We start from the raw sequence: 67,285 nt of genomic DNA on the forward strand, positions 1-67,285 counted from the left end.
AATCTTTGATTGGGATTTTTTTTTTGCCTAGGTGCCTATGAAAGAGAAACTTTCGGAACTTTAAAAAAAAAAACTTCTTTTCAAACTTCTTTCAAACTCCCCGCCTTGCCCCCACCACCCCAAACTTTTCAAGCTTCTTATGAAACCGTTGCAATCTTCTTTTCAAACTTTGGGAACCTTTTAAAAACTTTTTTTAAAAAAACTTTCTGAAATCTTTCAAAATGTTTTCAAAAACTCTGAAAAACTTATTCAAAGGTTTGAAAAGCCCTTAAAGCTTTTATAACTTTTAAACATTTTAAAACTTTTGAAGCTTTTAAAAGTTTTTGAAAGTTTGGAGGCTTTTAAAAGTTTTTAAAAGTTTGGAAGCTTTTAAAAGTTTTTGAAAGTGTGGAGGCTTTTAAAAGTTTTTAAAAGTTTGGAAGCTTTTAAAAGCTTTTCAAAGTTTGGAAGCTTTTAAAACCGTTAAAACACTTTTTAAAACTTTATAAAACTTTTCCCTTCTGAATTAAACCCTGCAGCTATTCCATGGCTCCCCATAAAAGGCCTGTAAGATAGGATCCTCTCTAACTAAGACTGTTCAAGGTTGAAGATGAGGTAGACTGCCTTGGAATGTGGAGGCTCCATTCAGGCTGAGGGGCTGATAACGACTGGGAAGACCCCTTTTGAAAGCTGGGGAGCAAAATTCCCCACTTTCACTTTTGCTATAAGCTGTTTCCCATGGATTGCTAGGTCAGCTCAACAATGGAAGGAAAAGGAAAATAAAATTTATCCAAAGTGGGATTTTCTGCTCTTACATTGAGAAAGAATTGTGAGTAGCAGGGGAATTCTAGCCTGGCTAGGATACAGATAAGATATTTTAATATATATATATATAATTTAATTTATTTAATATGATATGATATATTTATTATATTATATTATATTTATTATATTATATATTTTTATGGTCATAAGTGTAGATAATGGTCGTAAGTCACTTTTTTTCGGTGCCGTTGTAACCCAGGTCAGTCATAAATGAATGAGTGTATATTGACTACCAATAGTCACGTCAATGCTTATCTGTCAAGAATTTTCCGCTGGGGTACCCTCTTGTTTTTAAAAAATAAAACAGATTAACAGAGTTGGAAGGGACCTTAGTGGTCATCCAGTCCAACCCCCCCCACCCCACCACCCAAGCAGGAGACCCCACACCATTTCTGATAAGAGGGCAGTCTGGTTTCTTCTTGAAAAGCTTCCAGAGATGAAGCTCCCCTTGCTCAAGCAGGAGATCTTTACAGAATAAAGGAGTTGGAAGGGAACTTGGTGGTCATCTAGTCCAACCCCTGTCCAAGTAGAAGAACCAACACCATTTCTGACAAGAGGGCAGTCTGGTCTCTTCTTGGAAAGCTTCCAGAAATGACACTTCCCCTGCTCAAGCAGGAGATCCTTAATGAATAACGTAGTTGGAAAGGACTTCGGAGGTCATCTAGTCCAACTCCTCCCTGCCCAAGCACGAGACCCTACACCCTTTCTGACAAGAAGGTAGTCTGGTCTCTTCTTGAAAAGCTTCCGGGATGAAGCTCCCACAACTTCCAAAGGCAAAGTTGGTCCCGTTAATTTGCGAGGACGCTACGAAGATGATTCCGGACCGGTGGAGAATTCCCGCGGTCAGTCACGGCTGGGTCGGCCTCACCAACTTTCTTGCCCGAGTCGAGGGATGCGCTTGGCACATGAGAAGGCTGTGTGGGGGCAGGCGAGGAGCAGAAATCAGCCTCTATTTTTTTTTGGGGGGGGGGTATCTACTGCGACATGATACGCCTGAGGGGACACTTTGCCACAGCTTTGCTGGTTGGGGAAATTACAAATCCAGTTCGACCAGCTGCTAACGGCAAGGAAACCCAGTTGGGAAGCAGACAAGGCCGCGCCGGGCATGGGAAAAGCGAGTAAGGACAGAGCCATGGTGGGAGTCAGGATCGCTGAACTGTCGAGTACGGAAGGGGCACCCCAAAGGTCGTCTAGTCCAACCCCGCCCGGGGGCGAAAGCATTCTGGGAGAGATGGGCTATCCCGTGTCTTCAAGGCCCCCACCCTCAGGAGGGTTTTCCTTGCGTTGATGGAAAAATCTAGATAGCTGCCATTTCTATCTTAGGTCCAGGCGGTTAGAGAGAGCTGGAGTCAGCTGGGGAGAGTCATACAGCGTCGTGGGGGAGGCAGTAAGAGAGGATATCTGTAGCTCAGGGTTGAACTGTGCGGTCCTCGGTGCTCTCTGAGCTTGGTGGTTTACTTGCAGACGTTTCATAACTGAACTAGGTAACATAATCAGTGCTAGAAGGGAGTAGGGTTTGCAAAGATGAGGAGGAGGAGGAGGAGGAGAGGTGGAGGAAAAGAGGAGGAGAGAAGAGGAGGAGGAGAGAAGAGAGGAGGAGGAGGAGAGGAGGAGGAGGAGGAGAGGAGGAGAGAGAAGAAGAAGAGGAGGAAGAGGAGAGAGAGGAGGAGGAGGAGAGGAGGAAAGAGGAGGAGGAGAGGAGGAGGAGGAGGAAGAGAGGAGGAGAGAAGAAGAGAGGAGGAGAAGAAGAGAGGAGGAGAGAAGAAGAGAAGGAGGAGAGGAGGAAGAGGAGAAGAGGAGGAGAGAAGAGGAGGAGAGGAGGAAGAGAGGAGGAGGAGAGAGGAGGAGGAGGAGGAGGAGAGAGAAGAAGAGGAGGAGGAAGAGGAAGAGGAGAGAGAAGAGGAGGAGGAGAGAAGAGGAGGAGGGAGGAGGAGGAGGAGGAAAAGAGGAGGAGAGGAGGAGGAGGAGGAGGAAGAGAGGAGGAGAGAAGAGAGGAGGAGGAGGAAGAGAGGAGGAGAGAAGAGAGGAGGAGAAGAAGAGAGGAGGAGAGAAGAAGAGGGGAGGAGAGGAGGAAGAGAGGAGGAGACGAAGAGAGAAGAAGAGAAGGAGAAGAGGAGGAAGAGAGGAGAAGAAGAGAAGAGGAGGAGGAGAAGAGGAGAAAGAGAGGAGGAGGAGAGAGAAGAGAAGGAGGAGGAGGATGAAGATGAGGAAGGATTGTGGGGTCCTTGGTACTCTCTGAACTTGCTTTTTTCTTGCACGCATTTTATGACCCAAACTAGGCGACGTCATCAGCGCTAGTAGGTGTCGATTGTGCAACATAACCCATGTTGCTGCATGCTGGGGTGTGCCAACCTCATTGAGGTAAGGGATCCCAAGCAGAGGGAATTTGACTGGGCTGCCTTCTTGAGAGAGGGGGGGGACTAGAAGACCTTCACGGTCCCTCCCAGCTCCGTTACCCTGAATCTTGCAAGTTTGAAAGTACCATTTTCCCAGCATCTACAGCCGGAGACGCTTGGGTGGGTTTTGTTTCCGAGTGTCTCTCTTCCCCGCCCCCACTCCCGCCCATTATGCAGTTTGGGGCTCGGCTGCCTCTTCCCTGACCGTTCGTTCGTTGGCATCCACCTCGCCTCCCAAGGTCTGTCCTGCATACCATCACAGGGCGTGAAAGAGGGAAGCATGCCTCATTGGCTTAGCCAGTGGCGAGACTTACACCTTTGTTTCGGAAATGGCATCGCCTCTGGCCTGCGATGCGTAAAATGGAAGCCACCGTGGTTTGCGTTGGATTGACATTTTACTGACAAAAGAAACGAAGGGGTAGGCTTGTACAGATCTATTTCAAGCTATTTAGCTCTCGCCTCGACCTTCCCGGGATTTGAACTCGAGCCTGGGTTGAACGCAAAAAATATAGTTTGTCGCGAGAAGCAACCTGGAATTTAGCAGAAGTGAGAACAATTAATCGGTGGAACCGACTGCCACCAGAAGTTGGGGCTTCATCATTTCAAGAAGAGATCGGACAACAGTTTGAAACGGGATTAAGGTTTCCTGCCAAGGCAGGGGCTGGACTAGAAGACCTTTAAAGTCCCTTCCAACTCTGTTATTCTGTCCTGTCAAAGCGACTGCCTGTGAAGACCCCTGGATTGGGGCTGAAACGGAAGCAGCAGGCTCCATCCCATAATTGGGTAAACCAGGTTACCCGGACAAAAACAAACATTCAGAAGCTTCTTCAGTGACTTAAGATTTGTTTTTCATACTTAACAGCCATTGAGATATCCCCGCGGCCACGTGACCCAAATTCACACACTTGGGCTGCCGACTCATGGTTATGACGGCCGTAGCATCCCGAGAGGTCACCTGATCCGCCCTTTTTGTGACCTTTTCCAACTGGTAAAGTCACACGGAGAAGCCAGATCTGCTTAACGACTGTATTAGTCATTTAACCACCGCAGCGATTCACTTAACAACGGTGGCAAGGAAAGTCGTAAAACGGGACGAAGCTCGCTTCACCCCGTTTCTCACTGAGCCACATAAATTCGGGGCCCTGTTGTTGTCAGCGGAGGACCCCCTGTACATACGCCGATTCACTTAACAACGGTGGCAAGGAAAGTTGTAAAACGGGACGAAGCTCGCTTCACCAATACCCTGAAGCTAAACGGGGAAGCCAGATTCGCTTAACGACCCGTGTTATTTATTGAACGACTACAGATTCGCTTTGCTGTGGTGGCAAGGGTGGTCTCGCTTAGCAGCAGATATTGGGGGGGGGGCTCCATTGTGGTCGTAAATCGAGGCGTGGCTTTCCTTCGAGAGCTCTCTCAAAAGCCAGACTGGTCCGTGAGGTCATTAACATTTCAGCCTTGAAATCCAGACGCTTTCTGATAAGAGGATGCGGAGGCGGAGGGCAAACTGACAGCTCGCGTCACCAAGGCGCTTCTGACACAACCCAGGATGGTGTGTGCAATCACTTCCCAGCACACCACACACCCTTGTGCAGCAGAGGTGGCAGAAACCGTGTGCGTGAACCCAGGGCGCACGCAACCGTCTGAATCATAACTTCCACCCCAAAGTGAAGCAAGGCCTGTATATTAAGAAACAAACCAAGGTGTCCGTTCTGAGGAAAACAACAACCACAAACCGGGTGTTCAAAACAGATTTTCTGAAGTGGGGGCAGAGCGGGAAGTTGGGTGCAAAAGTTCAGCTTTACAGAATCATTGAGTTGGAAGGGGCCTTGGAGGTCTTCTAGTCCAACCCCGTTTAAGCAGGAGATTCTATACCATTTCAGACAAGTGGCTGTCCAGTCTCTTCTTAAACAACCTCCAGTGTTGGAGCACCCACAACTTCTGGTGGCAAGCAGTCCCACTGGTTAATTATTCTCAGCGTTAGGAAGTTTCTCCTTAATTCCAGGTTGCTTCTCTCTTTGATTAGTTTCCATCCATTGTTTTTTATCCAGCTTTCAGGGGATTTGGAGACCCTCTTCTTTGGGGCAGCAGCCCCTCAAATAATGGAACACGGATATTATGTCGCCCCAGTCCTTCTATTTGTTAATCGAATAAGAGATTTGGAAGGCGCCTCATTGTTCTTCTAGTCCTTCCCTCCTCAAGTAGGAAACTCTATAGTACTGTAGAGACAGAGAGAGAGACAGAGAGAGAGAGACAAAGAGAGAGACGGAGAGAGAGACAGAAAGAGAGACACACACAGAGACCAAGATAGAGAGAGAGAGACAGAGAGAGACGGAGAGACAGAGAAACACACTGAGAGACAGAGAGAGAGAGAGAGAGAGAGAGACAGACAGAGACAAAGAGAGACAGAGAGAGAGAGAGAGAGAGATGGAGAGAGAGACAGAGAAAGAGAGAGACAGAGACAGAGAGAGACGGAGAGAGAGACAGAGAGAGAGACAGAGAGAAAGACAGAGACAGAGAGAGAGAGAGAGAGAGAGACACACACACAGAGAGACAGATAGAGACACACACAGAGAGAGACAGAGAGACAGAGACAAAGAGACGGAGAGATAGAGACAGAGAAAGAGACAGAGACATAGACAGAGAGAGAGAGAGAAAGACAGTCACACACACAGAGAGAAAGACAGAGACAGAGAGAGAGACAGAGAAAGACAGAGAGAAAGAAAGTGACAGAGACAGAGAGACACACAGAAAGACACAGAGACAGAGAGAGAAAGACAGAGACAGATAGAGTAACAGAGAGAGAAATAAAGAGACAGAAAGAGAGAAAAGAAAGAGAGAGAAAGAGACAAAGAAAGACAGTGAGAGAGAGAGAAAGAGACAGAAAAGAGAGATAGGAGGGAGGGAAGGAGATAAGGGGGAGGGGAACAGAGAGAGGCAGAGACAGAGATCATACCACCCCTAGTCCTTCTCTGTTAGCTTGACCCCCGCTTCTTTGTGGCACCCCCCCTCAAATACTGGAACACTGCTATCCTGTCACCCCAATCCTTTTCATTAAACTAGACATCCCCAACTCCTGCAACCGTTCTTCAAGTTTTACCCTAATCATCTTCGTTGTTCTTCTCTGAACTCTTTCCAGAGTCTCAACATCTTTATTTTTTACACTGTGGCGACCTAAACCGGATGCAGTATTCCAAGTTCGGCCTTACCGAGGGATTATAAAGCGGTATTCACGTGGGTGGCTTGGGCTGGGGAATTCTGGGAGTTGAAGTCCACCGATCTTTAAAAGTTGCCAAGGTTGGACACCCCTCATTTAGAATAAGAAAAGAAGAATAAAAACCAGCCGGTAGAAGCTGGAGGTTTCGTGACTTCTGGCTATAAATCGTTATGGGGGATTAAAAGGCGTTTCTACATTTTCCCTTTGCAGGTCCACACACGTTTCCCGAGAATTAACCTCATGCTTTGCAATATTAAAGGCCTGCTTGTATCTGTACGTGTGTATACTTGTGCACAACATTAATAATCTTATCTGTATAAAAGCGAAATACACTCACGTATCATCACAAAACCTCCACAATCGTAAAGCTTACAAACTTGAAATTTGGTATGTATGTTCCTCGTGGCTTCTAGGGGCTCGCTAAGAAAGGATTTTTCCAAATGACCATCGGAGCATTTAGAATATTTCCTATATTATTATTACTATTAACACGCTCTGATGCTAAGGAGTTCTATTCCCGCTCCCCAACTGAAAAGAAATCTCTTCCAAATGCAAAACACAAGCAGAGGAGTTTCCGTATCACAGCACCAAGCAGCTTTAGTACAGAACAGTTGAGCTAAGCCACGCCCAGGCTCCTTGATGTCTCCTCCTTGTTCACACAGCAAATACCATTTCAGTTTCCAAACAGCCCTCAACTCTCTCGCACACTGACAGGACGCTAGCCAGATGAATACCGATGGATCCTGGTAGGCAGCAGAGGCAGAATTCCCGCCCCCCTTATTTTCCTCCCCCAAAACTAAGCCCGACCACATAGTTTTGTAGCGAAGCACCGATATCCAACTCGTAAAGAAATAAACTCACAGCACAAGGCCTCTAGCTGGGATGCTTTTAATTGGCAATAAATTAAGGGTCTCCAGCGCTGCTCCCCCCCCCTGCCCCCCCCCACCCCGAGGAAATCAAGTCAAGATGGTGGTCACATTGGGGAGTAGCGTGGCCAGCTCCGACTGAATGCCCGGAATTTGGCACAGGGGGTTTCCTTGAAGGTTGAGCTGAACCAAACCGGGGAACGTGGCCAGACTCCGGAGGGCAGAGGCTCGCTGGATGCCTGACGGACGCAAAATGAGTTAAGGAGGGCTTGGCTCAGAGATACCCCAACCCACCACCTATCGATCATCCCAGCCGCGTTCAAGACAAGGCCTTGTCCCGTTGGCAAGGATACGGTTGTTGCGGAGAGACAGTTCTTCCAGAGAAGGCAGAGGGGGAAGCCCTTCCAGGCTCTCAATCCGGTTGTCATTGGCCTCCATCACCTGGGGAGGGAAAAGCGGAAGATATGTGGAGACCTGCACTTATGACGGTTTGTGTAGCGGTTGCAACGGCGCTGAAGAAAAACGACCGTTTTTCACCCTTATGACCATTACAGCATCCCCGCGGTCAAAATTCGGACGCTTGGCAACTGGCATGTACTTATGACGGTCGCAAAGGGGTTCTGGGGTCTCCTTTTGTGATCTTCCGACGAGCGACGTCAAGGGGAAACCAGATTTGCTTCACAACCAGGTGAGTCCCTTAACCCTGGCAGTGATTCACTTAACAACGGTGGCAAGGGAGGTGGTTAAAAGTGGGGCAAAACTCTCTTAACGACTGTCTTGCTTAGCAACTGAATTTGTGGGCTCTGTTGTGGCCGTAAGTCGAGGACTACCTGTACAGCTCATTCGCTACAGGTAGTCTTCACTTAACAACAGGGACCAGGATTCCCATCGCTAAGCAAGATGGTTGTTCAACGAGTCATGCCCGACTTGATGGCTTTCCCTGTTGTTAAGTGAATCACTGCTGTTGTTAAGTGAATCAAGCAAATCCAACTTCCCCATTGACTTTGCTCGTCAGAAGGAGGGACCATGTGACTGCAACTGTCGTAAGAATGAGTCAGTTGCCAAGAGTTTGAATTTTGATCCTATGAGTATGGGGGATGATGGCTGTAAGTGTGAGGACAGATCCTAAGTCCCTTTTTTCCAGCACCGTCGTCACTCCTTTGAATGGTTGCTAAATGAATGGTTTGTGGCTGGCAGGGGAATTCTGGGAGTTGAAATCCTCACAAGCTGAGGAAACATTACTCTGTATGGAGGTTGAGAACTACGACTCCCAGAATTCCATGCCAGCTAGAAACCGTTCGTTTAGTGACTGGGTTTGCTGGGAATCGTAGTCCGGAAGTTTCTTCTGTCAAACGATCGCTGAATACAGGGAGGCTGCAATGGTCATAACTCTGAGGACCGATTAAGTCTCCCCCCACCCCCCACAGCTGTTGTAAATTTGAACGTTCCCCCCAAATAAACACTTTTAACCTGAGGAGTACCTATACTCAGCCCAGAAAGCAAAGCAGTGGCTGATGGTTTCAAGACTCTGTTGATGGGAGGAGTGGTCTTACCTCGAGGCAACGCATCATGGCCAGTGTTGGAGGGAAGGCTGAGAGAAGGTTATCGGAAAGGTTCAGGTGTGTGACCAGCAACAGGTGTTCCAAGTGGCACAGGCTGGTCAGGCCCTAAGAAAAGCCAAATAAATAAATAAATCAGAATTTCTTACAGTGACTTTAACTGTTGAATCCTGTCCAACTCTTTACCTGACTTTATAGGCAGGTAAAACCTACTCACCTGTCAATCATGGCTTCTTTCAGTTGCTGGCATGCTTTTAAATGTTTTTAATATCAATATTTAATAGTTTTCATATTTTTAACCTCAGATGCAGGCAAATTCTCTCTTTTTTTCAATCCTCTTTCATTCTCAAATACAGGGAGTTCTTGACTTAGGACTCGTTTAGCGACCGCTTAAAGTCACCGCGGCGCTGAAAAATGTGACACGACCATTTTTACAAGTTCCCGTGATCAAAATTCCAGGCGCTTGGTTCATATTTAAGATGGTCGCAGCGTCCTGGGTGGGTGTCTATGTCACCTGATTCCGTTTTGCGACCTTTACAACGGCGGTGATTGGCTTCCCAGCGGTGGCAAGAAAGGGCGTGGAACGAGGCAGAATTCACCTCACAACTGCCTCGCTCAGTGTTGGAAATGTTGGGCTCCGTCGCGGACGTAGGTCAAAGCCTACCTGTATTGCACGAGGCTGAGGTTTCCGGGGATTGCAACCGACGTGAGATTTGTACCCAGCACTAGTGACTGTTTTAACTTGGGAGAAAAATAGGTATAGAAATGTCAGAAACGTGATCTAGGGTCTCCCGCTTGGGCAGGGAGTTGGACTAGATGACCTACAAGGTCCCTTCCAACTCTGTTAATCTAAATTTACAAAAAGCATCGGGAAACCAACAATAAAATTAGCAGGATGAGGCCAAGGCCTTCGTCCAAAGCCTTCTGTTTCTCCTTCCACAATTATGAGATTTTTCACCCAACCAAAGCAGTCCAAAAATTGACTTTCCACCCCGCAGAACTTAAGTCTGGTTGGCCCCCAAGGGAGAAAAATGGGTGTTTTATTTTCAGGCCAGGCCCTTTGTATTGGCCAACATTCCTAAACTGGGCCCACTTCATCTCTTCCTTTAGCTTATGAACCAATTTTTTTGGGAGCCACAAAAGGAGGAAGTGGCTGCCAGGTTTGCTGACATCTGTAGTAGCTCAGTTTTTGTAAACAGGAGTCCTGGGTTTGAGCCAGAACCAAAATAAACCTGTCACTCTCTCTCTCTGGTTGTGTATTGTGTGCAGAAAGGTGAGGAATACAGCTAGCCTTTGACTTATGACTGTTTGTTTCAGTGAAATTACAGCAGCACTGAAAAGAAATGACTTGTGGCCGTTTTTCACACTGACCACTGTTGTGAAGGGAAACGACCACCCCCAAAGTCAAACTCAGAACTAGAAAAGAGCTGGAAGGGACCTTGGAGATCATTTAGTCAAGCAGGAGACCCTACATCATTCCAGACAAGTGGTTGTCTAAGTCTCTCCTTAAAAAAACCTCCAGTGATAAAGCACCCACAACTTCTGGTGGCAGGGTGTTCCACTGGTGAGTGGTCCTCCCTGTTAAGAAGTTTGGAATGGAATGGAATGAAGGAGATTTGATCATGTGGTTCCTCAAGTCATGTGATCAAAAAAAAATAAAGGCCTGAGAACTAGCATGTATTGACAGTGCTTGCCGCATCCCGGAGCTGTGTCCCATGATCAACTTTAATGTCCTTGTCAAGTGAAGTCCACGGAGAAGGCAGATTCGGTTCACAATCGTGTGATGAACTCACAACCACAGGCGTTCACTTAACAAGAAAGGTCATTAAAACAGGGCAAAACCCGCTTAACAACTTTCTTGCTTAGCAATGGTAAATTTTGGGCAGCCGTAAAAAATCGAGGAATACCTGTTATCCGGAGCTCCCTTGGCACTGACAAAAATATCCCATCGGTCAATTACAGAAGGCAGCTTGACTTGGAAGAGCTGACATCCTACCACAAGGCATTTTTAACACCATCAAACAACCACATCTGTCCATCCTAGGTCCTTGGGAAGGACTGGATAGGTGGATAAAAATTCCAAATCCGGTCTCAACATCTGGGTGGCTCTTTACAAAGTGTGAAGAGATACTTCTCTTCCGTTTTGATAACCCCAAGAATTAACCAGGCGGTCCTGTTCCTCACCATTTTCCGAGGATGCTCTCTAGAAGTTCACCTGGTTCTTAGATCGGCCCACCTGCAGGGACCCCTCCATCCCTCTCATTCCCGGCTCTCCTCGCCAACTTACCTTCTGGGACAGGTCCACCACCCGCGAATCGGCATATTCCATCTTGAGGACGCTGTTCTCAATCAGAAACTTGCTCCGGAGGTCGTTGAGGTATGAGGAGCGCATGGGGTCTGCGGCCTGATGAAGGAAAGATGGGGTTGGGTGGGTGAGCGCAAGAGCATCATCGGCTTGGTAATCAACAAGATTGACGTGGGAACGTATCCAGGTGGATCGTTTTAGTATAAAGATATAGCAGGGTTTTTCATCCTTGGCAACTTTTAAGAGGGGTGGGCTTCAACTGCCAGAATTCCCCAGCCACTGTGTTTAAAATGGGTGGAATCCATGCTTTTAAGATGGGTGGACTTCAACTCCCACAATTCCCTAGCTACTGTGCTTTAAAATGGGTGGACTTCAATTCCCAGAATTCCTCAGCCAGCATGCTTTTTTTTTTCCAAGATGGGTGGACTTCAGTTCCCACAATTCCTTAGACACTGTGCTTTAAAATGGGTGGAATTCATGCTTTTAAGATGGGTGGACTTCAACTCCCACAATACCCTAGCTACTGTGCTTTAAAATGGCTGGACTTCAATTCCCAGAATTCCTCAGCCAGCATGCTTTTTTTTTCAAGATGGGTGGACTTCAATTCCCACAATTCCTTAGACACTGTGCTTTAAAATGGGTGGAATTCATGCTTATCAAGATGGATGGACCTCAAGTCCCCAAATTCCCTAGCTATTGTCTTTAAAATGGGTGGACTTCAACTCCCAGAATTCCTCAGCCAGCAAACTTTTAAGATGGGGGGGAGGACTTCAATTCCCAGAATTCCCTAGCCACTGTGCTTTAAAAATGGGTGAACTAACTCCCAGAATTCCCCAGCCAGTTTGATTTAAGATGAGTGAACTCCAAGGAAAAAGCTCTTTCTTCACTTTGTTGAAGTCAAGATTTTTTATGTTTACCACATTCCCGCCATCTATTAAGAAAGTTACCACCCTATCATAAAATGTTGATAATGTGGTTTTTGTCCTTTATCCCTGCTGAATTCTGGTAAATCCTTCCTGGCTGGGGAATTCTGGGAGTTGAAGTCCAGATAAAACACTGCAGTCACAAAACCTTTAAAAAAAGAAATCTGAGATCTTTGCTCAAATGAATTTGTAAGCCAAGGATCTTTTGCAACTACCCCCCCCCCCATAGAGATGTATGAGTGAGAAGAAGAAAGGTTGGCTGAAGAAAGTAGGGCACCTCTGCACATGCTCAGGGGTGCTGTTGTTGCCAGAAGGCATCCCACAGAGATAAGGTTGGGACCGGGTGGCTTATTTGTGGCTTTTTCTAGCCTGGTCCTCTTGGGGTGCACTGGGAGGGCAGCGACCCAAATCCCCAGCTGCTGAGGCAAAAGGTTGCATCTGTTCTGACCCAGGCTTCCCAAAATGACTAAGCAGACTCCTCATGCCAAAAAAACCCACCCTTTTTATTAAGCTAATGTGAATTCCTATCGTTCGCATCCAGCAAAGTCCGAGCGAACAGTCTTTCCAGGGTGAATTACAACCACAGACCTTTATCAGGCTTGGAGAGTTGCCAGGCCGATATCTTCCAAATGCCACACTGTAATAGCAATTACTTGGCAAGAAGTCAGGAACAGATCTTTACCCTAATGAATTGAACTAATTGTCTCCTGCAAACCCCACTCCCCTTTCACCTCCTCTTTATTCCCTCTGGGAGGGGCCATTCACCGTCCACCTGTGCCCTTACTCATGAGTCGACCCTTGTTCCTTAACTGTTCCCTTCTTCTGGCAGCTCTGTGCATGTGCACACTGAGAACAGGCTCCAGCTGTTCTTCTTCCCCACTGATCTTCACCTCCAAAGGTAGCTGGTAATCGTCAGACAGCCCTGGCTCCATCTCTGCTTCTGACGCAGAGCCCTCGTCAGAGCCTTCCCCAGACTCCAGGACTGGCCCATGTTCCGCCCCAACCTCCTCACTGGTTCAAGTGTGACGCCAGCTCTGCTGGCCCCTGTCGGGCCACAACAGAATGCTACCCGCGCAAGATTAGCTTCCGAATAAAGTGTGAGTCACACCAGATCTTGATGTCTCGCCAAACTGACCTTCAAGGCAGCGAAGTAGCGGAGTGTCTCTTGCTCGTAAACCAAAGGATCCAAAGCCCTCATGAGGAGGATGATAGTTAGGAGACACCCTAAGAGGGGAAGGAAAAAAAAAGGTTTAATCAAGCTACCACCAACTCAACTCAATGCCGCCAATTCATTCGCGAAAACTTCCTTTATTCTGCATATTTTTCTGGGTGAACGAGAGCGGCAGGGAAGCGTAAAACAATTTAGCTGCCCACCTACCCTAATTCTGTGGCTGAGAGGTCCCACTAAAAAAATCCCTTTGCATTTAATGTTTCCCTCGATCACCTGTTTATAGGTAGTCCTCGACTTACGACCGATGTTGGGAACAAGAATTTCCATTGCTAAGGAAAGGGAAGTGAATCACGCTTGACTTTACAACCTTTTGCTTGCCTCGTGAATCCCGGAAGTCGCTAATTGAAACATGTGGTCGTTAAGTGAATCCGGCTCCCCCCCCCACTGACTTTGCTGTGACGGAAACCAGCTGGGAAGGTCACGAATGGCGATCACGTGACCCCGGGACGCGGCAATCGTCATAAATAACACACTCGAATTATAATGGGGAGACCGTGGGTAGGTTGTGACGGTTGCAAGATCGAGGACCGATTGTAAGTCATTTTTAACCGTGTTGTTGTAATTCTGAATGGTTGTAAGTCGAGGAGTGCTTGTATCTTTCAAGTTGATAGTCCTGAAGGATGTTGTTAACACTGGAGGTGCCCCTCTAGAGGTTCTATAGGCTGACAGGTTTAATTTTAAGGACTAGTAACTTAGGAAAAAGATTTGAGGCCGCTACTGAGGCCTCTTCTGGGGGCGAACCTACACTTGTTCTCCGGCTCCAAGGCCTGCAGCTCCTTGCAGGATTCCAGCTCCGACTGCAGCACCGTTGACTTTTCGAAGGAGAGTTCGCACCTGGGGCAGGAGAAGGAGGCAGGAGGTCAGGAAGGGAGCGAAAACAAGGCTTTTGGCCACAGGGAAGGGAGGAAGGAGAAAGAGAGAGAGAGAAGAAAAAGAGGGAGGAACAAAGGAAGAAAGGAGGGAGGGAGGAAAGATGGAAGGGAGAAAGGAGGGAGGGAGGGAAGTTGGATAGGAAGGAAAGGAAGAAAAATGGAGGGAGGGAGGGAGGGAGAAGGGAGGAAAGAAGGAGGGAGGGAAGAAGGATAAGAAGGAAGGAAAGAAGAAGGAGAGAGGAAGGAATGAAGGAAAGATGTGAGGAAGGGAGAAAGGAGGGAGGGAGGAAATACAGGAAGGAAGGAAAGGAGGGAGGAGGAGGAAAAATGGAGGGAGGAAGGATGGAGAAAGGAGATGGGAATGAGTGAAAGGAAGGAAAGGACGAAAGATAAGGAAGGAAGGAAGAAGGAAGGGGAGGAGGAAGGAAGGAAAGGAGGGAGGAGGAAAAAGGAGGGAGGAAGGATGGAGAAAGGAGATGGGAATGAGTGAAAGGAAGGAAAGGACGAAAGATAAGAAGGAAGGAAGGAAGAAGGAAGGGGAGGAGGAAGGAAGGAAAGGAGGGAGGAGGAAAAATGGGGGAGGAAGGATGGAGAAAGGAGATGGGAATGAGTGAAAGGAAGGAAAGGACGAAAGATAAGAAGGAAGGAAGGAAGAAGGAAGGGGAGGAGGAAGGAAGGAAAGGAGGGAGGAGTAAAAATGGAGGGAGGAAGGATGGAGTAAGGAGGTGGGAACGAGAGAAAGGAAGAGGTAGCCATTACGAGCCCCTCTCTTCCACCTCATTCACTCAAAGTCTGATCACAGTCAATTAAACAGGTAATAAACAGATAAACCCACTTCCGAAAGACACCGCAAAACAACGCGTTCTTGCTATTCACAGAAAACTAGCAGAGAGAGAGAGAGAAAAAAGCTTTAAATTCCCTTTGCCCGGGGAATTCTGGGCCTTGAAATCCACCCACGATGGCTGGGGAATTCTGGGAGTCAAGTCCACCCATCTTCAACGCTGCCGAGGTGGAGAAACGACCCCTTCCCTGCCAGACCCCCTTATTTTGAAGCTCTGAGGGGGCCTGCAGCCCCTGCCTCTTGCCCCCCCCACCTCCACTTTTCAGTGTAGTATTGCTGGGGGGAAGGGAACGATACCCAACCCGAACCAGCTCACCCCGCCCTCCTTCCCCCATGGCGTCAGAGGCGGTGAGAGCACCGGGCAACCTGTTCACCCCGGCATCGCTCATTCCTTGCGTGAGTCAGGGCGAGCTCAGCGCTTCTTCGGCTGAAGGGAGCCTGATGCGTGCCCCAAAAATAGGTTGGCCCGTAAATCATCCCCGCTGACTCCGTTTCCCCTTTGGCCAGCTCACAGCAAGATCTCGGTTCCGCCCCCGGGGCCGAGATCGAGTCCTGGATTTCCCAAGAATGGAAGGAAAGCAAGGAGGGTCGGGTGGAGAAGGGGGCAGGAGGAGGTTGTGATAATGGAGAGGAAACGAACTGGATAATCGGTTCCCCTTTTCTTTTTTTCCTTCCCTTTTTTCCTTCCGTCTCTCCCCGATGCTCCTTCCTTCCTCTTTCCCGCCTTTTCTTTTTCCTTCCTTTCTTCCTTCTTGCCTTTTCTTCTTTTCTCCCTTCTTTCCTGCCCTCTCTCCCGTAGTGGCTCCTTCTTTCCTTCCTTTTCTTTTTCCCTTCCTTTCTTTTCTCCCTTTCCTTCCTTCCCCTCTCGTCTTTCCTTCTCTTTCCCATCTCTCCATCCTTCTTCCTACCTTTTTTCTTTCCTTCCTTTTCTCCTCCCTCCCTTCTCTCTCTCCATGCTTCCTTTCTTCTTTCCCTCTCCTTCCTTTCCTTTTCTCCCTTCTTTCCTTCCCTCTCTCCCCAGTCGCTCCTTCCTTCCTTCCTTTCTTTTTCTCTTTCCTTCCTTCCCCTTCTCATTTTTCCTTCTCTTTCCCATCTCTCCTTCCTTCCTTCCTTTCCTTATCCTCCCCATCTCTCCTTCCTTCTTCCTTTTTCTTATTTTCTCCTTCCCTTCCCTCTCCCCATGGTTCCTCCCCTTCCCTTCCTTCCTTCCCTTCTTTCCCTCCTTCTCCCCTCGTTTTGTTCCTTTTTCCTATCTTCCTTCCTTCCAACTTCCCTCCTTCCCTCCCTCCTTCTCCTTCCTCCCTTTCCTACTAGAAATTAAGAAGAAATTTCCACTGACAGTGAGAACAATTAATTAGTGGAACAACTTGCCTCCAGAAATGGCAAATGCTCCAACACTGGAAGTTTTTAAGAAGATGCTGGATAATCATTTTGTCTGAAGTGGTGTAAAGTTTCCTGCCTAAGCAGGGGGTTGGACTAGAAGACCTCCAAGGTCCCTTCCAACTCTGTGATTCTATTCTATTCTACTGCTAAAAAAACTGGCAGGGAGGTGTGTGTTTGGGTAGAATGGAAGGCAGAGTCGTCCATCGGCCACTTTACGCTCTTACTCGGAATACAAGATATACAGGTGGTCCTCAACTTATAACTGTTCACTTAGTGACCAGTCGAAGTTAAAAGGGCAGTGAAAAATGTGACTTATGATCATTTTTCACACTTCACGACCGTTGCAGCATCCCTATGGTCACGGGGTCAAAATTCAGTTGCTTGGCAACCGATTTGTATTTATGATGGCCGCCATGTCTCAGGGTCACATGATCCCCTTTCGCGACCTTCTGACGAGCAAAGTCCCTAGGAAAGCTGGATTCACTTAACAACCTTGCGACTCACTTAAGAACTGCCGTGACCCATTTAACAACGGCGGCAAGAAAGGTCGCAAAATGGGTGAAAACTCACTGAACAACTGTCTCCCTCAGCAGCGGAAATTTGGGGCTCTGTTGTGATTGTTAAGTCGAGGATGACCTGCAGGATCAACCAATGGGTGTAGATCGTTGTACAACAGTTTGTGTTGTGTTCTTTGCTGTTGTACGTTGCCAAGATTTATTGCCGTGACTGAGGCTTGTTACATGGGGATTAGCTACCTGTCTTCCACACAGCAGCTTTTGAGGTGCTAAGTAGAGATTAACATACCTGTTTCCTCCATTAAGAAAAAACAGGGAGTCACATCAGCATTGAGAAGATTTGTATCCTAAAGCGGTGTTTCTCAAAACGCAGCAACTAAGGTGGGTGAACTACAACGCCCAGAATTCCCTAGCCCACACGGTGGACTTCAACTCCCAGAGTCCCACCAGCGAGTATTGATGGACTTCAACTCCCAGGATTCCCCAGCTAGTATGGGTGGACTTCAACTCCCAGAAGCCATGAGCCAGCATTTGGACTTCAGTTCCCAGAATTCTCTTGCTAGCATTGGGTGGACTACAACTCCCAGAATTCCCTAGCCAACATTTGGACTTCAACTCCTGGAAGCCATGAGCCAGCATTGGGTGGACTTCAACTTTCAGAATTCTCCATCCAGGTTGGGTGGACTTCAATTCCCAGAGTCCTCTAGCTAATATTTGGTGGACTTCAACTCCCAGGACTCCTTAGCTAGCATTGGTTGGACTTCAACTCCCAGAATTCCCCAGCCAGCATGGATGGACTTCAACTCCCATGGTTCCCCAGCCCAACTCTCAGAATTCATTAGCCAGGATTGGATGGACCAACTCACAGAGTTCCCTAGCCAGCATTTGGACTTCAACGCCCAGAATTCATTAGCCAGCGCAGGCAAACTTCAACTCCCAGAGTTCCCCGGGCCACGTTCTGGGAAGCGCTTTGCCAAGGCAGTTTCCATCCCATAAATTAGGAAAAACCCACATCTGCTGAGAAACCAACCAGTTAACCACTTCCTTTCGTTGACCCTTCGCCTCCCTTCCTCAATGCTCCATCTGTCAAACTCTGGCCTGCGTTTTTCCCCGAGATCCCTCCCCAAGTCGCTTCTCCCTTGTTTAGCGTGTTGTGTGAACCCAGCCCAAGGCCCCCATCCTGAGATTTTGGCCACCTCCCTTACCTGAACACCTGTTCCTCTGTCACCGAATCCTGGTTCCAGCAGTCCTTGTGGCCTGCGGAGGGGAGAGGGGGGGGGGAAGAGGGTCAGGCATCCGGCTGCGGATGCAAGGAAAATTGGGGTTGAGGAGGATTAGGGGGTGCGGTCACATCACCTTTGAAGAGGACGCATTCCTTCTGCACGTGTCCTTCGGCCCAGAGGACGCGAAAGGTGTGTTGAGGCCAGTGGTCGTTGAGAGCAGAGGTTGGCAGGTCACACAGCTGAGAAAATGGCCCGATTTAAGGAAAAACAAACCAGAATTCTGGAAAGAGGATAATACTGCTGCCTGGACCCCTCCCTTTTTTTATTCAGGCAGTCCTCGACTTACGTCACTTCGTTTAGTGACCATTTGAAGTCACAGTGGCATACAGAACCAAGTGACTTATTGGGTGTTTTTTCCACCCGCACTTACGGCCATTGCAGCAATCCCCATGGTCAGGTGATTCAAATTCAGACGATTGGCAAATTACTCGTATTTACGATGGTTGCGGTGACACATGATCCCTTTTGTGACCTTCCGACAATCAAAGTCAAGGAAAGCCGGGTTCACTAACTTAAAAGCCGCATTGGTTCACTTAACGACCGTGGCAAGGAAGGTCATAAAATGGGGGCAAACCTCCCTTAACTGCTTAGCGATGGAAATTTTGGGGCTCCATTGTGGTTGTACGTCGAGCATTACAATCGCTCCTTCCTCAAATTTGCAGCCCTCATATTTCTGCTAAAATCGTCATTTTAGATTTTCTAGATCTGGGGCTGGTTTCTGAACCCCCAGGAAAAATAGAATAATACTAATTTTATTGTCACTTTGAATGTACGCATACATTAAAGCAAAATTTAATTGCATATAGCTCTCAAAGGGTCACCACCTCCAATATACACTGCATAATATAACAGAATAAATACAGATAAATATAGAATTATGCATATACCCACATATATTACCATGTTTCCCCGAAAATTAAGACAGTGTCTTATATTATTTTTTGCTCCAAAAGACGAAATAGAGCTTATTTTCTGGTTAGGTCTTATTTTGGGGGAAATACAAGTCTAAATGAATCAGTCTTAAGATTAACTGGGGCTTATTTTTGGGGTAGAGCTTATATTACGAGCATCCTGAAAAATCATGCTAGGGATATTTTCCAGTTGGGTCTTATTTTCAGGGAAACAGGGTATTTTCCCAATTTCTATTTTCTTCTCCTTTTTTCTAACACATAATAAAGCAACCACTTAAAAAAATCTACATCTATCCATCATTTCTTGCCCTTTTTAGAATTTCAACTCTTATTAACTTTTTGGTGAATTTTTCCTGCTTCTCCTCTGGTATCTTGTAACTCCTTTTTATCATGTTTATTTAAATATTTTCCTCTGCCACAGCATCTATCTCTCACTTTTGAATCCCTAGAGCTCTCATCCACAGTTCTCCAATTTTTAAGAGCCCATTTTTTTAAAAAAAAAAAATCCATTTGTTCCGTGTTAGAAATGATTGCTATCGCTTTCCATCTCTTTGTCAGCTTGTATCATTTTTGGAATTATTTCCTCTATTCTCGGTATTATATATGACCAATGTACAGGTAGGCTTCAAATTGCCACCATTTGTTTACTGACCAAAGTTACAATGGCACTGGGGAAAAAAAAAGGTGATTTACAACAGGTCCTCGCCTTTACAACCATCGCAACGTCCTCACAGTCATGCGATTAAAATGGACATCCAAGTACAATGGCAGGAGCCCAGGGTCACAAGATTGGCATGGGTGACCTTGCCAGCTGGCTTCCAACAAGCAAAGTCGAGCTGGATTCGTTTAATGACCGTGCCATTTACTTAACAACGGTAGTGATACGCTTAGCCTGTGAACAGACAGCTTGAAAATTCTTTACTATCAAATGGATCAGCTGCCTCTTTGCTGGACCGCGCCAAGTTTGTTGGACGCACGAAGCAAGCTAAAATACACAAAATGTGGGTTCAAAATAGTAATTAATCGCCACGGTTGGAACTTCCTTTGATCCTACACATTCCTCTGCAGGAATCTTGCTGAACAGACTCTGTGGGAATTCTTTTTTTTTTCATTTTAGGAAAACCCTAAAGCGATGTTCACCATTTTAAGAGAGATAGACTTCAACTCCCAGAATTCCCCAGCCAGGATGTCCATCCCGCATCAGGTAACTCAGGTTTACAAACTCTGCCTGATTTAATCTCTTCCCAACTCCTTTTGTTCTTTTGATCTTCCATCTCTCTTCCCAAAATGGATCTCTCTTAAACTGGTCTCTGGAGAGCAATTAAATCCACCCTAATTCTCTAAGATACAAATTAAAAAAACTCCTGGATTTCTGCAAGGCACAAAACAGCCCTTGAGTGTAAGCCTACAAGTGGGCAGGTAATCCTCGTCTTACGACCGCAACTGAGCCCCAAACCCCCTACTGCTAAGCAACCCAGTTGTTAAAGTGAGCTTGGCCTCATTTTACGACCTTCCTTGCCACCGTTGTTTAGTGAATCACTACAGTTGTTTAGTAAATCCGGTTTTCCTGTTGACTTCGCTCGTCAGGTGTCGCAAAACGGGATTGCGTGATTTCCCCGGGACAGTATGACCGTCATAAACATGAGCCCGTTACCAAATCTCCCAATCTGAACACATGACCATGGATACAATAGAGTTGGAAGGGATCTTGGAGGTCTTCTAGTCCACCCCCTTGCTCAAGCAGAAGCTATATGATTTCAGGTGGCTGGCTAGTTTCTTTTTAAAAACTTCCAGTGTTGGAGCAACCACAAGTTCTAGTGGCAAGCAGTTCCACTGGTTAACTGTCTTCCCTGTTCGGAAGTTTCTCCTTAATTCCAGGTCGCTTCTCTCCTTGCTTAGTTGCTAACCATTGTTTCGTGTCCTGCCTTCTGATGCTTTGGAGAATAAATGGATCCCTGAGGTAACTGCAATGGCCGTTAGGGGTGTAAAATGGCCGCCATTCACTTTTTTCACTGCTGCTGTAACTTGGAACGGTCGCTAAACAAGTAACTCAAGGATTACTTGCACAGATGTATTTTTAAAGGCAGCCTGGATACTTTATGCATACATTAACTAAAAGAACACCCCCATTTGTTTCTCTGCTCCCCGATTCATCAATGGCTCATCTTTGGCCAACTGAGTCTCAAAAGATACCCACATATAGCCGGGTTTATTTTTCCCATCCGGAGTGCGCCAACGGACTACCAGCGGAGACTCGTCTCCGAACACAATGAGGTCATGTGAGGCCGGAGCCACCTAAAAAAAGGAGAATAGGAAACGGTCGCCACAGCCAGCAGACTTCTGAAAAAAAAATTTTTTCTTCCTCTTGAGAGTCTTTGGAACTCACCGCCACGGGATGAGAGAAGGCTACCGCCAGGGAGGTGTTTTCCCTATTGACGTAAACGCAGCGGATGGTTGGCTCGGGATCCCCTAAGAGTGGGAAACAAAGGCATCCATACAGGGAGTGGAACATGGGTTTTGTTAAAACGCCTCCCGTACTGGAAGCGTTCTACAGAGGTTGTGGCGCTTACTTCTTGGAGAATTTTTAGCTGTCGGGGGAATTCTGAAAGTTGGGATTCCCCGGTCTTTCAAAAGTCTTTAAATTCAGGGGAGCGTCAATAAAACAGAATATTTGTAGGACAGGGTTGAACTGCGGGTGACCTAATTGCAGGCGTTTCATGACCCAACTGGGGAACATCAATAGTGCTGAAAGGGCATGGGTCCCCAAAGGTGCTTTTTCAAGAGGCAAGTGGACTTTTTTTCGTTTTTCTTTGAAGACGTTTCGCTTCTCATCCAAGAAGCTTCTTCAGTTCTGGCTGAATGGTGGAAGAGGGAAAGACTGATATTTTGCAGTCATCTGGTTGTTGGTACTCTCTCTGAGAATGGCTGAAGCCACTGGGAGGTTTATCTTGAAAAAGCACCTTTAGGACAACCATGACTTGGATGACTGAGAATCTCCAGAGACAGAAGGGAGTGTTACAAGGGAGTAGAGTTTTTGGAATGAGGGAGATGGAGGAAGAGAAGGAGGAGGAGGAGAATTGTGGGGCCCTTGGTAATCTCTGCACTTGATGGTTTCCTTGCAGACATTTCATTAACCAACTAGGTAACATCATCAGTGCTTGTAGGTAATGCTACACTGACAATGTTATCTAGTTGGGTCATGAGATGTCCGCAAGGAAACCACCAAGCCTAGAGACCACCAAGGACCCCACCAACTCATGTCTCCCAGCCTCTAATATCCTCAGCAGATGATTTTGTGGGGGCAGTCTTCATTGATCTCGAGATAAATCCTCCCTCTCGCCCCCTTCCTATCCTGGGGAAGCCTGAAACAATGCCCCTCCCCAGAATCTGCCTTAAGGTGAATTCTCCTGAAAGCAAAATGGCCGCTTGGCTCCTACCTCTTCCCAGAAGCCATCGGTGATAGAACCAAGCACTCTGATCGTTCGGGTCAGTGAAGAAAGCATTTTGCACCAGGTCCAGCTCTGAAAGAGAGAAGATTTGGTAAAATGTCTTTAATCTTGCTCCCAAATATTTTTCATGGTTTATATTGTGCTTTTATGATGTTTTAAGCCGCCTGGTTGCTTGACAATGAGATGGGAAGCATATAAATTTAATTAAATAATAATATTAATATTATTAACATCAACAATAATAAAAAATATAGAGGGTTAGAACAGGAATTCTTGGCATTTGCCAAGAAATGGCTGACATTTATGGTTAAAAACAAGAAGAGGCATCCATTTACATTTTCACATCCAAAATGCTGCATTGGAAGTAGTTCTAGCAAATCCGGCACTGAAAAGTGACTTAACAACCGGTCTTCGCATTTATGACCGTTGTAATTCTGGGATCATGATTTGGATGCTCGCAACTGGCATGTACTTATGACGGTTGAGGCATCCCGTGTGTGTGTGTGTGTGTGTGTCACGTGATTGTTATTTTTGATCCTCCCAGCCAACGGGGAAGCCAGCAGGGTTAGGGTGTTGTCTCGCCTAATGACTGCTCCACTTAACGACCAATTTTCCACTCTCCAATTTTGGTCATAATTTGAGGACTACCAGTATGGCAGCTGACTTTTAACCCAGCGGGAAAACCTGGTCTAGACTGAACTTCAAGATGAGTTCTTCCTCCGGCAAGGAAAGAGACAAAGTTTAATTTTATTTAACAGAATAAGAGTTGGAAGGGACCTCGGAGGTCTTCTAGTCCAACCCCCTGCTCAGACAGGAAACTCTATCCCGTTTAAACCTTGTCCAATCTCTTCTCAAAAACATCCAGTGATAGAGCACCCACAACTTCTGGTGGCAAGTAGTTCCCTGAGTTAATTGTTCTCACCGTCAGGAAATTCCTCCTTAATTCCAGGTTGCTTCTCTCCCTGGTTAGTTTCCATCCATTGTTTCTTGTCCTGCCCTCAGGGGCTTTGGAGAATAAGTGGACCCCCTCTTCTTTGGAGAAGCCCCTCAAATATTGGAAGACTACTGTCATGTCTCTCCCTAGGCCTTCTTTTCATTAAACTAGACCAAGGGTCTTCAAGTATGACGGCCCCTGAACTAGCCATGCCCAGTTCCTGCAACTGTTCTTCATATGTTTATCCTCCACTCCAATCTTTGTTGCTCTTCTCTGCACTCTTTCTAGAGTCTCAACCTCTTTCTTAACATCCTGGATGTAGTATTCCAAGGCCTTATAAAGTGATATTAACACTTCACATGATCTTGATTCCATCCCTCTGTTAACGCAGCCTGGGACCCCATAGGTCCTTTTTGGCAGCTGCAAACTTCCTTCGATACCTCTTGCTGGTGGGCACCCCCAAAAGACCACGTGGATCGTGGTTTGTTCCGAGCTGAGCCTTCCTTTTTTCTTGCCTATAATGAAAGCACCACACCAGACCAACAACAACAACAGCAGACAGGTAAAAATGCTCCAGGGATAAAAAAAATAATGGAAGCGTTATAAGTGCACCGTTGATGCCAAGGTTGGCACCAAGACCGGTTGCTATAGTGGCTTTTGCAAACAGAAACCACTCAACATATTTCGATCGTGACCAGGCAGGTGTGGCTACCTTAGTTTGGGTTCTTTCGCTTATTTCTAAAGGGGCTGAAAAGGGGAGTAATAAAGAAAAGGAGGAGGTTAAAAGGGAACTTGTCTCGGAAATCATCGCTCTCTCTGAAAAAAGGGCTATGATTAATTACCTTTTAGTGTTCTCCTTCTCCAAAGGAATTTGTAAAGTTTATTCTCTGTTTATTTAATCTTCTGCAAACGTTATTATTATTGTCTTTGGAGAGGGGTTGGCTAAGAGGTGAAGCAGGCTCCACTTACATTCATCGGACTGGATTCCTATCGGCAAGGGGTGCCCATGTTTTTGAGACGGGGGGGGGGGTTTAAATTGGCATAAAAGGAAGAGGAGCGGAAGAAAGGCAAAAGATGGGAAGGAAGGAAGGAAGGAAAAAAGCAAGGAAGGAAAAAAGAAGGAAGGAAGGAAGAAGTTAAGAGAAGAGCAGAGAAGAGGAAAGAAGGGAAAAAGAAAGGAAGAAGGAAGCAAAAAGAAGGGGAGAGGAGGGGAAAGGAAGGAAAAAGAAAGAAGAGAGGAAGAGGAGAAAAGAGAAGAGAAGGAAGGGAAAAGGGAAGAAGTTGAGAAGAAAAGGAGAGAAGGGGAGAGGAAGGAAGGAAGGGAAAAAGGGAGGAAAAAGAAAGGAAGAAGAGAAAAGAGAAGAAAGAAAAATGAAGAGAAGAAAATGAAGAGGGAGAGAAGGGGAGAGGAAGGAAGGGGGAAAAAGGAAGAAGTTAAGAACAGAAAAGAGAAAGGAAGGGAGATAGGCAGGAAGGAAGAAAAAGAAGAGAGGAAGAAGAGAAGAAAAAGAAGGGGAGGAGGGAGAGAAGGAAGTTAAGAAAAGAAAAAGAGAGAAGAAGGAAGGAAAGAAGGAATGAATGAAGGCAGGAAGGGAGGAAAGAAAAAAGAGAGGAAAAAATTAAGAAAAGGGAGAGGAGAGGAGAAGGAAGGAAGGAAAAAAAAAGAAAACCAAAAGGAGAAATGAAGAGAAGAAAAAGAAGGAAGGAAGGAAAGAAGGAAAAAACAACAGGTGGTCGTTGACTTAAAACCATTCATTCAGCCACCAAATTTACAAAAGCACTGAAAAAAAGTGATTTATGACCAGTCCTCCCCCTTATGACCGGCACAGCATCCCCACAGTCAAGTGCTTAAAATTCAGGGGCTTGATAACTGGCATGTATTTATGACAGTCACAGCGAGATCCCCCCTTTTGTGACCTTCCCGGCTGGCTTCTGACAGGCCAAGTCCACCGGGGAAGGCAGATTCGTTTAACGACTGCACAATTCATTTAACAACTGCTGTGATTACTTCATACCCATAGCAAACAAGCTCCCTCATAAAATCAGGTGTGACCTGCTTAACCACGGCAGTTGTAAGTCAAGGACTAGCTGTATTACATGTTGTGAAGAAAGCACGGAGGTGAAATAGCCTGTGTGAAGGCTGAACCGGGAAATAAAATAAGGAGTGATTTCCTCCCTGGAAAACACTTTTGAGGGGAAAGAAAAACTAAATTTCAGCTATGAGTTTCATTGCCCACAAATAATCTGTGAAGATAACAATGAGAGGAAAACTCCCTTCCTACAGTTATTAACCAGACATTTAACAGAAAAACAAAATTTCCCCTCATCTTTCAAAAAGGAATGTCCTGATGAAGTCACTCAACGCTAAATGGGATAAAGGAATGTGTCCAAGAAGAAGATTTATGGCACAATTAAATGAAGGTACACCATCATGAAGAGAAAAATAAAAGTTTGGGTTTCTTCGGATGACGAGGAAGAAGAAAGCGAACGAAGCTGGGAACTGTGATACGATCGGCTGCTTTTGGGAAGGTTTGGCAACGACAGCTGGCATGAGCCTTCAATCATGTTTGGCTTCCAGAGACTCAAAAAAAATTCAAAGATTCAAAAGAAAACCAAAAAGAAGCAAAAATGGGGTGAGGTGATGATCGAGAGAGAAAAGAACGCCAGTTAAGAAATATGATTTACAGCTATGTGAAAAAGTCCTTGCGTGCTTTCAGTTTTGAAACTGAAATTTGCTTGCTTAATCGACTTTTTAAAGTCTTTTTAAGGTTTTGAGCGAGTATGTGCTAAAACAAACACAGCTTGCATTTTTGAGAATGTTAGGATCGAAAGTAGCCAATCAGCAACGAGTTTTGGATGACCAATCAAAAATGCACAGAGGCTAAATCTAGGAGCCAATCAAATTTAAATTTAAATCGATAAATTTAATTTAGCTCTGGCTGCGGGTAAGGATGAAGGCCTTTGCTTTCACCAGTACTGAGCAGCGGCATTGCATCATTGTGCTTCATGAAGACGGTTACTCCTGTATAGCCAAGAGAGTGAAATGTCATTGCACCACAGTGAGCAGTGAGGTTGAAAAATACCAAATAACTGGTTCAGTTGATGACAGGCTCCGCTCTGGAAGACCAAGAAAGTCGACAAAACGGCAAGATCGGGATCTGCGAACACATTTTGATGACTGACAGGAAGCTCACCTCACCTCAGATTACAAGACTTTGGGGTGAAACGTGATGTAAAAGTGTGCACAAGCACAGTGCATCGCAGACTGCTTGCCAGAGGCCTCAAAGGTTGCAGGGCTTGAAATAAACCTTTGCTCAAAGACGCTCACCGCTCTCGTCGACGTGCGCGGGCCAAGAAGTATGCCAAGTGGGCCAAGGTCATCTTCAGTGACGAGATCAATTTCTACTTGACTGGGAATCAGTGCAATAAGTAGGTCAGAAGATTTCCAGCCGAAGAATTTAGGCCATGCTGTCTGAATCTATCTGAAGCATCCATGGCATGTGAAGATCCGGGGCTGCTTCTGGTATTGGTCAGATACAAAAATTGCGCAGGGAATCATGAATTCCAAGCAATATGTTGAAATCCTGGAAAAGACCACGCTTCCTTCAGCTCAGCAACTTGTCGGGAAGGACTTTTACTTCCAGGATGACAACGCTCCTTGTCATCGAGCCAAGTCCGTCCAGCAGTGGATGAAGAAGCATGGTGTTCGACTCCTGGATTGGCCTGTCAGAACCTGGATTTGAACCCCACTGAGAACTTGTGGGCCAAGATTGGTTACGAAATAAACAAGAAGCATCCGAAAACCAAGCAGGAGCCGGTTGAGTCCATTATTGCAGCCAAAGATCATGTGCAAAGGCTTATACAGTCTATGCCGAAGTGATGCCGCCTGGTGATAATCAATAAGGGCTGGCCAATTTTATATTAGTAACCACGTTTGGTTACCTATATGGTCCTTTTCAGGGCCACAGACAATAAAAGTGTTAACAAAGCACTAGCATCGGCCTTAGTAATTGCAACACGTATACCACTGGGTATGCATAAATTAATCTGTTTTCATAATTGTTAAGCATGCACTGTAATGAAGTAAGAAAATTTACAATCCCTATCCAAACAGCACCAAGTTGCAAAATGCTTATGCTTTTCACTTAAAAACCACCAGTATTTATCTAAATATAACAATACTTGCAGTTAGCGTAAAATATCATAAAATCAATGGCCTATCCTAAAAATGTTGTAAACCATAAAGCATGCAGGACTTTTTCATACAGCTGTATTTTCATCTGGAGAAGCAGCAAGCAATGAGCACGGGGAAATGGATGGGCCATTTTAGACCAATTCCTCAATCTCATCTACATTTAAGGCCTTTGTAGCTCAACTATATCTAACATCTATCTAGGTGTCTATCTGTCTACCTATCATCCATCCATCGATAATTCTGTATCATCTATAAACTATCTACTTGTTTATCTCTCTCTCTCTGTTTCATATATATACGTATGTATGTATGTAAAATAGACATACACACAGAAATATCTATCTATATAGATCTATCTCTCTCTGCACACACACATATCTGTATCATCTATAATCTAATAATCCATCTCTTTTTCATCTATCATCTATGTCAAAAATACACAGTATGTGGGTATGTACATAATTTCGTATTTATTTATTCATCTATCTCATCATATTTATGTAGTGTATAGTGCAGGTGAACCTTTAAGCTGTATGCAAAGAAACTTCATTTTAATGTATGCTGATTAGTGTACATTCAAAGGGAAAAGAAAGTTAATCTATTTCTATTCTATTTGTTTGCATCTACCTACCTACCCATCCATCCAATTTTATGTATCTGTCATCTATCATCCATCCATCTATCTATAATTCTATTTCATCTGTAAATTATTTATCTCTCCCTCCCTCCATCTACCCATCTATCTATCTCTATTTCTATATCATTTACTGTATAATCTAATAGTTTATCTCTCTCTATCATCTAATTGTTTGTATCTACCTACCCACCCATCTTGTCTGTGTCTGTCTGTCTGTCTGGCCAACACCTATGGACTTGAACTACCAGAATTCCCCAGCCAAATGAAACCGAAATCCATTTCCCCTCCAGCTTTCAGCCATTCTGAGAGCGTTTTGTCCAGCACCTGGTAATGCGGTATGGTATTTCTTCTCCTCCTGGGGAGACCAGCCCCCCTCTCCACCCCTGGACCTCTTATAAAGGGGAGGAGGGGGGGGTTTCCCCTCTCCCAACCTATCCATTCCCCATTCCCACCTTTCAGAAGGATTTCCTCTGTGATCCGTCCTTGGTGCTGGGGGTCAGGGTACAGCTGCGGGAGAAGGAGGCTGCGATAATGCCAGGAGGAATAATTGGAGAAGTTCCGGGTGATCAGCCTGTCACTGAAGGCCAGCTCATCCTGGGGTAGCACCTTGGATCTCTGCACCACGAAACGCCGGTAGTCCCAGCAATGAACTGCAGGGGGCACCACAGAGAAGGGTCGACACTTAAATTGGACCACCAACCAACCCTCCATCTCTCCTTCTATTCCTCCAACATGGCGACTTTTAAGACCATGCGGACTTCATCTCCCAGAATTCCCCCAGCCAGAGAAGAATTCTGGGAGATGAAGTCCGCATGTCTTAAAAGTCACCATGTTTGAGAAACGCTGCCTTTATTTTATCCTGTAGGTCAGCCTTCCTTAGGCATGCTGGGTTCCAGCTCCAGGAAGGACAGGAAAACTTGCATTAATTGGCTAAGATTGTTTGTAAGCAGCCCAGAGTCATAGATAAGAGAATGACAGCTATGTAAATTTGAGAAAGAAAAAAGGAAGGAAGGAAGGAACAAAGAAAGAGTGAGAGAGAGAGAGGAAAGAAGGGAGGGAAAGGGAGAAGAAGAAAGGGAGGGAGAGAGAGAGAAGGGAGGAAGGAAAGGAAGGAAGGAAAGAAGGAAGGAAGGAAGGAAGGAAGGAAGGAAGGAAGAAAGGAAAGAAAAAAGATAGATAAGAAAGATAAACAAGAAAGATAGAAGGAAGGAAGGAAGGAAGGAAGGAAGGAAGGAAAAAGAAAGAAAGAAAGAAAGAAAGAAAGAAAGAAAGAAAGAGTGTGAGAGAGAGAGAGAGGAAAGAAGGGAGGGAAAGGGAGAAGAAGAAAGGGAGGGAGAGAGAGAGAAGGGAGGAAGGAAAGGAAGGAAGGAAGGAAGGAAGGAAAGAAGGAAGGAAAGAAAAAGATAGACAAGAAAGATAAACAAGAAAGATAGAAGGAAGGAAGGAAGGAAAAAAGAAAGAAAGAAAGAAAGAAAGAAAGAACGAAAGAAAGAAAGAAAGAAAGAAAGGGTGGCTGAACACCTGATGTGTTTCTGTGATGATTATGTTTGTCTGAATGGTAACCGGATGCTTTCAGCTAACTGTGGCTAGATAAACCAGGTTGGGTCAACATGTTAGAATAGAATAGCAGAGTTGGAAGGGACCTTGGAGGTCTTCTAGTCCAACCCCTTGCTCGGGAGGTTGGAAACCCTGCACCATTTCAGACAAATGGCTGCCCAATCTCTTCTTAAAAACTCCCCGTGTTGCAGCATTTGCAACTTCTGGTGGCAAGCTGTTCCACCGGCTAGTTGTTCTCCCTGTCAGGAAATTTCTCCTTCATGCCAGGTTACGTTGCTAGTTATGTTGCAAGGGAAAGAAAAAAAACTACGCACAATTTCGCTCGTCAATCTCCAAAAATTTGCCGCACAGCCCCAGTTCCTTGGCCCAGTCCGGTTCGGGCATGTGCTCCATCACCCAGCAACGATGATGCCAAGTGCCGTAGGATTTGGGGTTCACCCTCAAGCAGCACTCCAGGAAGGCAAGCTCGGCCTTGCACAAGGCTTGCATCTCTTCTGGGCTCCTGGCAGGAGATGGAAAGGATGACAGGTTGACTTCGACCCACAGGGAGACACCCCCACCCACCCCCCAGGTCTCCTCTTTGCACACCTGGCCCCTCCTTACTCACTCCTCCTTCTCCAGGTGCAGGAAGGTCTCTCGCCGGAAGTTCCAGAGCGTGGCAAAATCCGGATTGGCACCGAGGACTTTGTTGCTCAGCTCCAGGCCTTCCCTGTCCAGCTGTCCCAGTTTCCTCTGAAGGAGAGAGTTAAGATGGCGGTGTCCAAGACGCCCCCCCCGCCCCCCAATTTCTCACGAAGGCCTTGTTTGCCCAGCCAGGAAGTTGGGGGGGGGGGAAATGGGGTCCCCTTGATTGTGTTTTCACTCTTAGGTACTTTAAGGTGTGGAGTTGAACAGGAAGGAAGGAAGGAGGGAGGGAGGGAGGGAGGAAAAGGAAGGAAGGAAGGAGGAAAAGGAGAAAGGAAGGAAAGTAGATAGGTAGGAAGGTAGGTGAAAAAGAAGGAAGGAGGGAGGGAGTAGACAGAGGGAAGGAGGAAGAGAGGAAGGAAGGAAAGGAGGGAGGAGGGAAAAGGAAGGAAGGAAGGAAGGAGGGAGGGAGGGAGGGAGGGAGGAAAAGGAAGGAAGGAGGAAAAGGAGAAAGGAAGGAAAGTAGATAGGTAGGAAGGTAGGTGAAAAAGAAGGAAGGAGGGAGGGAGTAGACAGAGAGGGAAGGAGGAAGGGAGGGAGGAAGGAAAGGAGGGAGGAGGGAAAAGGAAGGAAGGAAGGAAGGAGGGAGGGAGAGAGAAAAAGGAAGGAAGGAAAGGGGAGGAAGGGAGGCAAAACGGGAAGGAAGGAAGGAAGGAAGGAAGGAAGGAAGGAGGAAAAGGAGAAAGGAAAGTAGATAGGTAGGAAGGTAGGTGAAAAAGAAGGAAGGAGGGAGGAAGGAGACGGAGAGGGAAGGAGGAAGGGAGGGAGGAAGAGAGGAAGGAAGGAAAGGAGGGAGGAGGGAAAAGGAAGGAAGGGGGAGAGAGGGAGGAAGAGAGGGAGGAAGGAAGGTAGAAAACAGAGAGACAGAGAAGGAAGGGAGCGAGGGAGGGAGAGCGAGGGAGAGGGGAAGGAGAAAGGAAGAGAAGGAAGGAAAGAAGGGACAGAGAGAGGGAAGGAATGAAGGAAACAAGGATTGAAGTGGCATCAATTATAAATGATTACAATATGTTTTCCCTTCATTGTATTTCTGGTCAAACACAATTGAACAGGTAATGAACAGGTAAGCGCCCTTCTGAAAGATATCGCAGAATTGCACAATACATTCTCGCAATACTCAAAAAACCAGATTGCATTGTACAAATTGTTGCCAAACCTTCGGTCAAAGGCTGTTGGCAGGTCATGTTGCCCTGGTCCCTTGCCCTGGGTCCATTTGGGGCCAACCATTGTTTTGCATGTTTTGAAAAAATCAATTTGCCTCCAAGGGCTTCAGATAGCACGCACACCTTTTTCTGGAACTTTCTGGGAATGAGTTGAAAGATGAAGGTTTGGGCAGGCAAACATTAGGCCCCTTAAAGCTTTCCAAAGCCCTTTATAACTATGTTTAGGCGTTTGTTCAATGCCAATAAATTGTGTGGCCTCAAAATGGCAGTTTGCTAGCAAATCTGGGCAGTGCTACCTATCCATCATATTCACCTGTTAATCATATCCACCATATCTGTGTCTGCCTTCTATATATCTGTCTGTCTGTCTGTCTGCCTGCCTGCCTATCTATCTATCTATCCATCCATCCAATCTATCTATCCATCAACTCTATCCATCTTATCTATCTATCTATCTATCTATCTATCTATCTATCTATCTATCTATCTATCTATCTATCTATCTATCTATCATCTCTCTCCAGCCATTATATCATATTTCTCTCCATTCAGCCATTATATGTCCATCCATCCATGGTATGTATGTATATTTGTATGTGTCTCTGCCTGCCTGCCTGTCTATCTATCTAACCATCCACTATCCATCCATCCATCCTCTCTATCCTTCCTTCCTATCATCATCTCTCCATCCAGCCATTGTCCGTCTATCCATCCATTGTATCTATGTATGCATGTATGTATGCATGTATGTGTCTGTCTAATCTATCTATCTATAATCTCTCTCTTCATCCATTCATTATATATCCATCCATCAGTCCGTCCATCCATCCATCCTATGTATAAATGCACGTGTCTGCCCGCCCATCCATCCATCCATCCATCCATCCATCCATCTATCTATCTATCTATCATCTCTCTCCAGCCATTATACCATATTTCTCTCCATTCAGCCATTATATGTCCGTCCATCCATGGTATGTATGTATATTTGTATGTGTCTCTGCCTGCCTGCCTGTCTATCTATCTATCCATCCATCCATCCTCTCTATCCTTCCTTCCTTCCTTCCTATCTATCATCATCTCTCCATCCAGCCATTGTCCGTCTATCCATCCATTCTATCTATGTATGCATGTATGTATGCATGTATGTGTCTGTCTAATCTATCTATCTATAATCTCTCTCTTCATCCATCCATTATATATCCATCCATCCATCCTATGTATAAATGCATGTGCCTGCCTGCCTGCCTGCCTGCCTGCCTGCCTGCCTGCCTATCTATCTATCTATCTATCTATCTATCCATCTATCTATCTATCTATCTGCCTATCTATCTATCTATCTATCTATCTATCTATCTATCTATCTATCTATCTTATATGGATCTATGGATGGATGGGTGGATGGATGGAGAGATAATCGATAGAAAGATATCATTCCACTCACCCATCCCAACACCAAGGGTTCTTCAATCGAGCGAGAAGGGCCAGGATTTTGAAGGCAAGATGTCACAACCCAAGACCTTCCAACCCAACCCAAGACCTTCCAACCCAACCCAAGACCTTCCAACCCAACCCAAGACCTTCCAGTATCTTTTTTCTTCTTCTCCCAGGAGCAAAAAACAGAGCCCCAGCCTCGTGTCTTTTACCTTCTCAAAGATGGCCTTGGTGACCGTCACATACTGGTGGAGCTTCTTTTCCCGTTCCAGGCGTTTGGCTTCGGCTTGCTCTTCCGTCGTCTTCACCTTCAGCCTTCCGTGCTGGGGGGGGGAGGGAGGGAGGGAGAGGGAAACCGAAGAGAGGCAGTTGAAGATGAGAGGTGTTGCTTGGGGGAAGCAATGAGGAAAATCAGGAAGGATCCATCAAACGACTAGAACTTGCAAACTTTTAAGACTTGTGGACTTCAACTCCCAGAATTCAACTCTTTCCATTCAGCCATTATATGTCCATCCATCCATCCATCCATAGCAGCATAGCTGACTGGAGAATTCTGGGAGTTGAAGTCCACAACTCGTAAACTTGCCAAGTTTGGAGACCACTGGATTAGACAGAAAACTCACCATCTTGACCGACTCCGAAGAAAAGAGGCGAAGAATGAATCGTCTATCCTAAGAAACTGAAAGGAGATAAAGAAATCTCAGTGATGTTTGCAGGTCAACCATCCAGCAGACAAGCTGAGGATTATGGGAACTAGGGTCCTAAAGAGAAGAACAAACTTGGGGATCTGACGCAGTCTTGACCTTTCAGATGAGACATCAGGTTTACAACAAACCGCGCCATTTTTTTAAAAAAGTATAATTTTCCAGTTTTCAATTTCCCAGCAATTCGAGTTCCCTCCCCGTTTGATCTTCCCACCAAGCCCAGAAACTTGACTGAGCTTAAACATGGCTTGTTTGTGGTTAGGGCCTGAAAGGAAAGGTGGAACCTGGTTTTTTACAATCTGGTGAGAAATCTGGTGCAACTATTATTATTATGCAAATAGATTTCCTTCCAACAACCTCACAAGTGAAATTCAGGAGCAATAAAAAGATGCCTCCTATTGGTTAATTTGGGCGTCTTAACATCTTTTTTTTTTTTAAATCCAAAAATCTGAAGCTGGTTCGCTTCCCATAATGCATTGCCCATCATTGGGGGGCATTGTGGGAAATTTAAAAAAATAAAGAAAAGAAACTGGACTAGACCCAACCAGGCGGCAATCCTACCCCAAGGACATTGCCCCAGGCTCCTTAAACCCCAGATATTGTAGCTAGATTTGTGTTACACCTAAACCAGGTTGCAAACGTGGTTTGATCATTTATCCAAGCTCAAGCCACTGTTTTGGGTTCAACCATGTTCAACCAGCCAAGCATGAGTTCAGCCAATCGTGGCTTCTTCAAGAAATGCAAAACATGCACAGCCTTAAACCAACATGCACACACGTTCCCTTTAGCACGTAAGCTTTTCGACGGGCTCAGAAAGCAAACATACTCGAACCAAACCTGGGGGCGGTAGTTTGAGGGCCCCCTACTCATTTTACCTTCATGCACAATCCCCCCCCGCCCCCCAATTGCCTTTGCATTAATGCACAATCAGCTACATTCAGAGAAGCCTCACCAATTCCTTTCCTAGTTCCTTCCCCTCCAAAAAGCCGCGAAGTGGTCTCTCCCGGAAATGTCTACATTGATTTTCTACGGGGCGAGACCATTCGGAACGCACCCGCGGGGGTGTAGAAGCGAAAAAGAGACGCAGGCTAATCCTAGCAGCCCCTAGGGGGCGATACCAACCGGACGGTGAGGAAAGAGGGGGATACGTGGAGAAAATGAAATCGGTCGGTGCCGAGTGGTCTCGTCCGCAGGGATTCGGCGAGCAAAACGGGTCCCTTCGGGCGAGTCCAATTGAGGGAGAGAGAGGGGAGATACGGATGGGAACTACCATTGATGTCCGAAGGCTATCGAGTTGAAACCTCCCGGCGGGACGGAGCGGTCTTGTTCTTAAAGGGACAGCCTCAGTTTTGAATTGTACAGATAGTGCTCTACTTACGACCACAGCTAACCCCCCCACCCCAATTTCTGTTGCTAAGTAAAACATTTAAGTGTCCTATTGTACAACCTTTCTTGCCACAGTTGTTAAGTGAACCACTGCAGTTGTTAAGTAACACGGTTGTTAAGTGAATCTGGCTTCCCCATTGGCTTGGCTTGTCAAAAGGAGATCATGTGACCTTGGGACACAGCAATGGTCATAAGTGTGAACCAGTTGCCAAGCTGTGTAAGTTGAGGACTACCTGTATTGAATGGAATCTCCACCCCCACCCCCCTTTCTTTCACACTCTTAAAGGAAGGAGAGTTCATTACAAACTCCTGTTGAAATGAAAGGTGGGCTGCTGGATTGTACTAAACATGGCCTGTTCAATAAATCACAATTACCTTGGTGTGCACTAACCTTGTTTCACAAACCAGCATAGCTGAGATTGCATGCAGAGGCCAAGCAATTACATACAATTTAGTGTTCGGTAAACCAGTGTTTCTCGACCTCAGAAACTTTAAGATGGGTGGACTTCAACTCCCAGAATTCCCTGCTATTTGAGGGGAACCAATCAAGGAGAGAACCAACCTAGAACTAAGGGGAAACTTTCTGACAGTGAGGACAATTTACCAGTGGAACTGCTTGCCACCAGAACTTGTGGGCACTCCATCACTGGAGGTTTTTGAGAAGAGACTGGACAGTCACTTGTCTCAAAGGGTATGGGGGTCTTCTGCTTGAGCAGGGGCTGGACTAGAAGACCTCCAAGGTCCCTTCAAACTCTGTTATTCAACCAGTTGGTATCAGAATTTCACATTCTTGCTTGTTACTTCAAAGGGACTAGAAACAGTAATCAAAGGCGCTCCTCGTTCCTGGAAACAGTTATTCAACGAGGGTTCTCATCAGCTTCACCGAATCCGGGGCTAGATAAACAAATATATTATTCTGCACCCTTGTTTTCTTTGGCTGAAAGGAAAGTAACACATTCCTGGTACGTCTGCCAGCACCCCAGGGTTGTTTAAATATTTGGAATGGAAATAATAATTTCCAGGTACTTACAGGCTGACCAATCACCTGTCCCAGTTAATCAAATATCGGTCAGAAAGCAAACCAGAACATGATTTAGTGTCGCAAAGCTGAAAAAAATTCGATCGGTTTGGGCACCTGATCCGCAGGCTGAGGAAAGGACATGCAGTGCTCACCTGTACGGTAAATACCTCAATTTACAACACTTTGTTTAGCGAGCGTTTTACAACGACACTGAAAAAAAGGGACTTATGACTGTTTTTCGCACTTACGACCATTTCAGCACTCCCAATGTTATGTGTTCAAAATTCATGCGCTTGGCCACTGACTTGTGTTTATGACGGCTGCGGTGTCCTGGCGTCTCCGAATCTCCTTTTGCCAGCAAAGTCAATGGGGGAAGCCGGTTTCACTTAACAACTGTGACTCACTTAACAACTGCAGGGATTCACTTAACAAACATGGCAAGAAAAGTCATTATATGGGGCGAAAAATGCACTGAACAAATGTCCCGCTTAGCCACATAAATTTGGGGCTCTATTGTTGTTAGCTGAGGGCTACCTGGACATACACCTGAGCTAAGAAATGTGGCTTTTGAGTTGTGTCATGAAATGTTTCTCAACCTTGGCAACTTTAAGATGGGTGGATTTCGATTCCCAGAATTTCCCGGCCAGGTGGGTGAGGCTGGGAATTTGGGGGAATTTCCACGATTGAGTTTTCAAGGCCTCCCCTTAATCGCGATGAATTTACTCACCCTCTTCAGCAGTCGATCATGTCAGAATGTGAGTTTGCTATAAGCCGAGGACTTCCCACGAAACCTTAGCAAAGACAGGCTTACAACCCTTCACTGAGTGACGGCCTTCTCATTTCTTCTCATCTTCCTTCCTTCCTTCCTTCCCTCCCAGAGGTGGTATTCAGCAGGTTCTGACCAGTTCTGGAGAACCAGTAGCGGAAATTTTGAGTAGTTCGGAGAACCGGCAAATGCCGCCTCTGACTGGCCCTGCCCCGATCTATTTCTCTGCCTCCCGAGTTGCAGCTGATCGGCTGGGTCTCCTTTGGTTGCTCTGCAATGGAGAGAATGGAGCTGGAAAGCAGGTTAGTGGGGTGGAGAGGGAATGGGGATTGTGCTTTCTCCTGCCACGCCCACCAAGCCACACTCACAGAACCAGTAGTAAAATGTTTTGAATCCCACCACTGCTCCCTCCCCATTCCTTCCTTCCTTCCTTCCTTCCTTCCTTCCTTCCTTCCTTCCTCCTCCTTCCTTCCTTCCTCCCCCTTCCTTCCTCCCTTCCTTCCTTCCTTCCTTCCTTCCTTCTTTCCTTCCTTCCTTCCTTCCTTCCTTCTTTCCTTCCTTCCTTCCTTCCTTCCTTCCTCCCTTCCTTCCTTCCTTCCTCCTCCTTCCTTCTTTCCTCCCCTTCCTTCCTCCCTCCCTTCCTTCCTTCCTTCCTTCCTACCTCCCCCTTCCTTCCTTCCTCCCCTTCCTTCTTTCCTTCTTTCCTTCCTTCCTACCTCCCCTTCCTTCCTTCCTTCCTTCCTTCCTTCCTTCCTTCCTTCCTTCTTTCCTTCCTTCCTTCCTTCCTCCCCCTTCCTTCCCCTTCCTTCCTTCCTTCCTTCCTACCTCCCCTTCCTTCCTTCCTTCCTTCCTTCCTTCCTTCCTTCCTTCCCTAGCAATAGACTTATATACCACTTTACAGTGTTTTACAGCCCTCTCTAAGTGGTTTACAGAGTCAGCCTCTTGGCTCCCAACATTCTGGCCAAATGATTATGGTGACAAGCAGGGCAAGATTCTCTTAATGACCGCCTGGCTTAGCGATGGAAATTTGGTGCTGAATTGTGGTCGTAAGTCAAGGACTACATGGAGTCCCAAGATCTGATGTCAGTCTGAGCTACTGGCACTTAACGATCTTATTAAGCCAAGGTTTGTTAAACAGCCCTCCCCCCCATCTGGGTTTGTGGATCTGCTGGGACACGATCACATTAATGGGAAAGTTTAAATCTTGTGCCAAGTAATTGTTATTTTTACTTTATTTGAAGGGTCAGAAGCAGCTGATATTTAGGGAACAAAGAAACTTTCCTGGGTGTGGAATAAACACTAACTTTGTTTTGTGATTGCCAGAAAACTTTTTATCCTGTGATTCATTTTTTTTTAATTTTTTCCCTTTTCTTTCTAAACATTTGAAGCTCCTGATGACAAGAAGAGAAAACAAATCCAAATTAAAAACAAAACAAAACTAACCCCAAAAAAGCCCTCTGGATCTTTCAGAGCAGGATATTAACAGAATGACATAATAGGAAGGGACCTCGGAGGTCATCTAGTCCAGTGGTCGCCAACCAGTGGGCCAGGGATCACTGGTGGTCTGCGAAAAAATTTTGGTGGTCCGCAGAGAAATGGCACCCCCAAAGCAATTAATCAGGCTGCGTGGGAACACAAGGCTTGCGTCGCTTGCATTGCGAACAACACGAGGTAGTGAGGGGAGGGGGAAAGGGCGGAGGGGGAACTCGCCCCACTCGCCCCACGCGCCTGGCCTGGCCACTGGGCTGCTTCTTTCCGCTTCTTTCTTCTTCTGCTTTTGGCTGCACGCAAGGAAAGCAGCAGAAGTCTTTCTTTCTCTCCCCCAAACTCCACCAGAAACGAGTCTTTGGGACCCTGCAAGGCCTCCTGCTCCAAGAGGCTGCGCCAGTCTGGCGGAGTTCGGGGGAGAGAAAGAAAGACTTCTGCTGCTTCTGCTGCTTTCCTTGCATGAAGCCAAAAGTCTCTCTCTCTCTCTCTTTCTCTCTCCCTGAGAACGGAGCTGGAGACGGTATCCTGAGATCCCAAATAAAGAATGATCGACCGATAGGGAAACAGGGTGGGGGATTTTCCTGCAGACTTTTTGGGGGATTTTCCCAGGGTCTCTGGTGCGCGGGATTGAAAATTATGAGTTTGGCGGTCCTTGAGGTCCAAAAGGTTGGCGACCTCTGTTCTAGTCCTACCCACTGGTCTTTTTTTTTTTTTTTAGCTTTTCCCCAAACTAAATCTGCACATTCTCAGAAGCTCCACATTTTCCAGCACAGTACATGTTCTTTAACTGATTAGATAACAGATAACAGATAATCAGAGGTAGAAGGGACCTTTTAGGTCATCCAGTCCAACCCCCCGCCCAAGCGGGAGACCCTACACCATTTCTGACAGATGGCAGTCTAGTCTCTTCTTGAAAGCCTCCAGGGATGAAGCTCTTACAACTTCTGAGGGCAACTTCTGTTCCATCGGTTGATTGTTCTCGCTGTCAGAAAGTTTTCTCCTTATTTCCAAGTTAAATCTCTCCTTGTTCAGTTTCCATCCATTATTCCTTGTCTGGCCTACAGGCGCTTTAGAAAATACAGTAGCTATAAAATATATATAGTTACAGCTATAAAAAATATATAGTCCTCGACTTAAAACGATTTGTTTAGTGACTGTTTGAAGTTACAACACCAATGAAAAATGTGACTTATGACAGTTTTTCACACTTACGATGGGTGTTCACATGATCAAAACTCAAATACTTGGCAACCGACTCATATTATTGTTATCTCCTTTTGCAACCTTCTGACTAGCAAAGTCAATGAGAAAGTCGGATTCACTTAACGAACATGTGACTCGCTGAACAACTGCAGGGATTCACTTAACAACGGTTGCAAGAAAGGCCCTGAAATAGAGCAAAACTCACTCAACAACTGAACGTTGGGCTGGGTTGTCGTTGTAAGTCGAGGATTAGCTGTATTCCTCAGAAAGGTCATAAAATGGGGCAAAACTCACTTAAATGGCTCGTCTTGCTAGCAGTGGAAATTTGGGGGTCATTTGTTCCTGTCAGGTAGGGGTTCCCAACATTTTCTATAGCCCACCACCCCTAGAACACCTCTGATATATTCTCGACCCTCCTTAAAAATAAATAATTATATGCATAAATTTATACATATGCAATATAATTTTGAAACTTCTAAACCCCTAGTTTTCACGTTCCTGGAATATCGTCTTGAACCCCTGCTGTAAGGTGAGAACTACCCGTTATGGGCAACTAGTGTGGAGCTGGCGGCAAACTTGGACAGTGAGGAGGTTGGGGAGGAACCTGGGCCAGTCCTGGAGTCTGGGGAAGGCTCTGACGAGGGCTCTGCATCGGAGGCAGAGATGGGGATCAGTGGGGAAGAAGGACAGCTGGAGCCTGTTCCCAGTGTACTCATGCACAGAGCTGCCAGGAGAAGGGAACAGCTAAGGAACAAGGGTCGACTCATGAGTAAGGGCACAGGTGGACGGTGAATGGCCCCTCCCAGAGGGAATAAAGAGGAGGTGAAAGGGGAGTTGTGTTTGCAGGAGACAATTAGTTCAATTCATTAGGGTGAAGATCTGTTCCTGACTTCTTGCCAAATAATTGCTGCTACAGAATGGCATTTGGAAGATATCGGCCTGGCAACTCTCCATCACCTGATAAAGGTCTGTAGTTGTGAAATCTCATGAAAGACTGTTTGCTGGGACTGTGCCGGAGTGGAATTCACTTCAACCTAAATAAAAGGGGTTTGATCGGGACGAGGAATCTGCTTCATGATCTCGGGAGGCCTAGGTCAGAACACTACCTCACCTAACCGCCATCTTAAGGACAGAAACTTGGGGCTCCGTTGCAGTCGTAAGTCGAGGAATACACACATGTGTGTCCTCTAAATGTTTTTTTAAATCGAGGTCACTTTCTGGATGAGAAATGACAGGGAAGGATGATTTAAGCCAGAAGGGAGAGAGAAAGGTCTTTACACACGTTTGGGCGTGCTCTTGGAAATCCAGTTCTCTGAAAATGATTCACATTTTGACTGTCCTTTTTTCACCCCAAACTCAGTGGCAATCTTGCTTTCTCAGAATGATGGCAGACGTTGATGTATGAACCACCCTTAATTGCTGCTTTCGGTGGGTGAGTGCCGATACAATAAGAGCCACTGACTCAGCAAAAAAAAAAAAAAAAGGAATTTAGGCAGGCTTTTTTTTAAAAAAAGAAACACACTTCCCTTTCTTTCATTAACATGGGCAGCTCCCTGTAAACGAGACCCAAAATTTCTGTCGCTCATCGAAGAAATCAGTTAAGGGAGATTTGGCCTCATTGTATGACTTTTCTTGCTGCGTCTGTTAAGTGGATCACTGCTGCGGATAAGGCGCTGGCCAGGAGTGGGATTCAAATTTTAACAACCAGTTCTGTGGGCATGGCTTAGGTGGTAGGCGTGGCTTGGTGCTCATGTGACTGGGTGGACATGGCTTGGTGGTCATGTTATTGGCTGGGTGTGGCCAACTCAATATCACTCACATCGAGGCACGCATCTCCTCGCCTGGCCTCTCATGAGTGTGGGAATGCTGCAATAGTCGTAAGCGTGAAAAATGGTCATAAGTCACTTTTTTCAGTGCCATTGAAACTTTGAATGGTCACTCCACACAAGTAAAGTACCAGCAAAGAAGGGGGGAAAAACTCCAGAGAAGTTCCAGAGACAGGAATCTAGTCCTGCCAAGAATGTAATAAGGGTTAACGGAGAGGCAGTTTCTGTAAGCAACACCAGAATGTTTCCTTCCTTACAGGATTAGGCCAGTAATTTCTTCTAACAACCAAGTCTCTAAACTGCTTAGAATGTTAACAACCGGTTCTAGCGAATAGGTGCGAACTGGTAGAATCCCACCCTTGGCGCTGCCCCTGTTGTTGAAGTGAATCTGGCATTCCCCCCATTCTTACGACAACAATCAGTGATAGGTAGTCCTCCACTTACAACCACAATGGAGCCCTACATTTCAGTTGTTAAGTGGGATGTTTGTGAAGTGAGTTTTGCCCCATTTGGCAGATTTTCTTCCAATTCTGTTAATCTGTAATTTACAACCCCGAGGCGGCCCTCAATGAAACCAAGTTTCCTGATTTTTTAAAATAAAATAAAACTTTATACATCATTATATCAACATCAAGACATTTTTTTTACATTTCCTTATCATCTTTTCATATACACATTAATTTCATTATATAATTTCAACTCAATATATAAATAAATATAGATAGATATGAATATAGATATAAGTATTTATACAATTTCTTATTTTTTTACCTAATTTTAATCCTAATTCATTTGTCATTTGATAGAATATTTTTGGTAATGTTTTCCTTTTTTTAAAATTATCTATACTCTTATAGTCTTTTTCTTGATTCACTATTACATTAAAGTCACTTACCAAACATATATTATCATATTCCAGTTCTATTAATGTTTTAATATAGTTTTTTATAGAATTTTTCCTGTTTCTCATTTGGTGCATATATGACAGTTAACATTTTTAAAAAATTTTTACATATACTTCTAACATTAAAATTCTATCCTCCTTGTCTGCATAAACTTGGTTTGATCGAGTTTTCTAATATATATTGCTATTCCCCCCCCTCCTTTTTGAGCTAAAGATACATATAAATCTCCCAATTTTGCTGATTCTAATAATTTGCTCTTTTTATGTATTATGTGTTTCTTGATGACATACAATGTCTATATTTTGTTTCCTGAATAAGATTAATTCCATTCTTAGCAGAAGCAACCGATTCTCACGGAAACAAAACAGCAAGTTCAGCTACTACTCCTATGATCATGTCCCTTCAGTGACAAACTGAGAAGAAAATTAGGGGTGTGTGGGTAATGCAGTCATCGCCAAGTCGAGCCAAGCTGGATTTCCCACAGGCGGGAAAATGGGGTGCCATATGTAAGCCAGAAGGAACAGGGAAGGAATGGAGGTGATGGGGTTGATTGATGATATATTCCTGTAGTTTGGAAACGCCTGTATGGGTGCGAGGGACCAAAGGAGTATTTGGCAGCCTGATATTATAAATTCATATTTGTGCAGCCCTTGATTTATGCAGGCTATTAAATGTCTATTTTGGAAGAAGAATGCAGCACACCTAGTTGGGGAGTTTTCAGGAAAATATTTAGATTGGGAGGACTTATATTTAATTCCAGCATTAGAAGAAGAACTTTATTGTCATTGTACAAGTACAATGAAACTGTGGATGCACCCCAGCAACTGTTTGCAATACAATAAAACCAAAGCACTTAAAAATGAAGATAAGAAAAATAGAGTACCCACGTCTCCATTTGCAAATTGAGAGTACAATATCTACGAATATACACAAAATATACATCCAACACGGACTGTAACGCTTAGCCGAGTATAATACGCAAGAGACGGATTGTACTGCAATATGTTATTATGCATCTGAATGGGGTATTGAGGTTTCACTTTTTTCCACATCTTAATGAGGTAGTGACTTTGTGTTTATTTGAGGTTCGGATGGCCCAGGGTAAGAATCGATTTGTTAGTCTAGTAGTGTGGGATTTTATTGACCTAAACTGCCGCCCAGACGGCAGCAGGTCAAAAAGATAATTGCCAGGGTGTGAGGGGTCTTCTATGATGGCCTTGATTCTGCTTTGGCAGTGGGACCTGGCTAAGTCTTCCAGGGAGGGCAGAGGGCAACCAATGATCTTTTGAGCTGTGTTTATCATCCTCTGTACAGTTTTCCTGTAGGGATAGTTTCCACTTGTTCCCTGTTGATGATGAGTGGGGTGTGGTCCTGTCCATGTTTCCTGAAGTTCATAATCAGTTCTTTGGTTTTATGGACATTCAGTGACAGATTGTTCTGTGAACACCAGATAGACAGGTTCTCTACTTCTGCCCTATATGCCGTCTCATCCTCTCCGGAGATGAGACCAATCACGGTCGTGTCATCTACAAACTTTATGAGGATGTTTGTTGCGTGGCTTGGTGAGCAGTCAAAGGTGTACAAGGCATATAGCAGGGGGCTCAAGACACAACCCTGGGGGGAACCAGTACTGAGTGTAATAGTGGAAGAAAGATGGGGGCCAAGTCTAACAGACTGTGGTCTGTTTTTCAAAAAGTTCTTAATCCAGGAGCATGTGCAGGTGGGGACCTGCAGATTATTACAGTTTGGTTACTAGCATATCTGGGATGATAGTGTTAAATGAAGAGCTGTAGTCCACAAAGAGCACCCTCACCTAGCTCTGTTTGTTTACCGCTCTCAGTGTTTTTCTCACCTCATGCACCTGAAGAAAGAGAGGTGCACATGAGGCAGTATGTCCAGATTCTTGGTGGTCTCAAAGCATGCAAAAAAGCTGTTTAATTAATATAGAAACACTCATTTAGATGGTATAATAACTTATAATGTACATTATATAGATGACCCTTGACTCATGACCATGAGTTGATAAGTGAGACAAGGGATTTTTGCCCAATTTTTGACCTTCCTTGGCACCGTTGTTAAGCAAATCACTGTAGTTGTTAAGGGAGTAACAAAGGTTGTTAAGTGAATCTGGCTTTGCCGTTGACTTTTCAATCAGAATAGAACTGGAAGGGACCTTCAAGGTCTTCTAATCCAGCCCCCTGCTTAAGTAGGAGACCCTACACCAGTGATGGCTAACCTTTTGGGGCTCTTGTGCCAAAAATTGCATGCGCTCGTTCTCGTGCCAGCATCCAGAAGGCAATGCGCGCACCCCCCCATGCCCCCTGCACATGTGTGTATGACCCCCCCGCCACCCCCTTACCTGCACTCGCCTCCGGGCTGATTGTCGGCCCATTTGAGGCCTTTTCGGCCTGCCAGAGGCTTGAGGGAAGCCTCTACAGCCTTTGCAGGCCGAAAAATAGGCCTGTGACAAAACAGGCTTATTTTTCGGCCTGCAAAGGCTGCAGAGGCTTCCCTCAAGCCTCTGGCAGGCCGAAAAAGGCCGCAAATGGGCTGAAAATCAGCTGGGAGGTACGCGCATGTTCAGTGAGTTAAGTTTGCCTGGGGCTTATGTGCCCATACAAATGGCTCTGCGTGCCACCTGTGCCACGTGTACCATAGGTTCACCATCAGAGCCCTACACCATTTCAGAGAAGTGGCTGTCCTATCTCTTGCTTGTCAGAAGATCACAAAAGTGGATCACGTGACCCCAGGACACTGCGACCTTCATAAATATGAGTTCACTGGCAAGTGTCTGAATTTTGATCATGTGACCCTGGGGATGCTGTAACGGTCATAAATACGATGTTAATTTCTCGTTTAGTGACCATTCGATGTTACGATGGCACTGAAAAAAAGTGACTTATAATAAAACTGTTCCAGCATCCCCATGATCACATGATCAAAATTGGGATGCTATGGAAACTGACTTGTACTTATGACAGTTGCAGTGTCCCGGGGTCATGTGATCTCCTTTTGCGACCTTCAGACAAGCAATGGGGTAGCTGGATTCACTTAGCAACCATGTTACTCATTTAACAACAACAGCAGGGTTTCACTTCACTGTTTTCCAGAAAGGTCACAAAACAGGACAAACCTGCTTAACAACCGTCTTGGTTAGTGATGGAAATTTTGGGTTTGATTGTGGTTGTAAGCCGAGGACTACCTGTAATTGTAGCTGTGATCCTGATTAATTTTTTGGGGACACTGATAGGAAATTGATTGCTGCACCTGAAGACACAGATTTTCTGTACCCTTAAATTGCTCTTTCTAGTTTCCCAATACTGTACCACAACTCCTTGACTTACAACATTTCACTTAGTGACTGTTCAAAGTAACAACAGCGCTGAAAAAAGGGACTTATGACCTTTTTTTCCTATACCACTGTTGCTGCATCCCCATTGCCACGGGGTCGACATGCAGACACTTAGGTGACGACTCGTATTTATGATGGTCGTAGTATCAGGTGATTTTTCTTTTGAGACCTTTGATGCAAAGTAAACAAGGAAGCCGGATTCACTTAACAACAGTGTTACTCGCTTAAGAACAGCAGGGATTCTCTTTAACTGTTGCCAAGGAAGGCTGTAAAATAGAGCAAACGCACTTAACTCGCTTAGCAACAGACGTGTCGGGCTCGCTTGTCACTGTAAGTCAAGGATTAGCTGTATTCCTCACCACTGTGATGGAAAATATTCAGATTTGGAGGCTCTGCCCTGGTGGGGCTGCCCTGCCCTGTGTGGCTCTCATGAATCAATATGAGATTTTGTAGGAGGAAGCTTGAAGTCTCCTGTTGAAATAGAAGTGTTTGCAGAGCCTTTCCCATCATTCAGGAGGCAGAGATAGGTGGAGAGAGAAAAAATATTTAAGCCATTATTGTCTTTGAATTGCCAGGAAACGGGAGTTTCTCAGGTGTCAACATGTCTCGGCCCAACTTCACCCAAGGAGCCGAGTTCACAGACCTGCACAGGCTGCCATTTTCGTCTTCCTGCAGGTTGCTTATTCTTGATACCATAAAATGATTTTAATTTAATTTAGCAAATTCACATGGCGCTCTTCTCCCTCTCCAGCAATTTTGGGCGGCTTACCATTTTTTTTTATTGAATATTTTGTTTTTCCTGGAATCAGTGATGTGGAAAAGGGAATTAGAAGAAAGGGTGAAAGAAAAATAGTAAGGAACTATAGGAAGAGACAATGGAATATAATAGAGAAGGAAGAAATGTTTAAGAGGAAAGGTCAAGAAGCGGTAGCTAGAGATGGAAATGTTGGAGAGGAATATGGGAGACAAGCTAAGAAACAAAAAACTAAAGCTTTAATGTGAGTAATAGATGATGGTTAAAAAGAAAAAAGAAGGAGAATATATTTTAAAGAAATGTGTATTATTTAAGTTAAGATATATAACTGCTAAAGGTAATAAACAAGGAATACTAACATGCTATTGTAGGAAAAACAATAACATATGGAATTTGATTGACACAAAAATAATATTGTGAAGTATTGTATGAGATAATTTCACAATTTTTGAGATTGTATTGCTTTGTTCCCTTCTATCCTGCATTCAGACCTTTGAATTGACATATCTGGAAATCGCCATTTCATCCCGTCCCCTCTATTTTCAGCCAAAAGTCCAAGGTTTTCAGAACAGCTTTGCAGAGTTAGACGGGCAGCATATAAATTTAATTAACAAGCAAATTAAATATATGTATTAAATGAAATAAATATGTGATCAATCGAATACATAACTTAATAAATGCAGTAAATCAATGTAATAACTAAAGAATTGTAATAAAAATACATTTAATAAATCATTGTATTGGGGTTATAGGTAATACGTGCAGGATGTCAGCTGTTCCGAGTGAAGCTGCCTTTTGCAATTGACTGACAGGACAAATTTCTTGTGTGTCCAATCACATTTGGCCAATAAATAATTTTTCTATCCTATCCTAATTTCTATTCTATTCTATTCTATTCTATTCTATTCTATTCTATTCTATTCTATTCTATTCTATTCTATTCTATTCTATTCTTATTTTTTATTCTATTTTCTATTCTAATTCTGAACTATATTCTATTCTAATTCTGAATTCTATTCTATGCTACCCTGAATTCTGAATTCTGTCCTATCCTGCCCTACCACGCAGACCTCACCAAGAATGAATGAATGAATGAATGGGTGACGCAATGAGCGAACGAGCCAATGAACGAAAAATAGGATGACGTCACGAGAGCAATGTTTTCTGGGAGGAGCGGCCAGCGCAGATCGCTCCCTCACGCGGGGCAGGTCGGGAGGCAGCGTGGCGAAGCTCCTGCCTAGTTCCGGAGGGGGCGGGGCGGAGGCGCGGCCTGCGAGAGTCCCGCGCACGCGCGGAGAAGCCCGGACGTCCCGCGTGCTGGCCAGGTTTGCAAAAGGTTGCAACGAGTGTGGAGGATGCGCGATCCTGTTGCAATCCATTAAGAGCAGCGGCAGCCAGAGCAAACTTTGAGCCGGGCGTTTTTTGTAAGTCTTGCAAAAATATTCTGTTTTTTTTTTTTGCAGCTTTTATTGGAGTTTCCCAGCCTTCCCGGTGACTTTACCCTCCCCCCCTCTTTCCTGCGCTTCCGGATAAGTTGGCTGCAGGCAGAAATGCAACCGGTGAAGCGGCCAGGAGATCTGGCGGTGGATGAAAAAGCACGAGTGTTTTGGGTATTTTATGACCTTGGACCTTCGACTGTGAAATTCAGCCTAAACTGATTTTGAAACTTTGTTGGCTTTGAAGGGGATTTCAAAATAATTGTATTCTATCTATTATTATAGTGAAATCGTGCATTATAAATAGAATACACACACACGTTATATATAGACACACACACACACACACACACACACACACACACACACATATACACATGCATACTATGTATATGCATATATATGTGCATATATAGGCATATTTATGTGTTTGTGTACGTGTGTGTATATATATGTCCTTGTATAACATATTCATATTTTATATATAAATTTATATGTTAATATTTTATGTGTAATGTTTATTTCCTATTCTACGGTGTTATTAATTTAGGTGAAATGTTAATATACATTGTAAGTCCATGTTTGTTATCTCATACACTTAAAAAAAACAACTCTTTTCTCCACAATAACTACCCTGTGAGGTAGGTTAGGCTGAGAGAGAGAGAAAGAGAGAGAGAGAAAGAGTGACAAAAAGAGAGAGACAAAGGGACAAAGAAAAAGAGATAAAAACAGAGAGATAAAAAGAAAAAGAGAGACAAAGAAAAAAAGAGAGAAAGTGAGAGAGATAAAGAAAAAGAAACAGAGACGGAAAGAAAAAGAGAAAGGAGATTTTTATTACATTTATGTTTATTTTCATTTATTAAATATATTTTTTATTCAACGTACATGTTTTATTTCTTTATTGAATTTATATGCTGCCGGTCTCGCCGTCCAAGGCGACTCTTTTCCTTGCTGCTAATTTCCTCGATTTCCCCTTCGAAGGCCGGCTGGTAGAGCTGTCCAGAAGGATGGGACCCCCTGCCCACCGCCAGAAAGCAGCGAAAAGCAGCAAAGAGCAGAAGAGACGACGTGGCTCACCTGCTTCTAAGCCCAGGAAAGGAGACCCCGAGGAGATCAAAGGAGGAAGCGTTCTCAAATTGGAGCCGGCGGTGGCGGACTATTTCCACCAGGCTCACGATACCTTCAAGTCTGGCTTTGCCTCCGATGAGGAAAAAAGTAAGATCTGTTCAAAGATGGACTTAGGGCAGATACCAAGTACTTTGAAAGCTTGTGGAAGGAATCCTTGAGTTACGACTGTGGTGGAGCCTGCCCATCATTGTTGCAACTCACTCATGATGTTTGTAACTGGGATCATTCGTGTGACCGACTCAAATTTTATGTCCTTATTTGGAGGAGTCGTTAAGTGAATCCGTGGTGTCACTATGAGCCGCTCTTGCCATAAGCCGCTTGGCAAATTGGCTGTAAAATAAGGTCACATCACTCTTTATGTGCAAATGGCAGTGATTGTCATGTGATCTCAGAGAACCGCCATGGGTCCTTCAATTCTAGGTTGTAAGTACCTTCACAGAAGTCTGTCATAATTCAAGCGGTCAGTAAGTGATCGCTTTTAAGTTGAGGAGTACCAGGTCATGGCCTGATCCGTTGACATTCAGAAATTTGGGAAGATGGGAATTATAGGAGTTGAAGTTTGCCTGTCTTCGACTCGCCAAGGTTGAAAAACACTTAACCAAATGGTACAGGTGGTCCTTGACTTACAATGGTTCGTTTAGTGACCTTTTGAAGCACTGAAAAGGCGATTTTCAGCAGCTCTTCACACGACGACTGTGCTGTCACCTGCTTGGAATTTGGGAGCTTGGCAACTGGCATTTGAGCCCCAGATTTCTATTACGGGAGATGTTTGTTAAGTGAGCTTTGTTCCCTTTTGCGACCTTTCCTGCCATCGTTGTTAAGTGAATCACTGCAGTTGATAAGATAGTCACACGGTGGTTAAGTGAAGCCTGCTTCCCCGTGGACTTTGCATGTCGGAAGGTCGCAAAAGGGGATCGCGTAATGTCCTGGGGCACTGCAACTGTCGTAAATGCGAGTCAGTTGCCAAGAGTGATTACACGGTCATGAGGAGGCTGCCAAAGGTCATAACTGAAAAAACGGTTGTGAGTCATGTTTTACAGCACCGTTTTAACTTTGAACGGTCACTAAATGAACTTGCAAGTCGAGGGCTATCCTGTCTTGACAATGATCACCATTTGTGATCTTTCCAGATGGTTTTTGATAAGTGACATCAACGGGGGGAGCCAAATTTGCTTAACAACCATGTGATTTACTTCATGACAGCAATGATTCGCTTAAACCATTCGAAAAGGTTGCGAAATGGCGACCGACTCACAATCGCCTAGGAATGGAAATTCTGCTCCCCATTGCGGTCGTAAGTCGAGGACTCCCTCTGAAGGTTGTTTATTTTGCCCCCTCCCTCAGGTCTGTTTGTGAGCAACGTCCTGACGGAGGCCATTGGGGTGGTGTTACCGCTGGCCCTGGATCCCTCGGGGTCACTGCTCCTCCAAGCGCTGCTGCCGTCTGCCTCGGGGGCCCGCTTGGAGCCTCTACTCCGGGCCCTACTCCCCTCCCTGTGCCCGGTCGCCTGCCACCCCTGCGGGGCCCATGTCTTGGAAGGGGCCCTGTGGAGGACCGTGCTGCTGATCTCGGAAGGAGGCGAGGAGGCCCAGGCGCTGGAGGAGCTCCTCCTGGATGTGGGGAAGAGCCTCCGGGAGGAGCTGGCGACGTTCGCATTGGACGCCCACGCCAGCTTTGTGGTGCGGACTCTTCTGCAGGTGCTGGGAGGGGCCCGTGTCGGGTCAGACGGAGGACGGGGGCTCCCGGGCTCAGGTGAGTCGTGGATAGTGAATGTGTCCCCCATCCTGGGGTGGGTGGAGAGGGGTGGGTGGAAGCTGTTGGCTGCTGTCCAGCATCTCAAGAGTTTCCTGCGTGTTGAGATCCAATGTGGGAACAATGTGAGAATGAGGAGTTAACACCCGTTCCCCCACAAAGTCCCGGAAGCTTCCCGTGGTAAGTCCGGGTCAGCTCCTTCAGCTCAGCCCACTGTACCCCACATAGTTATTATATATTTTATTTTATATTTATTTTATTTTACTTTATTATCTATTTTGTTATTTTTGTTTTATTTATTTTTATTTTATTTTGTTCATGTAGTGTAAAATTGACCCTTTAAGAGCTGAAATGCAACGAAATTTCATTTTTAATGTATGCCAATTAGTGTGCAAAATGACAAAGCCATTCTATTATTTTAATACTTTTATTTATTTTATTATTTGTTATTTTTTATTTTACGTTACATTATTTTATTATTTTATTTTACTTTATTATCTATTTTATTATTTTTGCTTTATTTATTTTTATGTTTATTTTATTTTGTTCATGTAGTGTAAAATTGACCCTTTAAGAGCTGAAATGCAATGAAATTTCATTTTTAATGTATGCCAATTAGTGTGCAAAGTGACAAAGCCATTCTATTATTTTAATACTTTTATTTATTTTATTATTTTTTATTTTTTATTTTACGTTACATTATTTTATTATTTTATTTTATATTTATTTATTTATATTTTATTTTATTAATTTTTTACATTTTTATTTTATTATTTATTTTATTTATTTGTATCCCACCATTACATTTACAAATAAGAAACGAAGCCCTTAGCTCATCGTATGATGTCATCAACCTGTGGACTTCAACTCCCAGAATTCCCCAGCCAGCCAGCCATGATGGGGGAGTTGAGGTCCGCAAGTCTTAAAATTGCCAAAGCTGTTGGCCACTCTGGTTAATGCCGTATTTTGCCGGGTGTTTACACCAAGCAGCAATGCATTAATCTTTTCCTTGCAGGAAAATCAGGGCCTCTAATTCACCCCTTCCCCCTTTCCACCATTTTAGGTCCTCTTCGTCCCCAGGCCAAGAGTTCGAAGGTGGGGAGTGAAGGACCAGCCGTGTTCGAGGTCCCTGCCAGTTTCCTTTCCCTCCTGCGGGAATTCAAAGGCTCCTTCCAGGAACAAATTGCAGGTGAGATGCTGCCATCTGCTGGCAGGTGGTGAAACGGCAGTCCTGCACAGCTCTCTATAGAATTACCTCACTTAATGACAACAAGCGAACATGGAATTTCTGTGATAAGTAATTGGAAGTTGTTAAGTGTGTCTCCGTATGAGCTGACTTGATTTTACAGCCATTTTTATGTCGGCCAAGTGACTCATGGCAGTCGTTAAGTGAATCAAGTGGTCTTTAAAAGAATACCTTCTATAAATGGGTGTTTTTTTGCTGCACGCTGGGAAAATATGTTGTAAGTTGTGATCACATGATTGAAGGACTTTGTAACCCGTTGTAAATATGAGCTGGTTGCGCGCCTGAAATGTGATCACATGACCATGGAGGATAGTCATAACTGAGGATGGGTTGTAAGTACCTTTTATGGGGTCAGTTATTGTGATCACATAACCACAGGAGGGCAGTATAAATGTGAGGTATTTACTTTTCTTGGGGCCTGTTGTAACTTCAAAAAGTCATTAAGCGAATGGTCATTAAGTGAGGATGACCTGCATGCCTGTGAATGGGAAAGGGTGAGCTTGAAGATACATTTAGGGAAGGTCATACATAGAGGCTGTGAATTTGATCCTAGGGTAGAGGCAGATATTTCTCTGGGCAAAACTGAGAATATATCTGCTGAAAAAAACTCCGCATTGGTGACAGGAAGGGCATCTGGCCATTAAAAAACACTACTAATTCCATTTGCCCAGACTCCACCCTGAAAGGGATTATGGGGTCCTTAAAAGATGATGATGATGATACATTTATGTATTCTACTGTTATATACCCCTTCTGGCCTGATTTTAACCAAGATCCTTTAACCAACATCCTTATTAAAGAAAAACCTGTTTTCCCTCTAGATTTCATCACCAACAAATATTTCAGCCTCTGCCTGCAGGTGGCGCTGGAGATCCTCCACAGAAAACTGCCTGAAGAGTGTGCTGAGCTGTGCCGATCTGTGATTGGCTACCTGAGCAGCTGTAACCCGGCTGCTCAGCAAAGGTAGGCAATTGGATTGGTTGGATGGTTTTTTGGGGGGGAATTGGTGGGAGGAGTCACTGTAAAAGTTTGCAAGGGGAATTCTGGGAGTTGAAGTCCATCTGTCTAAAGTGGAGAAATACAAGTGGCCCTTGATTTATAAGAGTTCATTTAGTGACCGTTCAAAGTTACAACGGCTCTGAAAAAAGGGAAATGGGACTGTTGTTCACACTTAATGACTATTGCAGCGTCCCCATGGTCCCATGATCAGAATTCTTGGCAACTGACTCCTATTTATGACGGTTGCAGTGTCCAGGGGTTATGCAATCGCTTTTTGTGACCTGACAAGCAAAATCAATGGGGAAGCCAGATTCACTTCACAACCGTGTTATTGAACGGCTGCAGTGATTCGCTTAACAACTGTGGCAAGAAAGGTCGTAAAATGGAACAAAACTCACCTAACAAATGTTTCACTTAGCGACATAAGTTTTGGGCTCAGTTGTGGCTGTAACTCGAGGACTACTCGTATAAGAAATATTGTATTAAAGAGACCCACATTCTCGACACAAATTAGCATTAAAATCTTTGACTTACAACCCATTCAGTTAGCAACCGTTAGAAGGCATGACGGTCCTGAAAAAAAACACGACTTAACAACCAGTCCTTGCACTTGCGACCATTGTAGCGTCCGCACAGTAACGTGGTCAAAGTTTAGGAACTTGGCAACCGGCATGCATTTATGACGATGGCAGGATCCCAGGGTCACGTGGTCGCCATTTTGAGACCTTCCCAGCCGGCTTCTGACTAGCAGAGTCAATTTGGGAAGCCCGATTCGCTTAATGACCTCATGATTCACTTAACAACAGCAGCAATTTGCTTAATCTCCTCCCTCCCCCCTAATTGATTTTGGAGATTTCCAATCCATGTGGTTGTACATGATGACAACGGAGGTGCATTCCTGTACCAGGCATATCATATGTGGTGGTCATGCACAAAAGTAAAGGAATTTAGGCGACAGATAAAAACATATGGTTGGAAGAAATGCTTGGCTTAAATTTAGGATTCAAACCAGAATTATTCCTATTATTAGGAATTATAAAAGAGAGAGATGGTAAAGGGTTGATATATCTAATATTGTATGTCACAATGGTTGCAAGATTGGTTTATGCTCCAAAATTGGAAAAAAAATGGTTATATCCCCTCTGAAAGAGATACAATAAAGAAAATACTTGGTCTGTGCAGAGATGGACAGATTGATGGTTAAAACTAAAGGAGAGAGAAAATATTATGAAGTTTGGAATAAAATGGACCAACGGCTGAATCTGATGAAAAGGAGTCGGAACAGAAAATATTGATGAATTGTAGAATTGATATCGGATGTAAATTATAAGAGAGTATAGCAGATAAAATGGTGGTATAGCAAACCACAAGGTTTTGTGTTGTAAATACAGGTGAATATACAGGCGATGTTTAATAGTATAAATTTAGCAATATATGATAAGAAGGTTATTTGTTCTATGTTATGGTATGTATGGCAAAGATAATACCAGGAAAGTTGCACTGTGTCCAATTTTTTAATACTCGCTCGATACTCGTGCTTCGCTATGAGGTTGGGCTTAGTTTTGGGGGAGGAAAATAAGGGGAAAAAAATTCTGCCTCTGCCTAACAGCATCCCTTGGTATTCATCCGGCTAGCGTCCTGTTAGTGTGTGAGAGAGTTCTTGCTGTGTGAGCAAGAAGGAGACAGCCAGGAGCCTGGGTGTCTCTTAGCTCAACTGTTCTGTACGAATGCTGCTTGGTGTTGTTAAACTGAAACTCCTCTCTGCTTGCGTTTTGCATTTGGAACAGATTTTTTTTCAGGTGGGGAAGGGGAGTGGAACTCCTTAGCATCAGAGCGTGTTAATAGTAATTACGATATAGGAAATATTCTAAATGCTCTGATGGTCACTTCAAAAAATCCTTTCTTAGTGAGCCCCTAGAAGCCAAGAGGAACATACGTGCCCAATTTCAAGTTTGTATCGGTTCTGGATATTATTACAGTTCTGGAGATTTTGTGATGATGCATGAGTGGTCTTTTTCACACTACACACACACACACACACACACACACACACACACTTAATAAAATTTGTTTAAAACACAAAGCAGAGGTGCATTCCTGCCCCACCGTTGCTTGTTTCGCCCTGCTCAGCAACCTCCTGGTGTTCCTGAAGGACGCGACCTGCAGCCGAGTTCTGGACAAAGTCCTGGAAGTGTCGGAGGTGAAGGCGCTGCGCTCGTTCTACAAGACTCACGTGAAGGGGCAGCTCCGCGTCTTGTCAGCTCACAAAGTGGCCAACTTCACTTTGCAACGGCTCATCCAGGCTGCCTCACGTAAACTGGTAAGTGTGTATGTGTGTGGGCGCTTTGCGGTGGGCCTGGGATGTCGCCGGTTTTGGGTGGATCTTGAAAAGCTAAGCAGGGTCTGACCCGGTTAAGGCTTTGAAGGGGCAGGATCAGATTTTTGGTTCCTCCGTGGCAGAAGGCAGCGGGCTAGAAACCAGGAGATGGTGAATTGTAGTTCACCTTAGGTATGTAAGCTGGCTGGCTGACTTTGGGCCAAGGACCAGGAGATGGGGAGTTCTAGTCCCACCCTAGTCATGCAAACTAGCTGGGTGATTATAGGCCAATGCACTGGGCCAATCACTAGGAGACGGTGAGTTCTAGTTCTGCTTAGGCATGAAAGCCAGCTGGGTGATTGGGCCAATCACTAGGAGATAGGGAGTTCTAGCCCCACCCTAGTCATGGAAGCCAGCTGGGCGACTTTGGGCCAATCGCCAGGAGACAGTAAGTTCTAGTCCCACCCTAGTCGCGGAAACTAGCTGGGTGATAATAGGCCAATCACCAGGAAATGGTGAGTTCTACTTCCTTCTCAGGAATGAAAGCTGGTTAGGTTACTGGGCCAATCACCAGGAGATGGTGAGTTCTAGTCCCATCCTAAACATGAAGGCCAGGTAGGTGACTGGTCAATCACTAGGAGACTGTGAGTTCTAGTCCCACCTTAGCATGGAAGCCGGCTGGGTGACTTTGGGCCGGTCTGTCTCAGCCCAACCCACCTCAAAGGGTTGTTATTGTGGGGGTAACAGGAGGAGGGAGGAATGTGAGATACGTTTGCCACTCTGAGTTACTTATAAAAGTAATAAACTCAGAATAAACATAAATATATTATTCAGCAGTGGTCTCTCAACTGCTAGCGATCCGTTGCAGATCAGTCAAACTGATCCATGCCGGCCTAAGAAGAGGGGAAACGAGGCCTTTCTCTTGACCGAGGAGGATCGTCTCATTTATACCCTGTCCCTAGCTGGGGCAGCTTTTTCAGGAGCTGGGCCCTGGCTTGGAAGAAATCCTGGCGCTGGAGCATCTCGGCATTATCACGGCGCTCCTAGGCGCCTGCCGGAACCGTGGCGCCCACCAGCAGGAGGTGTTGCAGCTTCTCTTAGAGGTAACCGAACCGTGTTTGGCTTCCTGATTAGTTTTCTGTTCTGTCTTCTCTGTCAAATTGTTGAGCTGGGTGGGTTTTTTTCCCCCCCTCACAGGCCTTCCACTGTTGGGAGCCCCCCACCCGCCAGTTGGCCTGCGCTCCCCTGCTCGCCTCCGTCCTGGCGTATGAGGTCTACTTCGGGGAGGAGACGGAGCAGGTAGGTGTGACAACTGGAGGTAGTTCTCAACCTTACGACCACAATTTCGTTTGCTGAGAGAGAGAGAGAGCTGTTAAGCGAGCTTTGCCCCGTTTTATGACCTTGCTTGTCGCCGTGGTTAAGTGGATTGCTGCTGTTAAGTCAGTCACACGGTTGTTAAGCGAATCCGGCTCCCCCACAATTGATGGCTTGTCAGAAGGGGATCGCCTGACCCTGAGACACAACAGCCATCATAGATAGGAGTCAGTGGCCAAGAAATCACGCGACTGGCAAGGCTGCAATGGTCATAAGTGCGAAAAACAGTCCTAAGTCACTTTTTCCAGTGTCATTGAACAGTCATAACAATGTTGTAAGTCAAGGACGATCTGTATTACTGTGCATTGTGAGTCCTTGACTTGGCGTTCATGGTGATCAGGTCCCCGAATCGATCAAACTTTTCTTTCATAAGTCACTTTTATCCGGTGTCGTAACTCTAGTTGTTAAAAAAATGTCCGTAAGTCGAGGACTTTATATTCCCGCGTTTGGTCGTTAAAAGATCTGTTCTGTGAGTTGCTAAGGAGGAGCTGTCTCAGCTCTCTTCCTTCCAATCAAACTATCCAAACTTAGCTGTCTCTCGGTCCTCCGGAATGCGGCCCCTCCCTCCTGGGAATCCAGACCTCATTCCACCACACCGTCGGATTCTCTTTTCCTCCAGGAAGGTGCAACGCCGCCGGCCTTGAGCGCCGTCTCCTACCACGGCTCCCTGATGCTACAGCATCTCCTGCACTTCGCAGACCCTTCCCTCGTGCTGGGCAGCTTGGCTGCCATGCCGCCCGCGGATCTGGTAACGTTGGCTTGCGACCCCTCCGGGAGCCACGTCTTCGATGCCCTCTTGGCCAGCTCTTCCGTCTCCGAAAAGCCCAGGCGGAAAGTGTTGCGCCAGCTCAAGGTAAATCCCCCGTGGGATTCCGCTCCGGGTTTTGGAGGATGTTGGTTGAACTTGTTTTAAGGGCCAGTCTTGTGTGTTTTGTTGCGTGGGGGTCAACCGTGCAGGGCTGTCATGTCGCAGGCAGACAAGTCAAGATGGCGGCTGTGAGGATAACAATTATGGCTGTGTTTATTTTTATGTTCCCCTTAAACAATATAGACCCAATTTTGCTCAAGCTTAGTAACTTTTAAGACATGTAGACTTCCAACTTCTAGAATTCCCCTGCCAGCAAGGGAATTCTGGGAATTGAATTCTATGGGTCTTACTTAAAATTGCCATATGTTGAGAACTTCAAGCGAAATGAGGGGTCGTAAATTGAGGCTTACTAGCAATTTGCCATTTTTCAACCCTTTTGTTGTGAAAAAACCCACAATCTATGATGTGTTATTATTTTAGACCGGCGGCACACCTGGTTGTCTTGCAAATTTTTCTAAAATCTGCAAATTGGGTTCTTGGCCAATAACGTGTCAACATCTGTATGTAAAAGTAGACATTTCATTTCTGCAGTTGGCACAATTCTGGGCATCGCTGCGGCTGTTATTTACAGCAAGTCCTGGACTTAACCACTGTTCCATCTCTTCTTCCTCTTTCTTTCTTCTTTTTCTTTGGATTCTCAGGGCCACTTCCTGCCTCTCGCCTGCTCCAAGCATGGGAGCCGGGTGCTGGATGCCATCTGGAGCAGAGCCAGCCTGCCAGCCAGACGGGAGTTGGCTCAGGAGCTGGGTAAGGGGCCTCTGTGTCTGCTCCCTCCCCCCATCCCCCTCCTTCCTTCCTTCCTTCCTTCCTTCCTTCCTTCCTTCCTTTTCTCTTCCTTTGTTTCTCACTCTCTCCTTCCTTTCTTCCTTCCCACCTTCCCCATCCTTTCCTTTTTTTCCTTTTTCCTTTCCTTTCCTTTCCTTTCCTTTCCTTTCCTTTCCTTTCCTTTCCTTTCCTTTCCTTTTTCCTTTTTCCTTTCCTTTCCTTTCCTTTCCTTTCCTTTCCTTTTTCCTTTTTCCTTTTTCCTTTCCTTTCCTTTCTCGCCCCACACAGACCTTCTTGAAGGCTCCAAGGTTGAGAAATACCAAATTTAAAAAATGTCAAAAACTGCCCAACTCCTAACTTGCCAGGCCATAATTCGGAGTCCCGCACTTTCAGAGTTCCAAGTAATAGATTCATAGAAAGCAAAACTCTGAGGCAGGTAGATTCCTCAAAGAATAGCTGTATTGGATATATTGACACAGATCCGGTGAAAACCAACTCCAAAGGTTCCCGCGGCTTTCACCTAATTAAAAGTAAAAGTTTTTTCACTTTGTCAAAACAGTCAGTCACATGGACCAATCACGATTCTGTCTGGTTGCCTGGTGACCTCACTCCGTCTTCCTCTGATCAGATGTGAGAATGTCCTTGGTTACCAAGAGAAAGTATTTTGTTTTGGCTACAAAATCCCAGCTATCTCAAATCCCCCCTCCCCCAATCCCTCAGCTCCAGTGTGGCAACACTGAAGCAGTCAAAGTGGCTTCACAGCTTCAGGGTTGACACCAATGTTTCTAAACTTTGGGCTCTGTAAGATGTTTTGAACTTCAAGTCCCAGAATTCCCTGACCAGCATAGCTTAAAAGGACCCAGTCAGACTTCTTAAAGGGCCCAAGGCTGAGAAACACCAAATTAAAAAACTGTTGTGGTCCGCTGGCAGCAGAGTCAGATAGTGAGGAGTTTGGGGAGAACCTTGGGCCAGTCCTGGAGGTTGAGGAAGACAGGGGCTCTGCATCAGAGGCAGAGATGAAGCCAGGGCTGTCTGACAGTTATCAGCAGCCTTCAGAATCAGACAGCAGTGAGGCAGAAGAACAGCTGGAGCCTGTTCCCAGTGTGCACATGCATAGAACTGCCAGAAGAAGGGAACAGCTAAGGAACAAAAGTCAACTCTGGAGTAAAGCCACAGGTGGACGGTGAATGGTCCCTCCCATAGGGATTAAAAGAGGAGCAAAAGGGGAGGGGGCTTTTGTAGGAAACAGTTCATCGCAGCAGTGGGAAGATCTATCTGTGCGTCTCAGAGACTCCGTGCTGAGCCCTTCCTTGTCAGCACTGCGTTTGGAAATAGTTACTTGGTAGCTAGCTCTCCAGGCTAGATAAGGTCTGTGCTCCTCCCCTTGAAAGACTGTTTGCCAGGCCTTTGCCTGAATGTGAATGCAAGAAATTCACCTTCGTTTAGTAAAAAGGTTTTGGTGGGAGAAAAAAAATCTGCTTAATACTTTTTGGGGAAGCCCAGGTCAGAATAAAAACATACAAAGCTTCTCAACTCTTAACCCGGCAGTCGTAATTTGGCCTCCTAAAACGTAACTGGACATAAGACATATGTGAACGCAGCCTCTCCAGTTTCACAGAGACTTTTAATTTGTGCCCTGCAGCCATTCCTCAAACTTAGCCCCTCTCTTCTCCCTCTCCCCCTCCAGCGGAGCACGAGCCCCAGCTACGGCACGACCCCTTCGGCCACCACCTCGTCCGCAACTTCGCCTTGACCCATTTCCTCAAACGCCGCCAGGATTGGGATAGTCACCAGCAAGCGGAGAAGAAGCGGAGGGCTCTCTTTGCTGAGATCCTGGAGGATTGAACTGGGGTTGGTTGGACAAAGATGGGGTTTTTAAATTTATTTTTTGGCTGACCGATGGGATCAAGAGGACTAGCTCCTTAAGCGGGCTTTGTGTTACACCCCTCCCTGCCCGAATCTGCCCAGAAAAGCTTCTCTCCTTCACCCTCAGGAATGTGGATAGGATAGGAATCGTTCCTACCGCTCTTGGATAGCTTGTGATGGGAACTGTAGTCCAAAAGAAAAGAAAGGAGAAAGAAAGAGAAAGGAAGGAAGGAAGGAAAGAAGGAAGGAAGGAAAAAGGGAGATAGGAAAGGAAGGAAAGAAGAGAAATGAGCGAAGGAAGAAGAGAGGAAGGAAGGAGTGGAGGGGAGGGAATGAAGGAAGGAAAAGAAAGACAGCGAAGGAGAAGGGAGAAAAGGAGGGAGAAATGAAAAAGAGAGGGAAGGAAGGAAAGAAAGAGAGATGGCACGTTTTAAAATTGCTCCGGGCACTGCCTTACATGACTCTATTCTCAAATGGATATTTATTTATATTTTTGCAGATATTAAAGGCAGTTAATTCTTTGCAAGTGGCTGTCATGTTTTGATTTTAGGACAAACAGATTGGCTGGACGATCTGCATTTGCTCGCAGCTTCCTGTAACCTTGAAATGATGGTTTAAATCAAGGGTGTCAAACTCACGGACCGTGGGCCCGATCTGGCCCGTGATGTGGCCAGATCCTGTCCACGGGGCCATCTGGGTCTACCCAATGGGAAGAGGAAACATGCCAGCAGTTTGGGGAAGAGGTGTCCAACTAGCCACACTCACCCAGTTGGCCACACCCACCCAGTTGCCCCTCCCTCCCGGGTCAACCACTGCCCTGATGCGGCCCTCAATGAAATTGAGTTTCGATACCCTTGGTTTAAATCAGGAGTTCTCGTAACTTGGCAACTTGAAGACTTGCGGACTTCAACTCCCAGAATTCCTCAGCCGGCAGGCATGGCTGCTTGACTGAAGAATTCTCACTGGGGAATTCTGGGAGTCGAAATCCGCAAGTCTTAAGCAGGAAGTTGGAGTAGAAGCCATTATCAGCGAACCAAAGATTGGCCAGCAGGAATAAGGGGCACTGCGTGTGTGTGTGGGGGCTTGTAATACAGGTATTACAAGCCCCCCACACCGCTTTACGACCGTAATTTGTGGGCTGAAATTTCTCTTGCTAAGAAGGCGGTCATTAAATGAGTCATGACTGATTTTACCGCCTTTTATTTTGGGGGGCCTCCGGTTGTTAAGGGAATCACTGCTGTTGAATGAAGCATGTGGTCATTAAGCGAATCCAGTTTCCCCATTGTTGGAAGGTTGCAGCTGGGGATCACGTGATCTCCGGAACACTGCAACCATCATAAATGCAGATAGTCCCTGACTTATCCTTGACTTCGCCTAGTGTCCATTCGATGTTAACAACAGCATTAAAAAAAAAAGTGACCATTTTTCACACTTAAGACCATTGTACCATCCTGATGGTCCTGTGATTTACATTCGGATGCTTGACAGCTGACTTATATTTACGACGGTCGCAGTGACCTGTGATCCCCTTTTGCAGCCTTCTGACTGGCAAAGTCAACAGGAAAAACCTGATTCACTTAACGACCAATTTCACAACTGGCCATTCTTTTCACAAATGTGACAAAGGGAAGCCGTAAAACGAGACAAAACTCCCTTAGCAACATACATTTGGGGCTCAATTGTGGTCGTAAGTTGAGGACTACTAGTTGTACAAGGGCCTGGATTTTGATTTCGTGACTGGGGGATGCCGCAACGGTCATAAATACAAGACCTGGTCATAAGTCAGAATTTTTCGTTGTTCTTTGGCTTCCACCTTTCCACTTACTGCGCCTTCTTTTTCAGTCACCATTTGGCAGTCCTCTTGAAATTCAAGATCTACAAGAGTTGCTAAACCTAACTATAAAATATAACCATGGAAGAGAAAAAAATGATTACAATTAATATAAATGAACTTAACTCAACCGTTAAAAGAAGGAAAACCTTTCATAAATTGGAGAAATTAAGATTTGATATAATCTGTCTACAATAAGTACATATTAAAAAACAATATGAACAATTGTTGGTACAGCCCAAATTAGGGCAAATATTTACTTCTTTGACCCAATGTAAGAAAAGAGGAGTGGTTTTATATATTAAAGAGACCACCCCAGCAAAATTGATCTATATTGATGATGATGGAAGAATACTAATGGTGGAAATAATGGACAATAATATGAAAATACTCCTGATTGCAATATATGCTCCGAATGACAAACAAGAAGAATTCTACAAAAACTACATATGAAAATAATTGAATTGGACTATGCTAATATAGTTATGATGGGAGATTTTAATGGAATTGTAGACAACAAATTGGACTATACAGCACAGAAAACAACAAAGCAAAACAGAAAGACTCCCTAAATTATTTTTTTAAAATGGTAGATGAAATAAACTTAAAAGATACATGGAAAGAAAGAAATGCTAAAACTAAACAATACACCTTCTATTCAAATAGACACTTACCATGGTCCAGAATAGGTATGATATGGATGTCAACAGAATTAATATCTAACATTCAAGAAATAAATATTGAAACAAGTACTTGGGCAGATCACAATCCAATGACAATTAAATGGAAAGGACAAAAAAGATCTAGATGGATGTTAAATAATACTATTTTAAAGGAAAAAGACATCACACAGTGGATGGAGAAAGAATTGGCCTTTTTCTTTAGAAAAAGTAAAGATACATCAATTCAGAATGTGTGGGACACAATGAAGGCATATGCTAGAGGCTTGATAATAGACTATACAAGGAAAAGGAATACTATGAAAAGCCTAGCCTCTAAAGCCCTAGAGGATGAGCATAAAAGATTTGAAAAAGAGCTACAGAAAATGCCACAGAAAAAGGACATCAAGCTAAAAATGGATATAATTAAACACAAAATGGGTCAAATAGAAAAAGAAGAATTAGCACAGAAAATTAGAGGTGCTAAACAGAACTACTTTGAAGATGCAAACAAACTAGGTAGATGGTTAGCATACAAATTGAGAAAGGAGAAAGAATCAAGGAAAATATTGCAATTAATAGATGACCAAGGCCAAGTTTGCCATGGTAGCAAAGAGAAGAAGGAAATCATTCGAGACTTCTATGGTAAATTATATATGCAAGAGAATATTGATGAAGAAAGAGTCAAGCAGTACTTACAGAATGCTAATTTACCTCAGATACCAAAAGAGACTGAAAAAATGTTAGAAAGCAACATGATGATGGAGTTAACTGAAGCACTCAAGAAGCAAAATAATGGAAAGGTACCAGGCCCAGATGGACTTCCGGCAGAATTTTATAAAACATTACAAGAATTGTTGAATCTTCCATTGCTAGAAGTTATGAATGAAGTTATGTTAAAGAAGAAGATACCTAAATCATGGTCAGAATCCTATAGTACACTTATTCCTAAAGAGGAGGCCGACCCATTACAAATTAAGAACTATAGACCCATTTCTTTACTAAACGCAGATTACAAAATCTTTGCTTTAATATTGGCAGAAAGACTTAAAAAATATTTAAATAATTTTATCCATCCTGATCCAAATGGATTTCTGCCAAAAAGACAAATTAAAGACAATATGAGAGTAATCTTGGACACCTTGGAATACTATGAGGCACATCCTGAAAAACAAATGGCTCTGATATTTCTAGATGCACAGAAGGCATTGAATAATAATGTGAATTGGCGATTCGTGTTATTACAGTTGGAACAGATGGGTTTTGCTAGAAAATTTATTCAAGCAATAGAAGCTATATACTATAAGCAAACGTCAAAGGTAATGATAGAGGGAGAGCTGACAGACTCTATTAATATAAGAAAAGGAACAAGACAAGGGTGCCCACTATCACCTTTGTTGTGTTAACTTTGGAAGTGCTAAACAGAAATATTAGAGATGAAAAGAATATAAAAGGAATGAAAATCAAAAAGGAAGAATTTAAGCTGCAAGCATTTGTGGATGATCTGGTTTTTATTTTAGAAGACCCTTTAGAAACAGCATCAAAATTGATAGAAAAGATAGAGACATATGGAAAGGTGGCTGGTTTGAAAATAAATAAAGATAAGACAAAGATTTCGACAAAGAATATGCTATTAAGACAAAAGGAAAAACTGGCAGACCTATTGAAAATTCAAGTCACTAATAAGATTAAGTACTTGGGGATATATTTGACAGCAAGATGTAGTACATTAAAAGGGAATAATTATATTAAACTTAAACAGCAGCTAGCGCTAGATTTGGCGAAATGGGAAAATTTACAACTCTCACTAATAGGGAGAATCTCAACAATCAAGATGAATATATTACCCAGAATTTTATATTTGTTTCAAACAATTCCAATTAGGCTTGGAAAAGACTACTTTGAAGATTTAAATAAAATTGTCTTGAAATATATATGGCAAGGTAAGAAAGTGAGAATAAAGTTAAAACTTTTGCAAGATGCTAGAATTAGAGGAGGATTTGGTTTGCCTAATTGGGAATTGTACTACCAAGCTACAAATCTGATGTGGGTTAAGGAATGGATAACACGAAGATATGCTAGATTGTTGACATTAGAAGGACATGATTTGTTGTTGGGGTAGCATGCTTTTTTATGGTACAAAGGAACTAAAACACGGGTATTTTAGAAGACATTATATAGGGGAGTCTCTGGTTAAACTGGGAGAAGATGAAAAGACAATGTTATTTGAAAATTCCAATCTGGTTATTGACTATTGTATCCTATAATATGCAAAAAGTTAGATATAGTGAAATACTGAATGACAAGGCTGAACTTAAATCTATGCAAAAACTAGAGGAACAAGGTATAAAGTTGAATTGGTTTTCATACGCGCAAATACATTCAAGGTATGATAAAGATTCTAAAACAGAAGGCTTCTATGATAAACTGACTGACTTAGATAAGATTTTGACAGGTACTGATGAAAAGGTGATTAAAAAATTGTATGGATATCTATTAGAAATTAAACTAGAAGAAGAACAAGTTAAAGAAACTGTGATTGCTTGGGGGAAGAATTTTGGATATGGGGTCGATTTAGAGAAATAGCAAAAATTTTGGTCTCAAAATTATAAAATGACAATGTCAACAACATATAAAGAAAATTTGTATAAGATGTTTTACAGGTGGCATTTCCCCCCCACAAGAATAGCAAGAATGTTCAAGAATAAATCTGAAAAATGTTGGAAATGTCATCAGACACCTGGCTCATATTACCATATGTGGTGGACTTGTGCGGATGCTAAAAAATACTGGACTAAAATCCACATGTGGTTGGAAAAAATGACGAAAAAACATATAGACTTGAAACCAGAGATATTTTTATTGGGAATTTTACCTGAAATTTATAGAAAAGACTTGAAATACCTGATTGTAAATGTATTAACAGCGGCTAGGATTGTATTTGCTAAAAACTGGAAAAATGAGAAAATACCATCACAGGAGGAAATCATTAAGAAAATATTGGAATGTGCTGAAATGAGTAGATTGACATTTGAAATTAGAGGACAAGAGGATAAACAATTTTATAAAATTTGGGATCTTTTCTATCAATGACTAGACCACAAAGTACAGTAATGAAATATGTAGATTTTTAGAAAATAATAAATATATAAAGATGTACTTCTTTATTATAACTACAAAATGATTTTAGGATAGATTTGGGGTGATAATATGAACTGTTATAAAATAAATTAAGTAAATTATGGTTATCTTGTAAAACATGAATGAATAAAAGTATAGTCAAATGATTGATTAATAATGATACTAAAGTATTTAATTTTTGATTGACAATGAGATTATATGTAATGTAATTGTAATTGAAGACTACGAAATGGAAGCACAAAACAATTTGTAAACCAACCGGCACACTGTATATACACATATGGAAGATAGCTTGGTGTTTTTATGTTTTGTTTGTTTATGTTTGTTTTTAAAAACCAATATTTTTTTTTTTAAAAAAGTCAGATTTTCTTCCGCAGTGCCATTGTAGTTTGACACTAAATGAAAAGTTGTGAGTTTTGACTTGTTCATTGAACTAATTGTAGAAGTATTAATTGGTCACTAAGCGAATGGTCGTAAGTTGAGGGACACCTGTACCTCCTGCTTTCCCAGTTAAATGCAGGTAGAGTGGTAGCTGAGCTGGAGGATCTACGGCCCAACCTTTGCAAGCAAAAGATTTATGTTTTCAGCATGCCGATTAGAGCCCCACACTGCTGGGTATGGGTCAGTAGGCCGGCTTTGTCAAGCCAGGTTCCCCTCTTGTCACGAAGGTGGTTTATCGTGACTGTACTGCCAGGGATAAAAAGGCATCTTTTCTGAGGAGATTCTGAAGCGCTCGTATTCTGCACCCTGTTGGCCAGCCTGGAAACGAAAAGGGACAGAAAGCTGCAGATAAGAACGTCTATCCTTGGTTTAAACGTCCTTTAAATCTTGACTCGCGAATCAAGTGGGTTCCCTTGAGATCAGTTTGAAGCTAGAAGGATCTCTTGCGTTTTGCAGGGAAGGAGGCCTCAATATCGATAGTTGGTTATCTGGACTTGGGGGCCCCAGTTGTCCCCCGTGTCCAGGAACCGGCGGATGTAGTTGGATGCCCCCAAAAGAATGTGCCCGACCCCGTGCATGATGGCGGATGCCACCCTCAGGATCTCCCTGCGGGAAAGAAAGAAAAAGAGGATTTCCGTCAAAAGAATTCACAAACAGCTGGTACAGTTAGCCCTTGATTTATGACCTCGATGGAGCCCCAGGTTTCTGTTGATAAGTGGGACAAGAAAGACATGAAAGCCGGTTAGGTGACTGGGCCAATCACCAGGACATGGTGAGTTCTAGTCCCACCTTAGATATGGAAGCTGGCTGGGTATTGGGCCAATCACGGGGAGACAGTGAGTTCAAGTCCTGCCTTAGATATGAAAGCTGGCTGGGTGACTTTGGGACAATCACCGGGAGACTG

The 67,285-nt window shown here is 44.5% G+C and overlaps 3 protein-coding genes across 5 annotated transcripts in view; 1 reads left to right on the forward strand and 2 right to left on the reverse strand.

Moving 5' to 3' along the window:
* Positions 1-7,292: 7,292 nt before the first annotated feature.
* RABGGTA (Rab geranylgeranyltransferase subunit alpha) lies at positions 7,293-35,188 on the reverse strand. Of its 3 annotated transcripts, none has more exons than XM_087916655.1 (17): positions 34,810-35,188; positions 33,777-33,832; positions 33,366-33,476; positions 30,483-30,607; positions 30,190-30,377; positions 28,771-28,968; positions 22,541-22,624; positions 21,490-21,572; positions 21,297-21,398; positions 18,266-18,371; positions 18,115-18,166; positions 14,044-14,132; positions 13,203-13,291; positions 11,127-11,243; positions 8,834-8,947; positions 7,634-7,721; positions 7,293-7,519 (listed from the first exon to the last, which is right to left on the reverse strand). In XM_087916655.1, exons 2-17 carry the CDS (start codon positions 33,777-33,779, stop codon positions 7,371-7,373), a joined length of 1,698 nt encoding a protein of 565 aa, XP_087772781.1. In that variant the 5' UTR covers positions 33,780-33,832; positions 34,810-35,188; the 3' UTR covers positions 7,293-7,370. The 3 variants fall into 3 exon arrangements, with proteins under 3 accessions (XP_087772781.1, XP_087772782.1, XP_087772783.1); XM_087916656.1 differs by having other exon boundaries at positions 34,980-35,108; XM_087916657.1 differs by lacking the exon at positions 34,810-35,188 and adding an exon at positions 34,684-34,807.
* Positions 35,189-47,825: 12,637 nt separating this feature from the next.
* Positions 47,826-60,627, forward strand: NOP9 (NOP9 nucleolar protein). The gene is made up of 11 exons (XM_026721943.2): positions 47,826-47,982; positions 48,976-49,209; positions 50,467-50,874; positions 51,938-52,063; positions 52,942-53,083; positions 55,250-55,439; positions 56,399-56,539; positions 56,634-56,735; positions 57,430-57,663; positions 58,320-58,425; positions 60,131-60,627. The coding sequence occupies exons 2-11, from the start codon at positions 49,002-49,004 to the stop codon at positions 60,286-60,288; spliced, it is 1,815 nt and encodes a 604-aa protein (XP_026577728.1). The 5' UTR covers positions 47,826-47,982; positions 48,976-49,001; the 3' UTR covers positions 60,289-60,627.
* A 5,010-nt stretch (positions 60,628-65,637) lies between these two features.
* CIDEB (cell death inducing DFFA like effector b) overlaps positions 65,638-67,285 on the reverse strand; it is an 11,372-nt gene continuing 9,724 nt past the window's right edge. Inside the window, exon 5 of the mRNA XM_026721944.2 lies at positions 65,638-66,987. Coding sequence (XP_026577729.1) covers positions 66,849-66,987 — 139 coding nt within the window. The 3' untranslated portion in view covers positions 65,638-66,848. The remainder of the gene's footprint in view (positions 66,988-67,285) is intronic.

The sequence above is a fragment of the Pseudonaja textilis genome, chromosome Z, assembly GCF_049901715.1.
Source record: "Pseudonaja textilis isolate UNSWEBS1 chromosome Z, rPseTex1.2, whole genome shotgun sequence".
NCBI lineage: Eukaryota > Metazoa > Chordata > Lepidosauria > Squamata > Elapidae > Pseudonaja > Pseudonaja textilis.

Bases quoted from the DNA above. Each gene is read 5' to 3' on its own strand.
- NOP9 (XM_026721943.2), top strand. From the start codon at position 49,002: ATGGGACCCCCTGCCCACCGCCAGAAAGCAGCGAAAAGCAGCAAAGAG. The intron at 52,064-52,941 runs GTGAGATGCTGC...TTTTCCCTCTAG, and splicing joins CTTCCAGGAACAAATTGCAG to ATTTCATCACCAACAAATAT. The intron at 57,664-58,319 runs GTAAATCCCCCG...TTGGATTCTCAG, and splicing joins AAGTGTTGCGCCAGCTCAAG to GGCCACTTCCTGCCTCTCGC.
- RABGGTA (XM_087916655.1), bottom strand. The intron at 30,378-30,482 runs GTGAGTAAGGAG...ATCTCCTGCCAG, and splicing joins CTGCACCTGGAGAAGGAGGA to GAGCCCAGAAGAGATGCAAG. The intron at 7,722-8,833 runs GTAAGACCACTC...TTCCCTCCCCAG, and splicing joins CCATGATGCGTTGCCTCGAG to GTGATGGAGGCCAATGACAA.